The sequence below is a fragment of the Cervus elaphus genome, chromosome 1 (assembly GCF_910594005.1).
Source record: "Cervus elaphus chromosome 1, mCerEla1.1, whole genome shotgun sequence".
NCBI lineage: Eukaryota > Metazoa > Chordata > Mammalia > Artiodactyla > Cervidae > Cervus > Cervus elaphus.
Genome location: NC_057815.1, coordinates 7,003,659 through 7,075,747, shown reverse-complemented (window position 1 = coordinate 7,075,747; position 72,089 = coordinate 7,003,659).

Genomic DNA, 72,089 nt, shown 5'->3' with positions numbered 1-72,089 from the left:
TTCCCGCCGCAACTCGAGAAAAACCATGAGACTTCCCCCTCGCCGCGAGATGAGGCCTGATTCCCCTGCACTGCGTGCAGAGCAATTCCGTGCTGCACATCACACATGAAAGGAGCCTTGATTTCCTTGATGGCACTCCAGAGAAACCCCAAGAACACTGTTTCAAGGCTAGAGGGATCCTGAGGTCACTGTAGCAAAACGAAAGAGCTCCGTGGACCAAAAATCAACTCGAGATGAGAGGTTAGTCCCTGGCTTCGACTCCAGGGGAATACCACCTTGCCACAGGCACCTCAAGAGGAGGCTTCTCTCAGCTCTAGGTATGTGAGAGGGACCCTGATTTTGCGGCTTCAAGTGGAATGGACACCGCGATGCCCTGACTCGAAATAAGGCCGGATATCCCTGCAGTGACTTGAATGCAGGCTCGTCTTGCATCTCCCAAGACGAAAGGATGTCTGAATCCCCTGTGGAGACCTCAGAGAAAGACCTAGTTCCCCACCTCATCACGACCGGAGGCCTCACATCCTTTGAAAACTCCAGAGGTATGCGGAGATCAGTGCCTCCAAAGGAGACGATGCCTGACTCCTCGTGAAACTTGATAGGAGTCCCAGGATTCCTGTGGCACATGGAATGGGACGCTTGGTCTCCCGCCTCAGCTGGACAGGCGTCCCAATTGCCCTGCCAAGCCTCGAGGAGAATCCCGAGTTGTCCCTCGCAACTAGGCAGGAGTCCTGACGTCGCTGAACAAACACGTGGCTGGAAGGGCCATCGCCGTCATAACTCGAGAATATACCGCAGGTTCCCGCCGAAACTCGGGAAAAACCATGAGACTTCCCCCTCGCCCGAGATGAGGCTCAATTCTCCAGCACTGCATGCAGAGCAATTCCGTGTTGCACATCACACATGAAAGGAGCCTTGATTTCCTTGATGGCACTCCAGAGAAACCCCAAGAACACTGTTTCAAGGCTAGAGGGAACCTGAGGTCACTGTAGCATCACGAAAGAGCTCAGTGGACCAATAATCAACTCGAGATGAGAGGTTAGTCCCTGACCTCGACTCCAGAGGAATACCACCTTACCACAAGCACCTCAAGAGGAGGCTTCTCTCAGCTCTAGGTATGTGAGAGGGACCCTGAGTTTGCGGCCTCAAGTGGAATGGACACCGCGATGCCCTGACTCGAAATAAGGCCGGATATCCCTGCAGTGACTTGAATGCAGGCTCGTCTTGCATCTCCCAAGACGAAAGGATGTCTGAATCCACTGTGGAGACCACAGAGAAAGACCTAGTTCCCCACCTCATCGCGACCGGAGGCCTCACATCCTTTGAAAACTCCAGAGGTATGCGGAGATCAGTGCCTCCAAAGGAGACGATGCCTGACTCCTCGTGAAACTTGATAGGAGTCCCAGGATTCCTGTGGCAGGTGGAATGGGACCCTTGGTCTCCCGCCTCAGCTGGAGAGGCGTCCCAATTGCCCTGCCAAGCCTCGAGGAGAATCCCGAGTTGTCCCTCGCAACTAGACAGGAGTCCTGACGTCTCTGAACAAACACGTGGGTGGAAGGGCCATCCCCATCGTAACTCGAGAATATACCCCAGGTTCCCGTCGCAACTCGAGAAAAACCATGAGACTTCCCCCTCGCCGCGAGATGAGGCCTGATTCCCCTGCACTGCGTGCAGAGCAATTCCGTGCTGCACATCACACATGAAAGGAGCCTTGATTTCCTTGATGGCACTCCAGAGAAACCCCAAGAACACTGATTCAAGGCTAGAGGGATCCTGAGGTCACTGTAGCAAAACGAAAGAGCTCCGTGGACCAAAAATCAACTCGAGATGAGAGGTTAGTCCCTGGCTTCGACTCCAGGGGAATACCACCTTGCCACAAGCACCTCAAGAGGAGGCTTCTCTCAGCTCTAGGTATGTGAGAGGGACCCTGAGTTTGCGGCCTCAAGTGGAATGGACACCGCGATGCCCTGACTCGAAATAAGGCCGGATATCCCTGCAGTGACTTGAATGCAGGCTCGTCTTGCATCTCCCAAGACGAAAGGATGTCTGAATCCCCTGTGGAGACCTCAGAGAAAGATCTAGTTCCCCACCTCATCACGACCGGAGGCCTCACATCCTTTGAAAACTCCAGAGGTATGCGGAGATCAGTGCCTCCAAAGGAGACGATGCCTGACTCCTCGTGAAACTTGATAGGAGTCCCAGGATTCCTGTGGCACATGGAATGGGACGCTTGGTCTCCCGCCACAGCTGGAGAGGCGTCCCAATTGTTCTGCCAAGCCTCGAGGAGAATCCCGAGTTGTCCCTCGCAACTAGGCAGGAGTCCTGACGTCGCTGAACAAACACGTGGTTGGAAGGGCCATCGCCGTCATAACTCGAGAATATACCCCAGGGTCCCGCCGAAACTCGGGGAAAACCATGAGACTTCCCCCTCGCCCGAGATGAGGCTCGATTCTCCTGCACTGCATGCAGAGCAATTCCGTGTTGCACATCAAACATGAAAGGAGCCTTGATTTCCTTAATGGCACTCCAGAGAAACCCCAAGAACACTGTTTCAAGGCTAGAGGGATCCTGAGGTTACTGTAGCAACACGAAAGAGCTCCATGGACCAAAAATCAACTCAAGATGAAAGGTTAGTCCCTGGCTTCGACTCCATAGGAATACCACCTTACCACAAGCACCTCAAGAGGAGGCTTCTCTCAGCTCTAGGTATGTGAGAGGGACCGTGATTTTGCGGACTCAGGTGGAATGGACACTGCGATGCCCTGACACGAATTAAGGCCGGATATCCCTGCAGTGACGTGAATGCAGGCTCGTCTTGCATCTCCCAAGATGAAAGGATGTCTGAATCCCCTGTGGAGACCACAGAGAAAGACCTAGTTCCCCACATCATCGCGAACGGAGGCCTCACATCCTTTGAAAACTCCAGAGGTACGTGGAGATCAGTGCCTCCAAAGGAGACGATGCCTGACTCCTCGTGAAACTTGATGGGAGTCCCAGGATCCTGTGGCACGTGGAAAGGGACTCTTGGTCTCCCGCCTCAGCTGGAGAGGCGTCCCAATTGCCCTGCCAAGCCTCGAGGAGAATCTCGAGTTGTCCCTCACAATTAGGCAGGAGTCCTGACGTCGCTGAACAAACACGTGGGTGGAAGTGCCGTCCCCGTTGTAACTCGAGAATATACCCCCGGTTCTCGCCGCAACTCGAGAAAAACCATGAGACTTCCCCCTCGCCGCGAGATGAGGCCCGATTCCCCTGCACTGCATGCAGAGCAATTCCGTGTTGCACATCACACATGAAAGGAGCCTTGATTTCCTTGATGGCACTCCAGAGAAACCCCAAGAACACTGTTTCAAGGCTAGAGGGAACCTGAGGTCAATGTAGCAACACGAAAGAGCTCAGTGGACCAATAATCAACTCGAGATGAGAGGTTAGTCCCTGGCCTCGACTCCAGAGGAATACCACCTTACCACAAGCACCTCAAGAGGAGGCTTCTCTCAGCTCTAGGTATGTGAGAGGGACCCTGAGTTTGCGGCCTCAAGTGGAATGGACACCGCGATGCCCTGACTCGAAATAAGGCCGGATATCCCCGCAGTGACTTGAATGCAGGCTCGTCTTGCATCTCCCAAGACGAAAGGATGTCTGAATCGCCTGTGGAGACCACAGAGAAAGACCTAGTTCCCCACCTCATCGCGAACGGAGGCCTCACATCCTTTGAAAACTCCAGAGGTATGCGGAGATCAGTGCCTCCAAAGGAGACGATGCCTGACTCCTCGTGAAACTTGATAGGAGTCCCAGGATTCCTGTGGCAGGTGGAATGGGACCCTTGGTCTCCCGCCTCAGCTGGAGAGGCGTCCCAATTGCCCTGCCAAGCCTCGAGGAGAATCCCCAGTTGTCCCTCGCAACTAGGCAGGAGTCCTGACGTCGCTGAACAAACACGTGGGTGGAAGGGCCATCGCCATCGTAACTCGAGAATATACCCCAGGTTCCCGCCGCAACTCGAGAAAAACCATGAGACTTCCCCCTCGCCGCGAGATGAGGCCTGATTCCCCTGCACTGCGTGCAGAGCAATTCCGTGCTGCACATCACACATGAAAGGAGCCTTGATTTCCTTGATGGCACTCCAGAGAAACCCCAAGAACACTGTTTCAAGGCTAGAGGGATCCTGAGGTCACTGTAGCAAAACGAAAGAGCTCCGTGGACCAAAAATCAACTCGAGATGAGAGGTTAGTCCCTGGATTCGACTCCAGGGGCATACCACCTTGCCACAAGCACCGCAAGAGGAGGTTTCTCTCAGCTCTAGGTATGTGAGAGGGACCCTGAGTTTGCGGCCTCAAGTGGAATGGAGACCGCGATGCCCTGACTCGAAATAAGGCCGGATATCCCTGCAGTGACTTGAATGCAGGCTCGTCTTGCATCTCTCAAGATGAAAGGATGTGTGAATCCCCTGTGGAGACCACAGAGAAAGACCTAGTTCCCCACTTCATCGCGACCGGAGTCCTCACATCCTTTGAAAACTCCAGAGGTACGCGGAGATCAGTGCCTCCAAAGGAGACGATGCCTGACTCCTCATGAAACTTGATAGGAATCCCAGGATTCCTGCGGCACGTGGAAAGGGACCCTTGGTCTACCGCCTCAGATGGAGAGGCGTCCCAATTGCCCTGCCAAGCCTTGAGGAAAATCCCGAGTTGTCCCTCGCAACTAGGCAGGAGTCCTGACGTCGCAGAACAAACACGTGGGTGGAAGGGCCATCCCCGTCATAACTTCAGAATATACCCCAGGTTCCCACCGCAACTCGAGAAAATCCATGAGACTTCCCCGTCACCGCAAAATGAGGCCTGATATACTGCACTGCGTGCAGAGCAATTCCGTGTTGCAAATCACACATGAAAGGAGCCTTGATTTCCTTGATGGCACTCCAGAGAAACCCCAAGAACACTGTTTCAAGGCTAGAGGGAACCTGAGGTCACTGTAGCAACACGAAAGAGCTCAGTGGACCAATAATCAACTCGAGATGAGAGGTTAGTCCCTGCCCTCGACTCCAGAGGAATACCACCTTACCACAAGCACCTCAAGAGGAGGCTTCTCTCAGCTCTAGGTATGTGAGAGGGACCCTGAGTTTGCGGCCTCAAGTGGAATGGACACCGCGATGCCCTGACTCGAAATAAGGCCGGATATCCCTGCAGTGACTTGAATGCAGGCTCGTCTTGCATCTCCCAAGACGAAAGGATGTCTGAATCCCCTTTGGAGACATCAGAGAAAGATCTAGTTCCACACCTCATCACGACCGGAGGCCTCACATCCTTTGAAAACTCCAGAGGTATGCGGAGATCAGTGCCTCCAAAGGAGACGATGCCTGACTCCTCGTGAAACTTGATAGGAGTCCCAGGATTCCTGGGGCACATGGAATGGGACGCTTGGTCTCCCGCCTCAGCTGGACAGGCGTCCCAATTGCCCTGCCAAGCCTCGAGGAGAATCTCCAGTTGTCCCTCGCAAATAGGCAGGAGTCCTGACGTCGCTTAACAAACACGTGGCTGGAAGGGCCATCCCCATCATAACTCGAGAATATACCCCAGGGTCCCGCCAAAACTCGGGAAAAACCATGAGACTTCCCCCTTGCCCGAGATGAGGCTCGATTCCCCTGCACTGCATGCAGAGCAATTCCGTGTTGCACATCACACATGAAAGGAGCCTTGATTTCCTTGATGGCACTCCAGAGAAACCCCAAGAACACTGTTTCAAGGCTAGAGGGATCCTGAGGTCACTGTAGCCACACGAAAGAGCTCCGTGGACCAAAAATCAACTCGAGATGAGAGGTTAGTCCCTGGCTTCGACTCCAGGGGAATACCACCTTGCCACAAGCACCTCAAGAGGAGGCTTCTCTCAGCTCTAGGTATGTGAGAGGGACCCTGAGTTGCGGCCTCAAGTGGAATGGACACCGCGATGCCCTGACTCGAAATAAGGCCGGATATCCCTGCAGTGACTTGAATGCAGGCTCTTCTTGCATCTGCCAAGTTGAAAGGATGTCTGAATCCCCTGTGGAGACCACAGAGAAAGACCTAGTTCCCCACGTCATCGCGACCGGAGGCCTCACATCCTTTGAAAACTCCAGAGGTACACGGAGATCAGTGCCTCCAAAGGAGACGATGCCTGACTCCTCGTGAAACTTGATAGGAGTCCCAGGATAACAGTGGCACGTGGAAAGGGACCCTTGGTCTCCCGCCTCAGCTGGAGAGGCGTCCCAATTGCCCTGCCAAGCCTCGAGGAGAATCCCGAGTTGTCCCTCGCAACTAGGCAGAAGTCCTGAAGTCGCTGAACAAACACGTGGGTGGAAGGGCCATCCCCGTCATAACTCGAGAATATACCCCAGGATCCCGCCGCAACTCGAGAAAACCATGAGAATTCCCCCTCACCGCGAGATGAGGCCCGATTCCCCTGCACTGCGTGCATAGCAATTCCGTGTTGCACATCAAACATGAAAGGAGCCTTGATTTCCTTGATGGCACTCCAGAGAAACCCCAAGAACACTGTTTCAAGGCTAGAGGGATCCTGAGGTCACTGTAGCCACAGGAAAGAGCTCCGTGGACCAAAAATCAACTCGAGATGAGAGGTTAGTGCCTGGCTTCGACTCCAGAGGAAACCACCTTACCACAAGCACCTCAAAAGGAGGCTTCTCTCAGCTCTAGGCATGTGAGAGGGACCCTGAGTTTGCGGTCTCAAGTGGAATGGACACCGCGATGCCCTGACTCGAAATAAGGCCGGATATCCCTGCAGTGACTTGAATGCAGGCTCGTCTTGCATCTCCCAAGACGAAAGGAAATCTGAATCCCCTTTGGAGACCACAGAGAAACACCTAGTTCCCCACTTCATGGCGACCGGAGGCTCACATCCTTTGAAAACTCCAGAGGTACGCGGAGATCAGTGCCTCCAACGGAGACGATGCCTGACTCCTCGTGAAACTTGATAGGAGTCCCAGGATTCCTGTGGAACGTGGAAAAGGACCCTTGGTCTCCCGCCTCAGATGAAGAGGCGTCCCAATTGCCCTGCCAAGCCTCGAGGAGAATCCCGAGTTGTCCCTCGCAACTAGGCAGGAGTCCTGACGTCGCTGAACAAACACGTGGGTGGAAGGGCCATCACCGTCGTAACTCGAGAATATTCCCCAGGTTCCCGCCGCAAGTCGAGAAAAACCATGAGACTTCCCCCTCGCCGCGAGATGAGGCCTGATTCCCCTGCCCTGCGTGCAGAGCAATTCCGTGTTGCACCTCACACATGAAAGGAGCCTTGATTTCCTTGATGGCACTCCACAGAAACCCCAAGAACACTGTTTCAAGGCTAGAGGGATCCTGAGGTCACTGTAGCAACACGAAAGAGCTCCGTGGACCAAAAATCAACTCGAGATGAGAGGTTAGTCCCTGGCTTCGACTCCAGAGGAATACCACCTTACCACAAGCACCTCAAGAGGAGGCTTCTCTCAGCTCTAGGTATGTGAGAGGGACCCTGAGTTTGCGGCCTCAAGTGAAATGGACACCGCGATGCCCTGACTCGAAATAAGGCCGGATATCCCTGCAGTGACTTGAATGCAGGCTCGTCTTGCATCTCCCAAGACGAAAGGATGTCTGAATCCTCTGTGGAGACCACAGAAAAAGACCTAGTTCCCCACCTCATCGCGACCGGAGGCCTCACATCCTTTGAGAATTCCAGAGGTACAAGCAGATCAGTGCCTCCAAAGGAGACGATGCCTGACTCCTCGTGAAACTTGATAGGAGTCCCAGGATTCCTGTGGCACGTGGAAAGGGACCCTTGGTCTCCCGCCTCAGCTGGAGAGGCGTCCCAATTGCCCTGCCAAGCCTCGAGGAGAATCCCGAGTTGTTCCTCGCAAATAGGCAGGAGTCCTGAAGTCGCTGAACAAACACGTGGGTGGAAGGGCCATCCCCGTCGTAACTCGAGAATATACCCCAGGTTCCCGCCGCAACTCAAGAGAAACCATGAGACTTCCCACTCGCTGCGAGATGAGGCCCGATTCCCCTGCACTGCGTGCAGAGCAATACCGTGTTGCACATCACACATGAAAGGAGCCTTGATTCCCTTGATGGCACTCCAGAGAAACCCCAAGAACACTGTTTCCAGGCTAGCGGGATCCTGAGGTCACTGTAGCAACACGAAAGAGCTCCGTGGACCAAAAATCAACTCGAGATGAGAGGTTAGTCCCTGGCTTCGACTCCAGAGGAATACCACCTTACCACAAGCACCTCAAGAGGAGGCTTCTCTCAGCTCTAGCTATGTGCTGAGTTTGCGGCCTCAAGTGGAATGGATACCGTGATGCCCTGACTCGAAATAAGGCCGGATATCCCTGCAGTGACTTGAATGCAGGCTCGTCTTGCTTCTCCCAAGACGAAAGGATGTCTGAATCCCCTGTGGAGACCACAGAGAAAGGCCTAGTTCCCCACCTCATCGCGACCGGAAGCCTCACATCCATTGAAAAGTTCAGAGGAACACGGAGATCAGTGCCTCCAAAGGAGACGATGCCTGACTCCTCGGGAAACTTGATAGGAGTCCCAGGATTCCTGTGCACGTGGAAAGGGACCCTTGGTCTCCCGCCTCAGCTGGAGAGGCGTCCCAATTGCCCTGCCAAGCCTCGAGGAGAATCCCGAGTTGTCCCTCGCAACTAGGCAGGAGTCCTGACGTCGCTGAGCAAACACGTGGTTGAAAGGGCCATCCCCATCGTAACTCGAGAATATACCCCAGGTTTCAGCCGCAACTCGAGAAAAACCATGAGATTTCCCCCTCGCCGCGAGATGAGGTCCGATTCCCCTGCACTGCGTGCAGAGCAATTCCGTGTTGCACATCACACATGAAAGGAGCCTTGATTTCCTTGATGGCACTCCAGAGAAACCCCAAGAACACTGTTTCAAGGCTAGAGGGATCCTGAGGTCACTGTAGCAGCACGAAAGAGCTCCGTGGACCAACAATCAACTCGAGATGAGAGGTTAGTCCCTTTCTTCGACTCCAGAGGAATACCACCTTACCACAAGCACCTCAAGAGGAGGCTTCTCTCAGCTCTAGGTATGTGAGAGGGACCCTGAGTTTGCGGCCTCAAGTGGAATGGACACCGTGATGCCCTGACTCGAAATAAGGCCGGATATCCCTGCAGTGACTTGAATGCAGGCTCGTCTTGCATCTCCCAAGACGAAAGGATGTCTGAATCCCCTGTGGAGACCACAGAAAAAGACCTAGTTCCCCACCTCATCGCGACCGGAGGCCTCGCATCCTTTGAAAACTCCAGAGGTACAAGGAGATCAGTGCCTCCAAAGGAGACGATGCCTGACTCCTCGTGAAACTTCATAGGATTCCCAGGATTCCTGTGGCACGTGGAAAGGGACCCATGGTCTCCCGCCTCAGCTGGAGAGGCGTCCCAGTTGCCCTGCCAAGCCTCGAGGAGAATCCCGAGTTGTCCCTCGCAACTAGGCAGGAGTCCTGACATCGCTGAACAAACACGTGGGTGGAAGGGCCATCCCCGTCGTAACTCGAGAATATACCTCAGGTTCCCGCCGCCACTCGAGAAAAACCATGAGACTTCCCCCTCGCCCCGAGATGAGGCCCGTTTCCCCTGCACTGATTGCAGAGCAATTTCGTGTTGCACATCACACATGAATGGAGCCTTGATTTCCTTGATAGCACTGCAGAGAAACCCCAAGAACACTGTTTCAAGGCTAGAGGGATCCTGACGTCACTGTAGCCACACGAAAGAGCTCCGTGGCTCAAAAATCAACTCGAGATGAGAGGTTAGTCCCTGGCTTCGACTCCAGAGGAATACCACCTTACCACAAGCACCTCAAGAGGAGGCTTCTCTCAGCTCTAGGTATGTGAGAGGGACCCTGAGCTTGCGGACTCAAGTGGAATGGTCACCGCGATGCCCTGACTCGAAATAAGGCCGGATATCCCTGCAGTGACTTGAATGCAGGCTCGTCTTGCATCTCCCAAGATGAAAGGTTGTCTGAATCCCCTGTGGAGAACACAGAGAAAGACATAGTTCCCCACTTCATCGCGACCGGAGGCCTCACATCCTTTGAAAACTCCAGAGGTACGTGGAGATCAGTGCCTCCAAAGGAGACGATGCCTGACTCCTCCTGAAACTTGATAGGAGTCCCAGAATAACTGTGGCACGTGGAAAGGGACTCTTGGTCTCCCGCCTCAGCTGGAGAAGCGTCCCAATTGCCCTGCCAAGCCTCGAGGAGAATCTCGAGTTGTCCCTCACAACTAGGCAGGAGTCCTGACGTCGCTGAACAAACACGTGGGTGGAAGTGCCGACCCCGTTGTAACTCGAGAATATACCCCCGGTTCTCGCCGCTACTCGAGAAAAACCATGAGACTTCCCCCTCACCGCGAGATGAGGCCCGATTCCCCTGCACTGCATGCAGAGCAATTCCGTGTTGCACATCACACATGAAAGGAGCCTTGATTTTCTTGATGGCACTCTAGAGAAACCCCAAGAACACTGTTTCCAGGCTAGAGGGATCCTGAGGTCACTGTAGCAACACGAAAGAGCTCCGTGGACCAGAAATCAACTTGAGATGAGAGTTTAGTCCCTGTCTTCGACTCCAGAGGAATACCACCTTACCACAAGCACCTCAAGAGGAGGCTTCTTTCAGCTCTAGGTATGTGAGAGGGACCATGAGTTTGCGGCCTCAAGTGGAATGGACACCGCGATGCCCTGACGCGAAATAAGGCCGGATATCCCTGCAGTGACTTGAATGCAGGCTCGTCTTGCATCTCTCAAGATGAAAGGATGTCTGAATCCCCTGTGGAGACCACAGAGAAAGACCTAGTTCCCCACGTCATCGCGACCGGAGGCCTCACATCCTTTGAAAACTCCAGAGGTACGCGGAGATCAGTGCCTCCAAAGGAGACGATGCCTGACTCCTCATGAAACTTGATAGGAATCCCAGGATTCCTGTGGCACGTGGAAAGGGACACTTGGTCTACCGCCTCAGATGGAGAGGCGTCCCAATTGCCCTGCCAAGCCTTGAGGAAAATCCCGAGTTGTCCCTCGCAACTAGGCAGGAGTCCTGACGTCGCAGAACAAACACGTGGGTGGAAGGGCCATCCCCGTCATAACTTCAGAATATACCCCAGGTTCCCACCGCAACTCGAGAAAATCCATGAGACTTCCCCGTCACCGCAAAATGAGGCCTGATATACTGCACTGCGTGCAGAGCAATTCCGTGTTGCAAATCACACATGAAAGGAGCCTTGATTTCCTTGATGGCACTCCAGAGAAACCCCAAGAACACTGTTTCAAGGCTAGAGGGAACCTGAGGTCACTGTAGCAACACGAAAGAGCTCAGTGGACCAATAATCAACTCGAGATGAGAGGTTAGTCCCTGCCCTCGACTCCAGAGGAATACCACCTTACCACAAGCACCTCAAGAGGAGGCTTCTCTCAGCTCTAGGTATGTGAGAGGGACCCTGAGTTTGCGGCCTCAAGTGGAATGGACACCGCGATGCCCTGACTCGAAATAAGGCCGGATATCCCTGCAGTGACTTGAATGCAGGCTCGTCTTGCATCTCCCAAGACGAAAGGATGTCTGAATCCCCTTTGGAGACATCAGAGAAAGATCTAGTTCCACTCCTCATCACGACCGGAGGCCTCACATCCTTTGAAAACTCCAGAGGTATGCGGAGATCAGTGCCTCCAAAGGAGACGATGCCTGACTCCTCGTGAAACTTGATAGTAGTCCCAGGATTCCTGGGGCACATGGAATGGGACGCTTGGTCTCCCGCCTCAGCTGGAGAGGCGTCCCAATTGCCCTGCCAAGCCTCGAGGAGAATCTCCAGTTGTCCCTCGCAAATAGGCAGGAGTCCTGACGTCGCTGAACAAACACGTGGCTGGAAGGGCCATCCCCATCATAACTCGAGAATATACCCCAGGGTCCCGCCAAAACTCGGGAAAAACCATGAGACTTCCCCCTTTCCCGAGATGAGGCTCGATTCCCCTGCACTGCATGCAGAGCAATTCCGTGTTGCACATCACACATGAAAGGAGCCTTGATTTCCTTGATGGCACTCCAGAGAAACCCCAAGAACACTGTTTCAAGGCTAGAGGGATCCTGAGGTCACTGTAGCCACAGGAAAGAGCTCCGTGGACCAAAAATCAACTCGAGATGAGAGGTTAGTCCCTGGCTTCGACTCCAGGGGAATACCACCTTGCCACAAGCACCTCAAGAGGAGGCTTCTCTCAGCTCTAGGTATGTGAGAGGGACCCTGAGTTGCGGCCTCAAGTGGAATGGACACCGCGATGCCCTGACTCGAAATAAGGCCGGATATCCCTGCAGTGACTTGAATGCAGGCTCTTCTTGCAACTGCCAAGTTGAAAGGATGTCTGAATCCCCTGTGGAGACCACAGAGAAAGACCTAGTTCCCCACGTCATCGCGACCGGAGGCCTCACATCCTTTGAAAACTCCAGAGGTACACGGAGATCAGTGCCTCCAAAGGAGACGATGCCTGACTCCTCGTGAAACTTGATAGGAGTCCCAGGATAACAGTGGCACGTGGAAAGGGACCCTTGGTCTCCCGCCTCAGCTGGAGAGGGGTCCCAATTGCCCTGCCAAGCCTCGAGGAGAATCCCGAGTTGTCCCTCGCAACTAGGCAGAAGTCCTGAAGTCGCTGAACAAACACGTGGGTGGAAGGGCCATCCCCGTCATAACTCGAGAATATACCCCAGGATCCCGCCGCAACTCGAGAAAACCATGAGAATTCCCCCTCACCGCGAGATGAGGCCCGATTCCCCTGCACTGCGTGCATAGCAATTCCGTGTTGCACATCAAACATGAAAGGAGCCTTGATTTCCTTGATGGCACTCCAGAGAAACCCCAAGAACACTGTTTCAAGGCTAGAGGGATCCTGAGGTCACTGTAGCCACAGGAAAGAGCTCCGTGGACCAAAAATCAACTCGAGATGAGAGGTTAGTCCCTGGCTTCGACTCCAGAGGAAACCACCTTACCACAAGCACCTCAAAAGGAGGCTTCTCTCAGCTCTAGGTATGTGAGAGGGACCCTGAGTTTGCGGCCTCAAGTGGAATGGACACCGCGATGCCCTGACTCGAAATAAGGCCGGATATCCCCGCAGTGACTTGAATGCAGGCTCGTCTTGCATCTCCCAAGACGAAAGGAAATCTGAATCCCCTTTGGAGACCACAGAGAAACACCTAGTTCCCCACTTCATGGCGACCGGAGGCTCACATCCTTTGAAAACTCCAGAGGTACGCGGAGATCAGTGCCTCCAACGGAGACGATGCCTGACTCCTCGTGAAACTTGATAGGAGTCCCAGGATTCCTGTGGCACGTGGAAAAGGACCCTTGGTCTCCCGCCTCAGATGAAGAGGCGTCCCAATTGCCCTGCCAAGCCTCGAGGAGAATCCCGAGTTGTCCCTCGCAACTAGGCAGGAGTCCTGACGTCGCTGAACAAACACGTGTGTGGAAGGGCCATCCCCGTCGTAACTCGAGAATATACCCCAGGTTCCCGCCGCAAGTCGAGAAAAACCATGAGACTTCCCACTCGCCGCGAGATGAGGCCTGATTCCCCTGTCCTGCGTGCAGAGCAATTCCGTGTTGCACCTCACACATGAAAGGAGCCTTGATTTCCTTGATGGCACTCCACAGAAACCCCAAGAACACTGTTTCAAGGCTAGAGGGATCCTAAGGTCACTGTAGCAACACGAAAGAGCTCCGTGGACCAAAAATCAACTCGAGATGAGAGGTTAGTCCCTGGCTTCGACTCCAGAGGAATACCACCTTACCACAAGCACCTCAAGAGGAGGCTTCTCTCAGCTCTAGGTATGTGAGAGGGACCCTGAGTTTGCGGCCTCAAGTGAAATGGACACCGCGATGCCCTGACTCGAAATAAGGCCAGATATCCCTGCAGTGACTTGAATGCAGGCTCGTCTTGCATCTCCCAAGACGAAAGGATGTCTGAATCCTCTGTGGAGACCACAGAAAAAGACCTAGTTCCCCACCTCATCGCGACCGGAGGCCTCACATCCTTTGAGAATTCCAGAGGTACAAGCAGATCAGTGCCTCCAAAGGAGACGATGCCTGACTCCTCGGGAAACTTGATAGGAGTCCCAGGATTCCTGTGGCACGTGGAAAGGGACCCTTGGTCTCCCGCCTCAGCTGGAGAGGCGTCCCAATTGCCCTGCCAAGCCTCGAGGAGAATCCCGAGTTGTTCCTCGCAACTAGGCAGGAGTCCTGACTTCGCTGAACAAACACGTGGGTGGAAGGGCCATCCCCGTCGTAACTCGAGAATATACCCCAGGTTCCCGCCGCAACTCGAGAGAAACCATGAGACTTCCCACTCGCCGCGAGATGAGGCCCGATTCCCCTGCACTGCGTGCAGAGCAATACCGTGTTGCACATCACACATGAAAGGAGCCTTGATTCCCTTGATGGCACTCCAGAGAAACCCCAAGAACACTGTTTCCAGGCTAGCGGGATCCTGAGGTCACTGTAGCAACACGAAAGAGCTCCGTGGACCAAAAATCAACTCGAGATGAGAGGTTAGTCCCTGGCTTCGACTCCAGAGGAATACCACCTTACCACAAGCACCTCAAGAGGAGGCTTCTCTCAGCTCTAGCTATGTGCTGAGTTTGCGGCCTCAAGTGGAATGGATACCGCGATGCCCTGACTCGAAATAAGGCCGGATATCCCTGCAGTGACTTGAATGCAGGCTCGTCTTGCTTCTCCCAAGACGAAAGGATGTCTGAATCCCCTGTGGAGACCACAGAGAAAGGCCTAGTTCCCCACCTCATCGCGACCGGAGGCCTCACATCCATTGAAAAGTTCAGAGGAACACGGAGATCAGTGCCTCCAAAGGAGACGATGCCTGACTCCTCGGGAAACTTGATAGGAGTCCCAGGATTCCTGTGCACGTGGAAAGGGACCCTTGGTCTCCCGCCTCAGCTGGAGAGGCGTCCCAATTGCCCTGCCAAGCCTCGAGGAGAATCCCGAGTTGTCCCTTGCAACTAGGCAGGAGTCCTGACGTCGCTGAGCAAACACGTGGTTGAAAGGGCCATCCCCATCGTAACTCGAGAATATACCCCAGGTTTCCGCCGCAACTCGAGAAAAACCATGAGACTTCCCCCTCGCCGCGAGATGAGGTCCGATTCCCCTGCACTGCATGCAGAGCAATTCCGTGTTGCACATCACACATGAAAGGAGCCTTGATTTCCTTGATGGCACTCCAGAGAAACCCCAAGAACACTGTTTCAAGGCTAGAGGGATCCTGAGGTCACTGTAGCAGCACGAAAGAGCTCCGTGGACGAACAATCAACTCGAGATGAGAGGTTAGTCCCTTTCTTCGACTCCAGAGGAATACCACCTTACCACAAGCACCTCAAGAGGAGGCTTCTCTCAGCTCTAGGTATGTGAGAGGGACCCTGAGTTTGCGGCCTCAAGTGGAATGGACACCGTGATGCCCTGACTCGAAATAAGGCCGGATATCCCTGCAGTGACTTGAATGCAGGCTCGTCTTGCATCTCCCAAGACGAAAGGATGTCTGAATCCCCTGTGGAGACCACAGAAAAAGACCTAGTTCCCCACCTCATCGCGACCGGAGGCCTCGCATCCTTTGAAAACTCCAGAGGTACAAGGAGATCAGTGCCTCCAAAGGAGACGATGCCTGACTCCTCGTGAAACTTCATAGGAGTCCCAGGATTCCTGTGGCACGTGGAAAGGGACCCATGGTCTCCCGCCTCAGCTGGAGAGGCGTCCCAGTTGCCCTGCCAAGCCTCGAGGAGAATCCCGAGTTGTCCCTCGCAACTAGGCAGGAGTCCTGACATCGCTGAACAAACACGTGGGTGGAAGGGCCATCCCCGTCGTAACTCGAGAATATACCTCAGGTTCCAGCCGCCACTCGAGAAAAACCATGAGACTTCCCCCTCGCCCCGAGATGAGGCCCGTTTCCCCTGCACTGATTGCAGAGCAATTTCGTGTTGCACATCACACATGAATGGAGCCTTGATTTCCTTGATAGCACTGCAGAGAAACCCCAAGAACACTGTTTCAAGGCTAGAGGGATCCTGACGTCACTGTAGCCACACGAAAGAGCTCCGTGGCTCAAAAATCAACTCGAGATGAGAGGTTAGTCCCTGGCTTCGACTCCAGAGGAATACCACCTTACCACAAGCACCTCAAGAGGAGGCTTCTCTCAGCTCTAGGTATGTGAGAGGGACCCTGAGCTTGCGGACTCAAGTGGAATGGTCACCGCGATGCCCTGACTCGAAATAAGGCCGGATATCCCTGCAGTGACTTGAATGCAGGCTCGTCTTGCATCTCCCAAGATGAAAGGTTGTCTGAATCCCCTGTGGAGACCACAGAGAAAGACATAGTTCCCCACTTCATCGCGACCGGAGGCCTCACATCCCTTGAAAACTCCAGAGGTACGTGGAGATCAGTGCCTCCAAAGGAGACGATGCCTGACTCCTCGTGAGACTTGATAGGAGTCCCAGGATTCCTGTGGCACGTGGAAAGGGATCCTTGGTCTCCCGGCTCAGCTGGAGGTGCGTCCTAATTGCCCTGCCAAGCCTCGAGGAGAATCTCCAGTTGTCCCTCACAACTAGGCAGGAGTCCTGACGTCGCTGAACAAACACGTGTGTGGAAGGGCCATCCCCGTCGTAACTCGAGAATATACCCCAGGTTCCCGCAGCAACTCGAGAAATACCATGAGACATCCCCCTCGCCGCGAGATGAGGCCCAATTCCCCTGCACTGCGTGCAGAGCAATTCCGTGTTGCACATCACACATGAAAGGAGCCTTGATTTCCTTGATGGCACTCCAGAGAAACCCCAAGAACACTGTTTCAAGGCTAGAGGGATCCTGAGGTCACTGTAGCAACACGAAAGAGCTCCATGGACCAAAAATCAACTCGGGATGAGAGGTTAGTCCCTGGCGTCGACTCCAGAGGAATACCACCTTACCACAAGCACCTCAAGAGGAGGCTTCTCTCAGCTCTAGGTATGTGAGAGGGAACCTGAGTTTGCGGCCTCAAGTGGAATGGACACCGCGATGCCCTGACTCAAAATAAGGCCGGATATCCCTGCAGTGACTTGAATGCAGGCTCGTCTTGCATCTCCCAAGACGAAAGGATGTCTGAATCCCCTGTGGAGACCACAGAGAAAGACCTAGTTCCCCACCTCATCGCGACCGGAGGCCTCACATCCTTTGAAAACTCCAGAGGTACGCGGAGATCAGTGCCTCCAAAGGAGACGATGCCTGACTCCTCGTGAAACTTGATAGGAGTCCCAGGATTCCTGTGGCACGTGGAAAGGGACCCTTGGTCTCCCGCCTCAGCTGGAGAGGCGGCCCAATTGCCCTGCCAAGCCTCGAGGAGAATCCCGAGTTGTCCCTCGCAACTAGGCAGGAGTCCTGGGTCGCTGAACAAACACGTGGGTGGAAGGGCCATCCCCGTTGTAACTCGAGAATATACGCCAGGTTCCCGCCCCAACTCGAGAAAAACCATGAGACTTCCCCCTCGCCGTGAGATGAGGACCGATTCCCCTGCACTGCGTGCAGAGCAATTCCGTCTTTCACATCACACATGAAAGGAGCCTTGATTTCCTTGATGGCACTCCAGAGAAAGCCCAAGAACACTATTTCAAGGCTAGAGGGATCCTGAGGTCACTGTAGCAACACGAAAGAGCTCCGTGGGCCAAAAATCAACTCGAGATGAGAGGTTAGTCTCTGGCTTCGACTCCAGAGGAATACCACCTTACCACAAGCACCTCAAGAGGAGGCTTCTCTCAGCTCTAGCTATGTGAGAGGGACCCTGAGTTTGCGGCCTCAAGTGGAATGGACACCGCGATGCCGTGACTCGAAATAAGGCCGGATATCCCTGCAGTGACTTGAATGCAGGCTCGTCTTGCATCTCCCAAAACGAAAGGATGTCTGAATCCCCTGTGGAGACCACAGAGAAAGACCTAGTTTCCCATCTCATCGCGACCGGAGGCCTCACATCCTTTGAAAACCCCAGAGAAACGCGGAGATCAGTGCCTCCAAAGGAAACGATGCCTGACTCCTCATGAAACTTGATAGGAGTCCCAGGATTCCTGTGGCACGTGTAAAGGACCCTTGGTCTCCCGCCTCAGCTGGAGAGGCGTCCCAATTGTTCTGCCAAGCCTCGAGGAGAATCCCGAGTTGTCCCTCGCAACTAGGCAGGAGTCCTGACATCGCTGAACAAACACGTGTGTGGAAGGGCCATTCCCGTCGTAAGTCGAGAATATACCCCAGGTTCCCGCCGCAACTCGAGAAAAACCATGAGACTTCCCCCTCGCCGCGAGATGAGGCCCGATTCCCCTGCACTGCGTGCAGAGCAATTCCGTGTTGCACATCACACATGAAAGGAGCCTTGATTTCCTTGATGGCACTCCAGAGAAACCCCAAGAACACTGTATCAAGGCTAGAGGGATCCTGAGGTCACTGGAGCAACACGAAAGAGCTCCATGGACCAAAAATCAACTCGAGATGAGAGGTTAGTCCCTGGCTTCGACTCCAGAGGAATACCACCTTACCACAAGCACCTCAAGAGGAGGCTTCTCTCAGCTCTAGGTATGTGAGAGGGACCCTGATTTTGCGGCTTCAAGTGGAATGGACACCGCGATGCACTGACGTGAAATAAGGCCGGATATCCCTGCAGTGACTTGAATGCAGGCTCGTCTTGCATCTCCCAAGACGAAAGGATGTCTGAATCCCCTGTGGAGACCACAGAGAAAGACCTAGTTCCCCACCTCATCGCGACCGGAGGCCTCACATCCATTGAAAACTTCAGAGGAACACGGAGATCAGTCCCTCCAAAGGAGACGATGCCTGACTCCTCGGGAAACTTGATAGGAGTCCCAGGATTCCTGTGCACGTGGAAAGGGACCCTTGGTCTCCGGCCTCAGCTGGAGAGGCGTCCCAATTGCCCTGTCAAGCCTCGAGGAGAATCCCGAGTTGTCCCTCGCAACTAGGCAGGAGTCCTGACGTCGCTGAGCAAACACGTGGTTGAAAGGGCCATCCCCGTCGTAACTCGAGAATATATCCCAGGTTTCCGCCGCAACTCGAGAAAAACCATGAGACTTCCCCCTCGCCCCGAGATGAGGCCCGTTTCCCCTGCACTGATTGCAGAGCAATTTCGTGTTGCACATCACACATGAATGGAGCCTTGATTTCCTTGATAGCACTCCAGAGAAACCCCAAGAACACTGTTTCAAGGCTAGAGGGATCCTGACGTCACTGTAGCCACACGAAAGAGCTCCGTGGCTCAAAAATCAACTCGAGATGAGAGGTTAGTCCCTGGCTTCGACTCCAGAGGTATACCACCTTACCACAAGCACCTCAAGAGGAGGCTTCTCTCAGCTCTTGGTATGTGAGAGGGACCCTGAGCTTGCGGCCTCAAGAGGAATGGACACCGCGATGCCCTGACTCGAAATAAGGCCGGATATCCCTGCAGTGACTTGAATGCAGGCTCGTCTTGCATCTCCCAAGATGAAAGGATGTCTGAATCCCCTGTGGAGACCACAGAGAAAGACCTAGTTCCCCACTTCATCGCGACCGGAGGCCTCACTTTCCTTGAAAACTCCAGAGGTACGCGGAGATCAGTGCCTCCAAAGGAGACGATGCCTGACTCCACGTGAGACTTGATAGGAGTCCCAGGATTCCTGTGGCACGAGGAAAGGGATCCTTGGTCTCCCGGCTCAGCTGGAGAGGCGTCCTAATTGCCCTGCCAAGCCTCGAGGAGAATCTCCAGTTGTCCCTCACAACTAGGCAGGAGTCCTGACGTCGCTGAACAAACACTTGGGTGGAAGGGCCATCCTCGTCGTAACTCGAGAATATACCCCAGGTTCCCGCCGCAACTCGAGAAAACCCATGAGACTTCCCCCTCGCCGCGATATGAGGCCCGATTCCCTGCACTGCGTGCAGAGCAATTCCGTGTTGCACATCTCACATGAAAGGAGCCTTGATTTCCTTGATGGCACTCCAGAGAAACCCCAAGAACACTGTTTCAAGGCTAGAGGGATCCTGAGGTCACTGTAGCAACACGAAAGAGCTCCGTGGACCAAAAATCAACTCGAGATGAGAGGTTAGTCCCTGGCTTCGACTCCAGAGGAATACCACCTTACCACAAGCACCTCAAGAGGAGGCTTCTCTCAGCTCTAGCTATGTGAGAGGGACCCTGAGTTTGCGGCCTCAAGTGGAATGGACACCGCGATGCCCTGACTCGAAATAAGGCCGGATATCCCTGCAGTGACTTGAATGCAGGCTCGTCTTGCATCTCCCAAGACGAAAGGATGTCTGAATCCCCTGTGGAGACCACAGAGAAAGACCTACTTCCCCACCTCATCGCGACTGGAGTCCTCACATTCCTTGAAAACTCCAGAGGTACGCGGAGATCAGTGCCTCCAAAGGAGACGATGCCTGACTCCTCGTGAAACTTGATAGGAGTCCCAGGATTCCTGTAGCACGTGGAAAGGGACCCTTGGTCTCCCGCCTCAGCTGGAGAGGCGTCCCAATTGCCCTGCCAAGCCTAGAGGAGAATCCCGAGTTGTTTCTCGCTACTAGGCAGGAGTCCTGAGTCGCTGAACAAACACGTGGGTGGAAGGGCCATCCCCGTTGTAACTCGAGAATATACGCCAGGTTCCCGCCCCAACTCGAGAAAAACCATGAGACTTCCCCCTCGCCGCGAGATGAGGACCGATTCCCCTGCACTGCGTGCAGAGCAATTCCGTCTTGCACATCACACATGAAAGGAGCCTTGATTTCCTTGATGGCACTCCAGAGAAACCCCAAGAACACTGTTTCTAGGCTAGAGGGATCCTGAGGTCACTGTAGCAACACGAAAGAGCTCCGTGGACCAAAAATCAACTCGAGATGAGAGGTTAGTCCCTGGCTTCGACTCCAGAGGAATACCACCTAACCACAAGCACCTCAAGAGGAGGCTTCTCTCAGCTCTAGGTATGTGAGAGGGACCCTGAGTTTGCGGCCTCAAGTGGAATGGACAGCACGATGCCTTGACTCGAAATAAGGCCGGATATCCCTGCAGTGACTTGAATGCAGGCTCTTCTTGCATCTCCCAAGACGAAAGGATGTCTGAATCCCCTGTGGAGACATCAGAGAAAGATCTAGTTCCCCACCTCATCGCGACCGAGGCCTCACATCCTTTGAAAACTCCAGAGGTACGCGGAGATCAGTGCCTCCAAAGGAGACGATGCCTGACTCCTCGTGAAACTTGATAGGAGTCCCAGGATTCCTGTGGCACGTGGAAAGGGACCCTTGGTCTCCAGCCTCAGCTAGAGAGGCGTCCCAATTGCCCTGCCAAGCCTCGAGGAGAGTCCCGAGTTGTCCCTCGCAACTAGGCAGGAGTCCTGACGTGGCTGAACAAACACGTGGGTGGAAGGGCCATCCCCGTCGTAACTCGAGAATATACCCCAGGTTCCCGCCGCAACTGGAGAAAAACCATCAGACTTCCCCCTCGCCGCGAGATGAGGCCCGATTCCCCTGCACTGCGTGCAGAGCTGTTCCGTGTTGCACATCACACATGAAAGGAGCCTTGATTTCCTTGATGGCACTCCAGAGAAACCCCAAGAACACTCTTTCCAGGCTAGAGGGATCCTGACATCACTGTAGCAACACGAAAGAGCTTCGTGAACCAAAAATCAACTCGAGATGAGAAGTTAGTCCCTGGCTTCGACTCCAGAGGAATACCACCTTACCACAAGCACCTCAAGAGGAGGCTTCTCTCAGCTCTAGGTATGTGAGAGGGACCCTGATTTTGCGGCCTCAAGTGGAATGGACACCGCGACGCCCTGACTCGAAATAAGGCCGGATATCCCTGCAGTGACTTGAATGCAGGCTCGTCTTGCATCTCCCAAGACGAAAGGATGTCTGAATCACCTGTGGAGACCACAGAGAAAGACCTAGTTCCCCACCTCATCGCGACCGGAGGCCTCACATCCTTTGAAAACTCCAGAGGTATGCGGAGATCAGTGCCTCCAAAGGAGACGATGCCTGACTCCTCGTGAAACATGATAGGAGTCCCAGGATTCCTGTGGCACGTGGAAAGGGACCCTTGGTCTCCCGCCTCAGCTGGAGAGGCGTCCCAATTGCCCTGCCAAGCCTCGAGGAGAATCCCGAATTGTCCCTCGCAACTAGGCAGGAGTCCTGACGTCGCTGAACAAACACGTGGGTGGAAGGGCCATCCCCGTCGTAACTCGAGAATATACCCCAGGTTCCCGCCGCAACTCGAGAAAAACCATGAGAGTTCCCCCTCGCCGCGAGATGAGGACCGATTCCCCTGCACTGCATGCAGAGCAATTCCATGTTGCACATCACACATGAAAGGAGCCTTGATTTCCTTGATGGCACTCCAGAGAAACCCCAAGAACACTGTTTCAAGGCTAGAGGGATCCTGAGGTCACTGTAGCAACACGAAAGACCACCGTAGACCAAGAATCAACTGGAGAAGAGAGGTTAGTCCCTGGCTTCGACTCCAGAGGAATACCACCTTACCACAAGCACCTCAAGAGGAGGCTTCTCTCAGCTCTAGGTATGTGAGAGGGACCCTGAGTTTGCGGCCTCAAGTGGAGTGGACACTGCGATGCCCTGAAGCGAAATAAGGCCGGATATCCCTGCAGTGACTTGAATGCAGTCTCGTCTTGCATCTCCGAAGACGAAAGGATGTCTGAATCCCCTGTGGAGACCACAGAGAAAGACCTAGTTCCCCACCTCATCGCGACCGGAGGCCTCGCATCCTTTGAAAACTCCAGAGGTACGCGGAGATCAGTGGTTCCAAAGGAGACGATGCCTGACTCCTCGTGAAACTTGATAGGAGTCCCAGGATTCCTGTGGCACGGGGAAAGGGACCCTTGGTCTCCCGCCTCAGCTGGAGGGGCGTCCCAATTGCCCTGCCAAGCCTCGAGGAGAATCCCGAGTTGTCCCTCGCAACTAGGCAGGAGTCCTGACGTCGCTGAACAAACACGTGGGTGGAAGGGTCATCCCCGTCGTAACTCGAGAATATACCCCAGGTTCCCGCCTCAACTGGAGAAAAACCATGAGACTTCCCCCTCGCCGCGAGATGAGGCCCGATTCCCCAGCACTGCGTGCAGGGCAATTCCGTGTTGCACATCACACATGATAGGAGCCTTGATTTCCTTGATGGCACTCCAGAGAAACCCCAAGAACACTGTTTCAAGGCTAGAGGGATCCTGACGTCACTGTAGCAACACGAAAGAGCTCCGTGGACCAAAAATCAACTCGAGATGAGAGGTTAGTCCCTGGCTTCGACTCCAGAGGAATACCACCTTACCACAAGCACCTCAAGAGGAGGCTTCTCTCAGCTCTAGGTATGTGAGAGGGACCCTGATTTTGCAGCTTCAAGTGGAATGGACACCGCGATGCACTGACGTGAAATAAGGCCGGATATCCCTGCAGTGACTTGAATGCAGGCTCGTCTTGCATCTCCCAAGACGAAAGGATGTCTGAATCCCCTGTGGAGACCACAGAGAAAGACCTAGTTCCCCACCTCATCGCGACCGGAGGCCTCACATCCATTGAAAACTTCAGAGGAACACGGAGATCAGTCCCTCCAAAGGAGACGATGCCTGACTCCTCGGGAAACTTGATAGGAGTCCCAGGATTCCTGTGCACGTGGAAAGGGACCCTTGTTCTCCGGCCTCAGCTGGAGAGGCGTCCCAATTGCCCTGCCAAGCCTCGAGGAGAATCCCGAGTTGTCCCTCGCAACTAGGCAGGAGTCCTGACGTCGCTGAGCAAACACGTGGTTGAAAGGGCCATCCCCGTCGTAACTCGAGAATATACCCCAGGTTTCCGCCGCAACTCGAGAAAAACCATGAGACTTCCCCCTCGCCCCGAGATGAGGCCCGTTTCCCCTGCACTGATTGCAGAGCAATTTCGTGTTGCACATCACACATGAATGGAGCCTTGATTTCCTTGATGGCACTCCAGAGAAACCCCAAGAACACTGTTTCAAGGCTAGAGGGATCCTGACGTCACTGTAGCCACACGAAAGAGCTCCGTGGCTCAAAAATCAACTCGAGATGAGAGGTTAGTCCCTGGCTTCGACTCCAGAGGTATACCACCTTACCACAAGCTCCTCAAGAGGAGGCTTCTCTCAGCTCTAGGTATGTGAGAGGGACCCTGAGCTTGCGGCCTCAAGTGGAATGGACACCGCGATGCCCTGACTCGAAATAAGGCCGGATATCCCTGCAGTGATTTGAATGCAGGCTCGTCTTGCATCTCCCAAGATGAAAGGATGTCTGAATCCCCTGTGGAGACCACAGAGAAAGACCTAGTTCCCCACTTCATCGCGACCGGAGGCCTCACATTCCTTGAAAACTCCAGAGGTACGCGGAGATCAGTGCCTCCAAAGGAGACGATGCCTGACTACTCGTGAAACTTGATAGGAGTCCCAGGATTCCTGTGGCACGTGGAAAGGGACCCTTGGTCTCCCGCCTCAGCTGGAGAGGCGTCCCAATTGCCCTGCCAAGCCTCGAGGAGAATCCCGAGTTGTTTCTCGCAACTAGGCAGGAGTCCTGGGTCGCTGAACAAACACGTGTGTGGAAGGGCCATCCCCGTTGTAACTCGAGAATATACGCCAGGTTCCCGCCCCAACTCGAGAAAAACCATGAGACTTCCCCCTCGCCGCGAGATGAGGACCGATTCCCCTGCACTGCGTGCAGAGCAATTCCGTCTTGCACATGACACATGAAAGGAGCCTTGATTTCCTTGATGGCACTCCAGAGAAACCCCACGAACACTGTTTCTAGGCTAGAGGGATCCTGAGGTCACTGTAGCAACACGAAAGAGCTCCGTGGACCAAAAATCAACTCGAGATGAGAGGTTAGTCCCTGGCTTCGACTCCAGAGGAATACCACCTTACCACAAGCACCTCAAGAGGAGGCTTCTCTCAGCTCTAGCTATGTGAGAGGGACCCTGAGTTTGCGGCCTCAAGTGGAATAGACACCGCGATGCCGTGACTCAAAATAAGGCCGGATATCCCTGCAGTGACTTGAATGCAGGCTCGTCTTGCATCTCCCAAAACGAAAGGATGTCTGAATCCCCTGTGGAGACCACAGAGAAAGACCTAGTTTCCCATCTCATCGCGACCGGAGGCCTCACATCCTTTGAAAACCCCAGAGGAACGCGGAGATCAGTGCCTCCAAAGGAAACGATGCCTGACTCCTCATGAAATTTGATAGGAGTCCCAGGATTCCTGTGGCACGTGGAAAGGACCCTTAGTCTCCCGCCTCATCTGGAGAGGCGTCCCAATTGTTCTGCCAAGCCTCGAGGAAAATCCCGAGTTGTCCCTCGCAACTAGGCAGGAGTCCTGACATCGCTGAACAAACACGTGTGTGGAAGGGCCATTCCCGTCGTAAGTCGAGAATATACCCCAGGTTCCCGCCGCAACTCGAGAAAAACCATGAGACTTCCCCCTCGCCGCGAGATGAGGCCCGATTCCCCTGCACTGCGTGCAGAGCAATTCCGTGTTGCACATCACACATGAAAGGAGCCTTGATTTCCTTGATGGCACTCCAGAGAAACCCCAAGAACACTGTATCAAGGCTAGAGGGATCCTGAGGTCACTGTAGCAACACGAAAGAGCTCCATGGACCAAAAATCAACTCGAGATGAGAGGTTAGTCCCTGGCTTCGACTCCAGAGGAATACCACCTTACCACAAGCACCTCAAGAGGAGGCTTCTCTCAGCTCTAGGTATGTGAGAGGGACCCTGATTTTGCGGCTTCAAGTGGAATGAACACCGCGATGCCCTGACGTGAAATAAGGCCGGATATCCCTGCAGTGACTTGAATGCAGGCTCGTCTTGCATCTCCCAAGACGAAAGGATGTCTGAATCCCCTGTGGAGACCACAGAGAAAGACCTAGTTCCCCACCTCATCCCGACCGGAGGCCTCACATCCATTGAAAACTTCAGAGGAACACGGAGATCAGTCCCTCCAAAGGAGACGATGCCTGACTCCTCGGGAAACTTGATAGGAGTCCCAGGATTCCTGTGCACGTGGAAAGGGACCCTTGGTCTCCGGCCTCAGCTGGAGAGGCGTCCCAATTGCCCTGTCAAGCCTCGAGGAGAATCCCGAGTTGTCCCTCGCAACTAGGCAGGAGTCCTGACGTCGCTGAGCAAACACGTGGTTGAAAGGGCCATCCCCGTCGTAACTCGAGAATATATCCCAGGTTTCCGCCGCAACTCGAGAAAAACCATGAGACTTCCCCCTCGCCCCGAGATGAGGCCCGTTTCCCCTGCACTGATTGCAGAGCAATTTCGTTTTGCACATCACACATGAATGGAGCCTTGATTTCCTTGATAGCACTCCAGAGAAACCCCAAGAACACTGTTTCAAGGCTAGAGGGATCCTGACGTCACTGTAGCCACACGAAAGTGCTCCGTGGCTCAAAAATCAACTCGAGATGAGAGGTTAGTCCCTGGCTTCGACTCCAGAGGTATACCACCTTACCACAAGCACCTCAAGAGGAGGCTTCTCTCAGCTCTTGGTATGTGAGAGGGACCCTGAGCTTGCGGCCTCAAGTGGAATGGACACCGCGATGCCCTGACTCGAAATAAGGCCGGATATCCCTGCAGTGACTTGAATGCAGGCTCGTCTTGCATCTCCCAAGATGAAAGGATGTCTGAATCCCCTGTGGAGACCACAGAGAAAGACCTAGTTCCCCACTTCATCGCGACCGGAGGCCTCACATTCCTTGAAAACTCCAGAGGTACGCGGAGATCAGTGCCTCCAAAGGAGACGATGCCTGACTCCTCGTGAGACTTGATAGGAGTCCCAGGATTCCTGTGGCACGAGGAAAGGGATCCTTGGTCTCCCGGCTCAGCTGGAGAGGCGTCCTAATTGCCCTGCCAAGCCTCGAGGAGAATCTCCAGTTGTCCCTCACAACTAGGCAGGAGTCCTGACGTCGCTGAACAAACACTTGGGTGGAAGGGCCATCCTCGTCGTAACTCGAGAATATACCCCAGGTTCCCGACGCAACTCGAGAAAACCCAAGAGACTTCCCCCTCGCCGCGATATGAGGCCAGATTCCCTGCACTGCGTGCAGAGCAATTCCGTGTTGCACTTCTCACATGAAAGGAGCCTTGATTTCCTTGATGGCACTCCAGAGAAACCCCAAGAACACTGTTTCAAGGCTAGAGGGATCCTGAGGTCACTGTAGCAACACGAAAGAGCTCCGTGGACCAAAAATCAACTCGAGATGAGAGGTTAGTCCCTGGCTTCGACTCCAGAGGAATACCACCTTACCTCAAACACCTCAAGAGGAGGCTTCTCTCAGCTCTAGGTATGTGAGAGGGACCCTGATTTTGTGGCCTCAAGTGGAATGGACACTGCGATGCCCTGACGCGAAATAAGGCCGGATATCCCTGCAGTGACTTGAATGCAGGCTCGTCTTGCATCTTCCAAAACGAAAGGATGTCTGAATCCCCTGTGGAGACCACAGAGAAAGACCTAGTTCCCCACCTCATCGCGACCGGAGGCCTCACATCCTTTGAAAACTCCAGAGGTACGCGGAGATCAGTGCCTCCAAAGGAGACGATGCCTGACTCCTCGTGAAACTTGATAGGAGTCCCAGGATTCCTGTGGCACGTGGAAAGGGACCCTTGGTCTCCCGCCTCAGCTGGAGAGGCGTCCTAATTGCCCTGCCAAGCCTCGAGGAGAATCCCGAGTTGTCCCTCGCAACTAGGCAGCAGTCCTGACGTCGCTGAACAAACACGTGTGTGGAAGGGCCATTCCCGTTGTAACTCGAAAACATACCCCAGGTTCCCGCCGCAACTCGAGAAAAACCTGAGACTTTCCCCTCGCCGTGAGATGAGGCCCGATTCCCCTGCACTGCGTGCAGAGCAATTCCGTGTTGCACATCACACATGAAAGGAGCCTTGATTTCCTTGATGGCACTCCAGAGAAATCCCAAGAACACTGTTTCAAGGCTAGAGGGATCCTGAGGTCACTGTAGCAACACGAAAGAGCTCCGTGGGCCAAAAATCAACTCGAGATGAGAGGTTAGTCTCTGGCTTCGACTCCAGAGGAATACCACCTTACCACAAGCACCTCAAGAGGAGGCTTCTCTCAGCTCTAGGTATGTGAGAGGGACCCTGATTTTGCGGCTTCAAGTGGAATGGACACCTCGATGCACTGACGTGAAATAAGGCCGGATATCCCTGCAGTGACTTGAATGCAGGCTCGTCTTGCATCTCCCAAGACGAAAGGATGTCTGAATCCCCTGTGGAGACCACAGAGAAAGACCTAGTTCCCCACCTCATCGCGACCGGAGGCCTCACATCCATTGAAAACTTCAGAGGAACACGGAGATCAGTCCCTCCAAAGGAGACGATGCCTGACTCCTCGGGAAACTTGATAGGAGTCCCAGGATTCCTGTGCACGTGGAAAGGGACCCTTGGTCTCCGGCCTCAGCTGGAGAGGCGTCCCAATTGCCCTGTCAAGCCTCGAGGAGAATCCCGAGTTGTCCCTCGCAACTAGGCAGGAGTCCTGACGTCGCTGAGCAAACACGTGGTTGAAAGGGCCATCCCCGTCGTAACTCGAGAATATATCCCAGGTTTCCGCCGCAACTCGAGAAAAACCATGAGACTTCCCCCTCGCCCCGAGATGAGGCCCGTTTCCCCTGCACTGATTGCAGAGCAATTTCGTGTTGCACATCACACATGAATGGAGCCTTGATTTCCTTGATAGCACTCCAGAGAAACCCCAAGAACACTGTTTCAAGGCTAAAGGGATCCTGACGTCACTGTAGCCACACGAAAGAGCTCCGTGGCTCAAAAATCAACTCGAGATGAGAGGTTAGTCCCTGGCTTCGACTCCAGAGGTATACCACCTTACCACAAGCACCTCAAGAGAAGGCTTCTCTCAGCTCTTGGTATGTGAGAGGGACCCTGAGCTTGCGGCCTCAAGAGGAATGGACACCGCGATGCCCTGACTCGAAATAAGGCCGGATATCCCTGCAGTGACTAGAATGCAGGCTCGTCTTGCATCTTCCAAGATGAAAGGATGTCTGAATCCCCTGTGGAGACCACAGAGAAAGACCTAGTTCCCCACTTCATCGCGACCGGAGGCCTCACATTCCTTGAAAACTCCAGAGGTACGCGGAGATCAGTGCCTCCAAAGGAGACGATGCCTGACTCCTCGTGAGACTTGATAGGAGTCCCAGGATTCCTGTGGCACGAGGAAAGGGATCCTTGGTCTCCCGGCTCAGCTGGAGAGGCGTCCTAATTGCCCTGCCAAGCCTCGAGGAGAATCTCCAGTTGTCCCTCACAACTAGGCAGGAGTCCTGACGTCGCTGAACAAACACTTGGGTGGAAGGGCCATCCTCGTCGTAACTCGAGAATATACCCCAGGTTCCCGCCGCAACTCGAGAAAACCCATGAGACTTCCCCCTCGCCGCGATATGAGGCCCGATTCCCTGCACTGCGTGCAGAGCAATTCCGTGTTGCACATCTCACATGAAAGGAGCCTTGATTTCCTTGATGGCACTCCAGAGAAACCCCAAGAACACTGTTTCAAGGCTAGAGGGATCCTGAGGTCACTGTAGCAACACGAAAGAGCTCCGTGGACCAAAAATCAACTCGAGATGAGAGGTTAGTCCCTGGCTTCGACTCCAGAGGAATACCACCTTACCACAAGCACCTCAAGAGGAGGCTTCTCTCAGCTCTAGCTATGTGAGAGGGACCCTGAGTTTGCGGCCTCAAGTGGAATGGAGACCGCGATGCCCTGACTCGAAATAAGGCCGGATATCCCTGCAGTGACTTGAATGCAGGCTCGTCTTGCATCTCCCAAGACGAAAGGATGTCTGAATCCCCTGTGGAGACCACAGAGAAAGACCTACTTCCCCACCTCATCGCGACTGGAGTCCTCACATTCCTTGAAAACTCCAGAGGTACGCGGAGATCAGTGCCTCCAAAGGAGACGATGCCTGACTCCTCGTGAAACTTGATAGGAGTCCCAGGATTCCTGTAGCACGTGGAAAGGGACCCTTGGTCTCCCGCCTCAGCTGGAGAGGCGTCCCAATTGCCCTGCCAAGCCTGGAGGAGAATCCCGAGTTGTTTCTCGCAACTAGGCAGGAGTCCTGAGTCGCTGAACAAACACGTGGGTGGAAGGGCCATCCCCGTTGTAACTCGAGAATATACGCCAGGTTCCCGCCCCAACTCGAGAAAAACCATGAGACTTCCCCCTCGCCGCGAGATGAGGACCGATTCCCCTGCACTGCGTGCAGAGCAATTCCGTCTTGCACATCACACATGAAAGGAGCCTTGATTTCCTTGATGGCACTCCAGAGAAACCCCAAGAACACTGTTTCTAGGCTAGAGGGATCCTGAGGTCACTGTAGCAACACGAAAGAGCTCCGTGGACCAAAAATCAACTCGAGATGAGAGGTTAGTCCCTGGCTTCGACTCCAGAGGAATACCACCTAACCACAAGCACCTCAAGAGGAGGCTTCTCTCAGCTCTAGGTATGTGAGAGGGACCCTGAGTTTGCGGCCTCAAGTGGAATGGACAGCACGATGCCTTGACTCGAAATAAGGCCGGATATCCCTGCAGTGACTTGAATGCAGGCTCGTCTTGCATCTCCCAAGACGAAAGGATGTCTGAATCCCCTGTGGAGACATCAGAGAAAGATCTAGTTCCCCACCTCATCGCGACCGAGGCCTCACATCCTTTGAAAACTCCAGAGGTATGCGGAGATCAGTGCCTCCAAAGGAGACGATGCCTGACTCCTCGTGAAACTTGATAGGAGTCCCAGGATTCCTGTGGCACGTGGAAAGGGACCCTTGGTCTCCCGCCTCAGCTGGAGAGGCGTCCCAATTGCCCTGCCAAGCCTCGAGGAGAGTCCCGAGTTGTCCCTCGCAACTAGGCAGGAGTCCTGACGTGGCTGAACAAACACGTGGGTGGAAGGGCCATCCCCGTCGTAACTCGAGAATATACCCCAGGTTCCCGCCGCAACTGGAGAAAAACCATCAGACTTCCCCCTCGCCACGAGATGAGGCCCGATTCCCCTGCACTGCGTGCAGAGCTGTTCCGTGTTGCACATCACACATGAAAGGAGCCTTGATTTCCTTGATGGCACTCCAGAGAAACCCCAAGAACACTCTTTCCAGGCTAGAGGGATCCTGACATCACTGTAGCAACACGAAAGAGCTTCGTGAACCAAAAATCAACTCGAGATGAGAAGTTAGTCCCTGGCTTCGACTCCAGAGGAATACCACCTTACCACAAGCACCTCAAGAGGAGGCTTCTCTCAGCTCTAGGTATGTGAGAGGGACCCTGATTTTGCGGCCTCAAGTGGAATGGACACCGCGACGCCCTGACTCGAAATAAGGCCGGATATCCCTGCAGTGACTTGAATGCAGGCTCGTCTTGCATCTCCCAAGACGAAAGGATGTCTGAATCACCTGTGGAGACCACAGAGAAAGACCTAGTTCCCCACCTCATCGCGACCGGAGGCCTCACATCCTTTGAAAACTCCAGAAGTACGCGGAGATCAGTGCCTCCAAAGGAGACGATGCCTGACTCCTCGTGAAACATGATAGGAGTCCCAGGATTCCTGTGGCACGTGGAAAGGGTCCCTTGGTCTCCCGCCTCAGCTGGAGAGGCGTCCCAATTGCCCTGCCAAGCCTCGAGGAGAATCCCGAGTTGTCCCTCGCAACTAGGCAGGAGTCCTGACGTCGCTGAACAAACACGTGGGTGGAAGGGCCATCCCCGTCGTAACTCGAGAATATACCCCAGGTTCCCGCCGCAACTCGAGAAAAACCATGAGAGTTCCCCCTCGCCGCGAGATGAGGACCGATTCCCCTGCACTGCATGCAGAGCAATTCCATGTTGCACATCACACATGAAAGGAGCCTTGATTTCCTTGATGGCACTCCAGAGAAACCCCAAGAACACTGTTTCAAGGCTAGAGGGATCCTGAGGTCACTGTAGCAACACGAAAGACCACCGTAGACCAAGAATCAACTGCAGAAGAGAGGTTAGTCCCTGGCTTCGACTCCAGAGGAATACCACCTTACCACAAGCACCTCAAGAGGAGGCTTCTCTCAGCTCTAGGTATGTGAGAGGGACCCTGAGTTTGCGGCCTCAAGTGGAGTGGACACTGCGATGCCCGGAAGCGAAATAAGGCCGGATATCCCTGCAGTGACTTGAATGCAGTCTCGTCTTGCATCTCCGAAGACGAAAGGATGTCTGAATCCCCTGTGGAGACCACAGAGAAAGACCTAGTTCCCCACCTCATCGCGACCGGAGGCCTCGCTTCCTTTGAAAACTCCAGAGGTACGCGGAGATCAGTGGTTCCAAAGGAGACGATGCCTGACTCCTCGTGAAACTTGATAGGAGTCCCAGGATTCCTGTGGCACGAGGAAAGGGACCCTTGGTCTCCCGCCTCAGCTGGAGGGGCGTCCCAATTGCCCTGCCAAGCCTCGAGGAGAATCCCCAGTTGTCCCTCGCAACTAGGCAGGAGTCCTGACGTCGCTGAACAAACACGTGGGTGGAAGGGTCATCCCCGTCGTAACTCGAGAATATACCCCAGGTTCCCGCCTCAACTGGAGAAAAACCATGAGACTTCCCCCTCGCCGCGAGATGAGGACCGATTCCCCTGCACTGCGTGCAGAGCAATTCCGTCTTGCACATCAAACATGAAAGGAGCCTTGATTTCCTTGATGGCACTCCAGAGAAACCCCAAGAACACTGTTTCTAGGCTAGAGGGATCCTGAGGTCACTGTAGCAACACGAAAGAGCTCCGTGGACCAAAAATCAACTCGAGATGAGAGGTTAGTCCCTGGCTTCGACTCCAGAGGAATACCACCTTACCACAAGCACCTCAAGAGGAGGCTTCTCTCAGCTCTAGCTATGTGAGAGGGACCCTGAGTTTGCGGCCTCAAGTGGAATAGACACCGCGATGCCCTGACTCAAAATAAGGCCGGATATCCCTGCAGTGACTTGAATGCAGGCTCGTCTTGCATCTCCCAAAACGAAAGGATGTCTGAATCCCCTGTGGAGACCACAGAGAAAGACCTAGTTTCCCATCTCATCGCGACCGGAGGCCTCACATCCTTTGAAAACCCCAGAGGAACGCGGAGATCAGTGCCTCCAAAGGAAACGATGCCTGACTCCTCATGAAATTTGATAGGAGTCCCATGATTCCTGTGGCACGTGGAAAGGACCCTTAGTCTCCCGCCTCAGCTGGAGAGGCGTCCCAATTGTTCTGCCAAGCCTCGAGGAGAATCCCGAGTTGTCCCTCGCAACTAGGCAGGAGTCCTGACATCGCTGAACAAACACGTGTGTGGAAGGTCCATTCCCGTCGTAAGTCGAGAATATACCCCAGGTTCCCGCCGCAACTCGAGAAAAACCATGAGACTTCCCCCTCGCCGCGAGATGAGGCCCGATTCCCCTGCACTGCGTGCAGAGCAATTCCGTGTTGCACATCACACATGAAAGGAGCCTTGATTTCCTTGATGGCACTCCAGAGAAACCCCAAGAACACTGTATCAAGGCTAGAGGGATCCTGAGGTCACTGTAGCAACACGAAAGAGCTCAATGGACCAAAAATCAACTCGAGATGAGAGGTTAGTCCCTGGCTTCGACTCCAGAGGAATACCACCTTACCACAAGCACCTCAAGAGGAGGCTTCTCTCAGCTCTAGGTATGTGAGAGGGACCCTGATTTTGCGGCTTCAAGTGGAATGGACAGCGTGATGCACTGACGTGAAATAAGGCCGGATATCCCTGCAGTGACTTGAATGCAGGCTCGTCTTGCATCTCCCAAGACAAAAGGATGTCTGAATCCCCTGTGGAGACCACAGAGAAAGACCTAGTTCCCCATCTCATCGGGACCGGAGGCCTCACATTGTTTGAAAACTCCAGAGGTACGCGGAGATCAGTGCCTCCAAAGGAGACGATGCCTGACTCCTCGTGAAACTTGATAGGAGCCCCAGGATTCCTGTGGCACGTGGAAAGGGACACTTGGTCTCCCGCCTCAGCTGGAGACGCGTCCCAATTGCCCTGCCAAGCCTCGAGGAGAATCCCGAGTTGTCCCTCGCAACTAGGCAGGAGTCCTGACGTCGCTGAACAAACACGTGTGTGGAAGGGCCATCCCCGTCGTAACTCGAGAATATACCCCAGGTTCCCGCCGCAACTCGAGAAAAACCATGAGACTTCCCCCTCGCCGAGAGATGAGGCCCGATTCCCCTGCACTGCGTGCAGAGCAATTCCGTGTTGCACATCACACATGAAAGGAGCCTTGATTTCCTTGATGGCACTCCAGAGAAAACCCAAGAACACTGTTTCAAGGCAAGAGGGATCCTGAGGTCACTGTAGCAACACGAAAGAGCTCCGTGGACCAAAAATCAACTCGAGATGAGAGGTTAATCCCTGGCTTCGACTCCAGAGGAATACCACCTAACCACAAGCACCTCAAGAGGAGGCTTCTCTCAGCTCTAGGTATGTGAGAGGGACCCTGAGTTTGCGGCCTCAAGTGGAATGGACAGCACGATGCCTTGACTCGAAATAAGGCCGGATATCCCTGCAGTGACTTGAATGCAGGCTCGTCTTGCATCTCCCAAGACGAAAGGATGTCTGAATCCCCTGTGGAGACATCAGAGAAAGATCTAGTTCCCCACCTCATCGCGACCGGAGGCCTCACATCCTTTGAAAACTCCAGAGGTACGCAGAGATCAGTGCCTCCAAAGGAGACGATGCCTGACTCCTCGTGAAACTTGATAGGAGTCCCAGGATTCCTGTGGCACGTGGAAAGGGACCCTTGGTCTCCCGCCTCAGCTGGAGAGGCGTCCCAATTGCCCTGCCAAGCCTCGAGGAGAGTCCCGAGTTGTCCCTCGCAACTAGGCAGGAGTCCTGACGTGGCTGAACAAACACGTGGGTGGAAGGGCCATCCCCGTCGTAACTCGAGAATATACCCCAGGTTCCCGCCGCAACTGGAGAAAAACCATCAGACTTCCAACTCGCCGCGAGATGAGGCCCGATTCCCCTGCACTGCGTGCAGAGCTGTTCCGTGTTGCACATCACACATGAAAGGAGCCTTGATTTCCTTGATGGCACTCCAGAGAAACCCCAAGAACACTCTTTCCAGGCTAGAGGGATCCTGACATCACTGTAGCAACACGAAAGAGCTTCGTGAACCAAAAATCAACTCGAGATGAGAAGTTAGTCCCTGGCTTCGACTCCAGAGGAATACCACCTTACCACAAGCACCTCAAGAGGAGGCTTCTCTCAGCTCTAGGTATGTGAGAGGGACCCTGAGTTTGCGGCCTCAAGTGGAATGGACACCGCGATGCCCTGACTCGAAATAAGGCCGGATATCCCTGCAATGACTTGAATGCAGGCTCGTCTTGCATCTCCCAAGACGAAAGGATGTCTGAATCACCTGTGGAGACCACAGAGAAAGACCTAGTTCCCCACCTCATCGCGACCGGAGGCCTCACATCCTTTGAAAACTCCAGAGGTACGCGGAGATCAGTGCCTCCAAAGGAGACGATGCCTGACTCCTCGTGAAACATGATAGGAGTCCCAGGATTCCTGTGGCACGTGGAAAGGGACCCTTGGTCTCCCGCCTCAGCTGGAGATGCGTCCCAATTGCCCTGCCAAGCCTCGAGGAGAATCCCGAGTTGTCCCTCGCTACTAGGCAGGAGTCCTGACGTCGCTGAAGAAACACGTGTGTGGAAGGGCCATCCCCGTCGTAACTCGAGAATATACCCCAGGTTCCCGCCGCAACTCGAGAAAAACCATGAGAGTTCCCCCTCGCCGCGAGATGAGGCCTGATTCCCCTGCACTGCATGCAGAGCAATTCCATGTTGCACATCACACATGAAAGGAGCCTTGATTTCCTTGATGGCACTCCAGAGAAACCCCAAGAACACTGTTTCAAGGCTAGAGGGATCCTGAGGTCACTGTAGCAACACGAAAGACCTCCGTAGACCAAGAATCAACTCGAGAAGAGAGGTTAGTCCCTGGCTTCGACTCCAGAGGAATACCACCTTACCACAAGCACCTCAAGAGGAGGCTTCTCTCAGCTCTAGGTATGTGAGAGGGACCCTGAGTTTGCGGCCTCAAGTGGAGTGGACACTGCGATGCCCTGAAGCGAAATAAGGCCGGATATCCCTGCAGTGACTTGAATGCAGGCTCGTCTTGCATCTCCGAAGACGAAAGGATGTCTGAATCCCCTGTGGAGACCACAGAGAAAGACCTAGTTCCCCACCTCATCGCGACCGGAGGCCTCGCATCCTTTGAAAACTCCAGAGGTACGCGGAGATCAGTGGTTCCAAAGGAGACGATGCCTGACTCCTCGTGAAACTTGATAGGAGTCCCAGGATTCCTGTGGCACGTGGAAAGGGACATTGGTCTCCCGCCTCAGCTGGAGGGGCGTCCCAATTGCCCTGCCAAGCCTCGAGGAGAATCCCGAGTTGTCCCTCGCAACTAGGCAGGAGTCCTGACGTCGCTGAACAAACACGTGGGTGGAAGGGCCATCCCCGTCGTAACTCGAGAATATACCCCAGGTTCCCGCCTCAACTGGAGAAAAACCATGAGACTTCCCCCTCGCCGCGAGATGAGGCCCGATTCCCCTGCACTGCGTGCAGGGCAATTCCGTGTTGCACATCACACATGATAGGAGCCTTGATTTCCTTGATGGCACTCCAGAGAAACCCCAAGAACACTGTTTCAAGGCTAGAGGGATCCTGACGTCACTGTAGCAACACGAAAGAGCTCCGTGGACCAAAAATCAACTCGAGATGAGAGGTTAGTCCCTGGCTTCGACTCCAGAGGAATACCACCTTACCACAAGCACCTCAAGAGGAGGCTTCTCTCAGCTCTAGCTATGTGAGAGGGACCCTGAGTTTGCGGCCTCAAGTGGAATGGACACCGCGATGCCGTGACTCGAAATAAGGCCGGATATCCCTGCAGTGACTTGAATGCAGGCTCGTCTTGCATCTCCCAAAACGAAAGGATGTCTGAATCCCCTGTGGAGACCACAGAGAAAGACCTAGTTTCCCATCTCTTCGCGACCGGAGGCCTCACATCCTTTGAAAACCCCAGAGGAACGCGGAGATCAGTGCCTCCAATGGAAACGATGCCTGACTCCTCATGAAACTTGATAGGAGTCCCAGGATTCCTGTGGCACGTGGAAAGGACCCTTGGTCTCCCGCCTCAGCTGGAGAGGCGTCCCAATTGTTCTGCCAAGCCTCGAGGAAAATCCCGAGTTGTCCCTCGCAACTAGGCAGGAGTCCTGACATCGCTGAACAAACACGTGTGTGGAAGGGCCATTCCCGTCGTAAGTCGAGAATATACCCCAGGTTCCCGCCGCAACTCGAGAAAAAGCATGAGACTTCCCCCTCGCCGTGAGATGAGGCCCGATTCCCCTGCACTGCGTGCAGAGCAATTCCGTGTTGCACACAACACATGAAAGGAGCCTTGATTTCCTTGATGGCACTCCAGAGAAACCCCAAGAACACTGTATCAAGGCTAGAGGGATCCTGAGGTCACTGTAGCAACACGAAAGAGCTCCGTGGACCAAAAATCAACTCGAGATGAGAGGTTAGTCCCTGGCTTGGACTCCAGAGGAATACCACCTTACCACAAGCACCTCAAGAGGAGGCTTCTCTCAGCTCTAGGTATGTGAGAGGGACCCTGATTTTGCGGCTTCAAGTGGAATGAACACCGCGATGCACTGACGTGAAATAAGGCCGGATATCCCTGCAGTGACTTGAATGCAGGCTCGTCTTGCATCTCCCAAGACGAAAGGATGTCTGAATCCCCTGTGGAGACCACAGAGAAAGACCTAGTTCCCCACCTCATCGCGACCGGAGGCCTCACATCCATTGAAAACTTCAGAGGAACACGGAGATCAGTCCCTCCAAAGGAGACGATCCCTGACTCCTCGGGAAACTTGATAGGAGTCCCAGGATTCCTGTGCACGTGGAAAGGGACCCTTGGTCTCCGGCCTCAGCTGGAGAGGCGTCCCAATTGCCCTGTCAAGCCTCGAGGAGAATCCCGAGTTGTCCCTCGCAACTAGGCAGGAGTCCTGACGTCGCTGAGCAAACACGTGGTTGAAAGGGCCATCCCCGTCGTAACTCGAGAATATATCCCAGGTTTCCGCTGCAACTCGAGAAAAACCATGAGACTTCCCCCTCGCCCCGAGATGAGGCCCGTTTCCCCTGCACTGATTGCAGAGCAATTTCGTGTTGCACATCACACATGAATGGAGCCTTGATTTCCTTGATAGCACTCCAGAGAAACCCCAAGAACACTGTTTCAAGGCTAGAGGGATCCTGACGTCACTGTAGCCACACGAAAGAGCTCCGTGGCTCAAAAATCAACTAGAGATGAGAGGTTAGTCCCTGGCTTCGACTCCAGAGGTATACCACCTTACCACAAGCACCTCAAGAGGAGGCTTCTCTCAGCTCTTGGTATGTGAGAGGGACCCTGAGCTTGCGGCCTCAAGTGGAATGGACACCGCGATGCCCTGACTCGAAATAAGGCCGGATATCCCTGCAGTGACTTGAATGCAGGCTCATCTTGCATCTCCCAAGATGAAAGGATGTCTGAATCCCCTGTGGAGACCACAGAGAAAGACCTAGTTCCCCACTTCATCGCGACCGGAGGCCTCACATTCCTTGAAAACTCCAGAGGTACGCGGAGATAAGTGCCTCCAAAGGAGACGATGCCTGACTCCTCGTGAGACTTGATAGGAGTCCCAGGATTCCTGTGGCACGAGGAAAGGGATCCTTGGTCTCCCGGCTCAGCTGGAGAGGCGTCCTAATTGCCCTGCCAAGCCTCGAGGAGAATCTCCAGTTGTCCCTCACAACTAGGCAGGAGTCCTGACGTCGCTGAACAAACACTTGGGTGGAAGGGCCATCCTCGTCGTAACTCGAGAATATACCCCAGGTTCCCGCCGCAACTCGAGAAAAACCATGAGACTTCCCCCTCGCCGCGATATGAGGCCAGATTCCCTGCACTGCGTGCAGAGCAATTCCGTGTTGCACATCTCACATGAAAGGAGCCTTGATTTCCTTGATGGCACTCCAGAGAAACCCCAAGAACACTGTTTCAAGGCTAGAGGGATCCTGAGGTCACTGTAGCAACACGAAAGAGCTCCGTGGACCAAAAATCAACTCGAGATGAGAGGTTAGTCCCTGGCTTCGACTCCAGAGGAATACCACCTTACCACAAGCACCTCAAGAGGAGGCTTCTCTCAGCTCTAGGTATGTGAGAGGGACCCTGAGTTTGCAGCCTCAAGTGGAATGGACACCGCGATGCCCTGACTCGAAATAAGGCCGGATATCCCTGCAGTGAATTGAATGCAGGCTCGTCTTGCATCTCCCAAGATGAAAGGATGTCTGAATCCCCTGTGGAGACCACAGAGAAAGTCCATTTCCCCACCTCATCACGACGGATGCCTCACATCCTTTGAAAACTCCAGAGGTACGCGGAGATCAGTGCCTCCAAAGGAGATGATGCCTGACTCCTCGTGAAACTTGATAGGAGTCCCAGGATTCCTGTGGCACGTGGAAAGGGACCCTTGGTCTCCCGCCTCAGCTGGAGAGGCGTCCCAATTGCCCTGCCAAGCCTCGAGGAGAATCCCGAGTTGTCCCTCGCAACTAGGCAGGAGTCTGACGGCGCTGACCACACACGTGGGTGGAAGGGCCATCCCCGTCGTAACTCGAGAATATACCCCAGGTTCCCATCGCAACTCGAGAAAAACCATGAGACTTCCCCCTCGCCGCAAAATGAGGCCCGATACCCTTCACTGCGTGCAGAGCAATTCCGTGTTGCACATCACAAATGAAAGGAGCCTTGATTTCCTTGATGTCACTCCAGAGAAAACCCAAGAACACTGTTTCAAGGCTAGAGGGATCCTGAGGTCACTGTAGCAACAAGAAAGAGCTCCGTGGACCAAAAATCAACTCGAGATGAGAGGTTAGTCCCTGGCTTCGACTCCAGAGGAATACCACCTTACCACAAGCACCACAAGAGGAGGCTTCTCTCAGCTCTAGGTATGTGAGTGGGACCCTCAGTTTGTGGCCTCAAGTGGAATGGACACCGCGATACCCTGACTCGAAATAAGGCCGGTTATCCCTGCAGTGACTAGAATGCAGGCTCGTCTTGCATCTCCCAAGACGAAAGGATGTCTGAATCCCCTGTGGAGCCCACAGAGAAAGACCTAGTTCCCCACCTCATCTCGACCGGAGGCCTCACATCCTTTGAAAACTCCAGAGGTACGCGGAGATCAGTGCCTCCAAAGGAGACGATGCCTGACTCCACGTGAAACTTGATAGGAGTCCCAGGATTCCTGTGGCACGTGGAAAGGGACCCTTGGTCTCCCGCCTCAGCTGGAGAGGCGTCCCAATTGCCCTGCCAAGCCTCGAGGAGAATCCCGAGTTGTCCCTCGCAACTAGGCAGGAGTCCTGACGTCGCTGAACAAACACGTAGGGGGAAGGACCATCCCCGTCGTAACTCGAGAATATACCCCAGGTTCCCGCCGCAACTCGAGAAAAACCATGAGACTTCCCCCTCGCCGCGAGATGAGACCCGATTCCCCTGCACTGCGTGCAGAGCAATTCCGTGTTGCACATCACACATGAAAGGAGCCTTGATTTCCTTGATGGCACTCCAGAGAAACCCCAAGAACACTGTTTCAAGGCTAGAGGGATCCTGAGGTCACTGTAGCAACACGAAAGAGCTCCGTGGACCAAAAATCAACTCGAGATGAGAGGTTAGTCCCTGGCTTCGACTCCAGAGGAATACCACCTTACCACAAGCACCTCAAGACGAGACTTCTCTCAGCTCTAGCTATGTGAGAGGGACCCTGATTTTGCGGCCTCAAGTGGAATGGACACCGCGATGCCCTGACTCGAAATAAGGCCGGATATCCCTGCAGTGACTTGAATGCAGGCTCGTCTTGCATCTCCCAAGACGAAAGGATGTCTGAATCCCCTGTGGAGACCACAGAGAAAGACCTAGTTCCCCACCTCATCGCGACCGGAGGCCTCACATCCTTTGAAAACTCTAGAGGTACGCGGAGATCAGTGCCTCCAAAGGAGACGATGCCTGACTCCTCGTGAAACTTGATAGGAGTCCCAGGATTCCTGTGGCACGTGGAAAGGGACCCTTGGTCTCCCGCCTCAGCTGGAGAGGCGTCCCAATTGCCCTGCCAAGCCTCGAGGAGAATCCCGAGCTGTCCCTCCCAACTAGGCAGGAGTCCTGACGTCGCTGAATAAACACGCGGGTGGAAGGTCCATCCCCGTCGTAACTCGAGAATATACCCCAGGTTCTCGACGCAACACGAGAAAAATCATGAGACTTCCCCCTCGCCGTGAGATGAGGCCCGATTCCCCTGCACTGCATGCAGAGCAATTCCGTGTTGCACGTCAAACATGAAAGGAGCCTTGATTTCCTTGATGGCACTCCAGAGAAACCCCAAGAACACTGTTTCAAGGCTAGAGGGATCCTGAGGTCACTGTAGCAACAAGAAAGAGCTCCGTGGACCAAAAATCAACTCGAGATGAAAGGATAGTCCCTGGCTTCGATTCCAGAGGAATACCACCTTACCACAAGCACCTCAAGAGGAGGCTTCTCTCAGATCTAGGTATGTGAGAGGGACCCTGAGTTTGCGGCCTCAAGTGGAATGGACACTGCGATGCCCTGCCTCGAAATAAGGCCAGAAATCCCTGCAGTGACTTGAATGCAGGCTCGTCTTGCATTTCCCAAGACGAAAGGATGTCTGAATCCCCTGTGGAGACCACAGAGAAAGACCTAGTTCCCCACCTTATCGCGACCGCTGGCCTCACATCCTTTGAAAACTCGAGAGGTACGTGCAGATCAGTGCCTCCAAAGGAGACGATGCCTGACTCCTCGTGAAACTTGATAGGAGTCCCAGAATTCCTGTGGCACGTGGAAAGGGACCCTTGGTCTCCCGCCTCAGCTGGAGAGGCGTCCCAATTGCCCTGCTAAGCCTCGAAGAAAATCCCGAGTTGTCCCTCGCAACTAGGCAGGAGTCTGACGTCGCTGAACAAACACGTGGGTGGAAGGGCCATCCCCGTCGTAACTCGAGAATATACCCCAGGTTCCCATCGCAACTCGAGAAAAACCATGAGACTTCCCCCTCCCCGCAAAATGAGGCACGATACCCTGCACTGCATGCAGAGCAATTCCGTGTTGCACATCACACATGAAAGGAGCCTTGATTTCCTTGATGGCACTCCAGAGAAACCCCAAGAACACTGTTTCAAGGCTAGAGGCATCCTGAGGTCACTGTAGCAACACGAAAGAGCTCCGTGGACCAAAAATCAACTCGAGATGAGAGGTTAGTCCCTGGATTCGACTCCAGAGGAATACCACCTTACCACAAGCACCTCAAGAGCAGGCTTATCTCAGCTCTAGGTATGTGAGAGGGACCCTGAGTTTGCGGCCTCAAGTGGAATGGAGACCGCGATACCCTGACTCGAAAAAAGGCCGGTTATCTCTGCAGTGACTTGAATGCAGGCTCGTCTTGCATCTCCCAAGACGAAAGGATGTCTGAATCCCCTGTGGAGACCACAGAGAAAGATCTAGTTCCCCACCTCATCGCGACCGGAGGCCTCACATCCTTTGAAAATTCCAGAGGTACGCGGAGATCAGTGCCTCCAAAGGAGACGATGCCTGACTCCTCGTGAAACTTGATAGGAGTCCCAGGATTCCTGTGGCACGTGGAAAGGGACACTTGGTCTCCCGCCTCAGCTGGAGAGGCGTCCCAATTGCCCTGCCAAGCCTCGAGGAGAACCCCGAGTTGTCCCTCGCAACTAGGCAGCAGTCCTGACGTCGCTGAAGAAACACGTGTGTGGAAGGGCCATCCCCGTCGTAACTCGAGAATATACCCCAGGTTCCCGCCGAAACTCGAGAAAAACCATGAGACTTCCCCCTCGCCACGAGATGAGGCCCGATTCCCCTGCACTGCGTGCAGAGCAATTCCGTGTTGCACATCACACATGAAAGGAGCCTTGATTTCCTTGATGGCACTCCAGAGAAACCCCAAGAACACTGTTTCAAGGCTAGAGGGATCCTGAGGTCACTGTAGCAACACGAAAGAGCTCCGTGGACCAAAAATCAACACGAGATGAGAGGTTAGTCCCTGGCTTCGACTCCAGAGGTATACCACCTTACCACAACCACCTCAAGAGGAGGCTTCTCTCAGCTCTAGGTATGTGAGAGGGACCCTGAGTTTGCGGCCTCAAGTGGAATGGACACCGCGATGCCCTGACTCGAAATAAGGCCGGATATCCCTGCAGTGACTTGAATGCAGGCTCATCTTGCATCTCCCAAGACGAAAGGATGTCTGAATGCCCTGTGGAGACCACAGAGAAAGACCTAGTTCCCCACCTCATCGCGAACGGAGGCCTCACATCCTTTGAAAATTCCAGAAGTACGCAGAGATCAGTGCCTCCAAAGGAGACGATGCCTGACTCCTCGTGAAACTTGATAGGAGTCCCAGGATTCCTGTGGCACGTGGAAAGGGACCCTTGGTCTCCCGCCTCAGATGGAGAGGCGTCCCAATTGCCCTGCCAAGCCACGAGGAGTATCCAGAGTTGTCCCTCGCGACTAGGCAGGAGTCCTGACGTCGCTGAAGAGACACGTGTGTGAAGGGCCATCCCCGTCGTAACTCGAGAATATACCCCAGGTTCCCGCCGCAACTCGAGAAAAACCATGAGACTTCCCCCTCGCCACGAGATGAGGCCCGATTCCCCTGCACTGCGTGCAGAGCAATTCCGTGTTGCACATCACACATGAAAGGAGCCTTGATTTCCTTGATGGCACTCCAGAGAAACCCCCAAGAACACTGTTTCAAGGCTAGAGGGATCCTGAGGTCACTGTAGCAACACGAAAGAGCTCCATGGACCAAAAATCAACTCGAGATGAAAGGTTAGTACCTGGCTTCGACTCCAGAGGAATACCACCTTACCACAAGCACCTCAAGAGGAGGCTTCTCTCAGCTCTAGGTATGTGAGAGGGACCCTGAGTTTGCGGCCTCAAGTGGAATGAACACCGCGATGCCCTGACTCGAAATAAGGCCGGATATCCCTGCAGTGACTTGAATGCAGGCTCGTCTTGCATCTCCCAAGACGAAAGGATGTCTGAATCCCCTGTGGAGAGCACAGAGAAAGACCTAGTTCCCCACCTCATCGCGACTGGAGGCCTCAAATCCTTTAAAAACTCCAGAGGTACGCGGAGATCAGTGCCTCCAAAGGAGACGATGCCTGACTCCTCGTGAAACTTGATAGGAGTCCCAGGATTCCTGTGGCACATGGAAAGGGACCCTTGGTCTCCTGCCTCAGCTGGAGAGGCGTTCCAATTGCCCTGCCAAGCCTCGAGGAGAATCCCGAGTTGTCCCTCGCAACTAGGCAGGAGTCCTGACGTCGCGGAACAAACACGTGGGTGGAAGGGCCATCCCCGTCGTAACTCGAGAATATACCCCAGGTTCCCGCCGCAACTCGAGAAAAACCATGAGACTTCCCCCTCGCCGCGAGATGAGGCCCGATTCCCCTGCACTGCGTGCAGAGCAATTCCGTGTTGCACATCACACATGAAAGGAGCCTTGATTTCCTTGGTGGCACTCCAGAGAAACCCCAAGAACACTGTTTCAAGGCTAGAGGGATCCTGACGTCACTTTAGCAACACGAAAGAGCTCCGTGGACCAAAAATCAACTCGAGATGAGAGGTTAGTCCCTGGCTTCGACTCCAGAGGAATACCACCTTACCACAAGCACCTCAAGAGGAGGCTTCTCTCAGCTCTAGGTATGTGAGAGGCACCCTGAGTTTGTGGCCTCAAGTGGAATGGACACCGCGATGCCCTGACACGAAATAAGGCCGGATATCCCTGCAGTGACTTGAATGCAGGCTCGTCTTGCATCTCCCAAGATGAAAGGATGTCTGAATCCCCTGTGGAGACCACAGAGAAAGACCTAGTTCCCCACCTCATCGCGACCGGATTCCTTATATCCTTTGAAAACTCCAGAGGTACGCGGAGATCAGTGCCTCCAGAGGAGACGATGCCTGACTCCTCGTGAAACTTGATAGGAGTCCCAGGATTCCTGTGGCACGTGGAAAGGGACGCTTGGTCTCCCGCCTCAGCTGGAGAGGCGTCCCAATTGCCCTGCCACGCCTAGAGGAGAATCCCGAGTTGTCCCTCGCAACTAGGCAGGAGTCCTGACGTCGCTGAGCAAACACGTGGCTGGAAGGGCCATCCACGTCGTAACTCGAGAATATACCCTAGGTTCCCGCCGCAACTCGAGAAAAACCATGAGACTTCCGCCTCGCCGCGAGATGAGGCCCGATTCCCCTGCACTGCGTGCAGAGCAATTCCGAGTTGCACATCACACATGAAAGGAGCCTTAATTTCCTTTGTGGCACTCCAGAGAAATCCCAAGAACACTGTTTCAAGGCTAGAGGGATCCTGAGGTCACAGTAGCAACACGAAAGAGCTCCGTGGACCAAAAATCAACTCGAGATGAGAGGTTAGTCCCTGGCTTCGACTCCAGAGGAATACCACCTTACCACAAGCACCTCAAGAGGAGGCTTCTGTCAGCTCTAGGTATGTGTGTGGGACCCTCAGTTTGCGGCCTCAAGTGGAATGGACACCGCGATACCCTGACTCGAAATAAGGCCGGTTATCCCTGCAGTGACTTGAATGCAGGCTCGTCTTGCATCTCCCAAGACGAAAGGATGTCTGAATCCCCTGTGGAGACCACAGAGAAAGACCTAGTTCCCCACCTCATCGCGACCGGAGGCCTCACATCCTTTGAAAACTCCAGAGGTACGCGGAGATCAGTGCCTCCAAAGGAGACGATGCCTGACTCCACGTGAAACTTGATAGGAGTCCCAGGATTCCTGTGGCACGTGGAAAGGGACCCTTGGTCTCCCGCCTCAGCTGGAGAGGCGTCCCAATTGCCCTGGCAAGCCTCGAGGAGAATCCCGAGTTGTCCCTCGCAACTAGGCAGGAGTCCTGACGTCGCTGAACAAACACGTAGGTGGAAGGACCATCCCCGTCGTAACTCGAGAATATACCCCAGGTTCCCGCCGCAACTCGAGAAAAACCATGAGACTTGCCCCTCGCCGGGAGATGAGACCCGATTCCCCTGCACTGCGTGCAGAGCAATTCCGTGTTGCACATCACACATGAAAGGATCCTTGATTTCCTTGATGGCACTCCAGAGAAAACCCAAGAACACTGTATCAAGGCTAGAGGGATCCGGAGGTCACTGTAGCAACACGAAAGAGCTCCGTGGACCAAAAATCAACTCGAGATGAGAGGTTAGTCCCTGGCTTCGACTCCAGAGGAATACCACCTTACCACAAGCACCTCAAGAGGAGGCTTCTCTCAGCTCTAGGTATGTGAGAGGGACCCTGAGTTTGCGGCCTCAAGTGGAATGGACACCGCGATGCCCTGACTCGAAATAACGCCGGATATCCCTGCAGTGACTTGAATGCAGGCTCGTCTTGCATCTCCCAAGACGAAAGGATGTCTGAATCCCCTGTGGATACCACAGAGAAAGACCTAGTTCCCCACCTCATCGCGACCGGAGGCCTCACATCCTTTGAAAACTCCAGAGGTACGCGGAGATCAGTGCCTCCAAAGGAGACGATGCCTGACTCCTCGTGAAACTTGATAGGAGTCCCAGGATTCCTGTGGCACGTGGAAAGGGACCCTTGGTCTCCCGCCTCAGCTGGAGAGGCGTCCCAATTGCCCTGCCAAGCCTCGAGGAGAATCCCGAGTTGTCCCTTGCAACTAGGCAGGAGTCTGACGTCGCTGAACAAGCACGTGGGTGGATGGGCCATCCCCGTCGTAACTCGAGAATATACCCCATGTTCCCATTGCAACTCGAGAAAAACCATGAGACTTCCCCCTCGCCGCAAAATGAGGCCCGATACCCTGCAGTGCGTGCAGAGCAATTCCGAGTTGCACATCACACATGAAAGGAGCCTTGATTTCCTTGATGGCACTCCAGAGAAACCCCAAGAACACTGTTTCAAGGCTAGAGGGATCCTGAGGTCACTGTAGCAACACGAAAGAGCTCCGTGGACCAAAAATCAACTCGAGATGAGAGGTTAGTCCCTGGCTTCAACTCCAGAGGAATACCACCTTACCACAAGCACCTCAAGAGGAGGCTTCTCTCAGCTCTAGCTATGTGAGAGGGACCCTGAGTTTGCGGCCACAAGTGGAATGGACACCGCGAAGCCCTGACTCGAAATAAGGCCGGAAATCCTTGCAGGGATTTGAATGCAGGCTCGTCTTGCATCTCACAAGACGAAAGGATGTCTGAATCCCCTGTGGAGACCACAGAGTAAGACCTAGTTCCCCACCTCATCCCGACCGGAGGCCTCACATCCTTTGAAAACTCCAGAGGTACGCGGAGATCAGTGCCTCCAAAGGAGACGATGCCTGGCTCCTCGTGAAACTTGATAGGAGTCCCAGGATTCCTGTGGCACGAGGAAAGGGACCCTTGGTCTCCCGCCTCAGCTGGAGAAGCGTCCCAATTGCCCTGCCAAGCCTCGAGGAGAATCCCGAGTTGTCCCTCGCAACTAGGCAGGAGTCCTGACGTCGCTGAACAAACACGTAGGTGGAAGCGCCATCCCCGTCGTAACTCGAGAATATACCCCAGGTTCCCGCCGCAACTCGAGAAAAACCATGAGACTTCCCCCTCGCCGCGAGATGAGGCCCGATTCCCCTGCATGGCGTGCAGAGCAATTCCGTGTTGCACATCACACAGGAAAGGAGCCTTGATTTCCTTGATGGCACTCCAGAGAAACCCCAAGAACACTGTTTCTAGGCTAGAGGGATCCTGAGGTCACTGTAGCAACAGGAAAGAGCTCCGTGGACCAAAAATCAACTCGAGATGAGAGGATAGTCCCTGGCTTCGACTCCAGAGGAATACCACCTAACCAAAAGCACCTCAAGAGGAGGCTTCTCTCAGCTCTAGGTATGTGAGAGGGACCCTGATTTTGCGGCCTCAAGTGGAATGGACACTGCGATGCCCTGAAGCGAAATAAGGCCAGAAATCCCTGCAGTGACTTGAATGCAGGCTCGTCTTGCATCTCCCAAGACTAAAGGATGTCTGAATCCCCTGTGGAGACCACAGAGAAAGACCTAGTTCCCCACCTATTCGCGACCGGCGGCCTCACATCCTTTGAAAACTCGAGAGGTACGTGGAGATCAGTGCCTCCAAAGGAGACGATGCCTGACTCCTCGTGAAACTTGATAGGAGTCCCAGAATTCCTGTGGCACGTGGAAAGGGACCCTTGGTCTCCCGCCTCAGCTGTAGAAGCGTCCCTATTGCCCTGCTAAGCCTCGAAGAGAATCCCGAGTTGTCCCTCGCAACTAGGCAGGAGTCCTGACGTCGCTGAACAAACACGTGGGTGGAAGGGCCATCCCCGTCGTAACTCGAGAATATACCCCAGGTTCCCGCCGCAACTCGAGAAAAACCATGAGACTTCCTCCTCGCCGCGATATGAGGCCCGATTCCCCTGCACTGCGTGCAGAGCAATTCCGTGTTGCACATCACACATGAAAGGAGCCTTGATGTCCTTGATGGTACTCCAGAGAAACCCCAAGAACACTGTTTCAAGGCTAGAGGGATCCTGAGGTCACTGTAGCAACACGAAAGAGCTCCATGGACCAAAAATCAACTCGAGATGAGAGGTTAGTACCTGGCTTCGACTCCAGAGGAATACCACCTTACCACAAGCACCTCAAGAGGAGGCTTCTCTCAGCTCTAGGTATGTGAGAGGGACCCTGAGTTTGCGGCCTCAAGTGGAATGAACACCGCGATGCCCTGACTCGAAATAAGGCCGGATATCCCTGCAGTGACTTGAATGCAGGCTCGTCTTGCATCTCCCAAGACGAAAGGATGTCTGAATCCCCTGTGGAGAGCACAGAGAAAGACCTAGTTCCCCACCTCATCGCGACTGGAGGCCTCAAATCCTTTAAAAACTCCAGAGGTACGCGGAGATCAGTGCCTCCAAAGGAGACGATGCCTGACTCCTCGTGAAACTTGATAGGAGTCCCAGGATTCCTGTGGCACATGGAAAGGGACCCTTGGTCTCCTGCCTCAGCTGGAGAGGCGTTCCAATTGCCCTGCCAAGCCTCGAGGAGAATCCCGAGTTGTCCCTCGCAACTAGGCAGGAGTCCTGACGTCGCGGAACAAACACGTGGGTGGAAGGGCCATCCCCGTCGTAACTCGAGAATATACCCCAGGTTCCCGCCGCAACTCGAGAAAAACCATGAGACTTCCCCCTCGCCGCGAGATGAGGCCCGATTCCCCTGCACTGCGTGCAGAGCAATTCCGTGTTGCACATCACACATGAAAGGAGCCTTGATTTCCTTGGTGGCACTCCAGAGAAACCCCAAGAACACTGTTTCAAGGCTAGAGGGATCCTGACGTCACTTTAGCAACACGAAAGAGCTCCGTGGACCAAAAATCAACTCGAGATGAGAGGTTAGTCCCTGGCTTCGACTCCAGAGGAATACCACCTTACCACAAGCACCTCAAGAGGAGGCTTCTCTCAGCTCTAGGTATGTGAGAGGGACCCTGAGTTTGTGGCCTCAAGTGGAATGGACACCGCGATGCCCTGACTCGAAATAAGGCCGGATATCCCTGCAGTGACTTGAATGCAGGCTCGTCTTGCATCTCCCAAGATGAAAGGATGTCTGAATCCCCTGTGGAGACCACAGAGAAAGACCTAGTTCCCCACCTCATCGCGACCGGATTCCTTATATCCTTTGAAAACTCCAGAGGTACGCGGAGATCAGTGCCTCCAGAGGAGACGATGCCTGACTCCTCGTGAAACTTGATAGGAGTCCCAGGATTCCTGTGGCACGTGGAAAGGGACGCTTGGTCTCCCGCCTCAGCTGGAGAGGCGTCCCAATTGCCCTGCCACGCCTAGAGGAGAATCCCGAGTTGTCCCTCGCAACTAGGCAGGAGTCCTGACGTCGCTGAGCAAACACGTGGCTGGAAGGGCCATCCACGTCGTAACTCGAGAATATACCCTAGGTTCCCGCCGCAACTCGAGAAAAACCATGAGACTTCCGCCTCGCCGCGAGATGAGGCCCGATTCCCCTGCACTGCGTGCAGAGCAATTCCGAGTTGCACATCACACATGAAAGGAGCCTTAATTTCCTTTGTGGCACTCCAGAGAAAACCCAAGAACACTGTTTCAAGGCTAGAGGGATCCTGAGGTCACTGTAGCAACACGAAAGAGCTCCGTGGACCAAAAATCAACTCGAGATGAGATGTTAGTCCCTGGCTTCGACTCCAGAGGAATACCACCTTACCACAAGCACCTCAAGAGGAGGCTTCTCTCAGCTCTAGCTATGTTAGAGGGACCTTGAGTTTGCGGCCTCAAGTGAAATGGACACCGCGATGCCCTGACTCGAAATAAGGCCGGATATCCCTGCAGTGCCTTGAATGCAGGCTCATCTTGCATCTCCCAAGACGAAAGGATGTCTGAATCCCCTGTAGCGACCACAGAGAAAGACCTAGTTCCCCACCTAATAGCGACCGGGGGCCTTACATCCTTTGAAAACTCCAGAGGTACGCGGAGATCAGTGCCTCCAAAGGAGACGATGCCTGACTCCTCGTGAAACTTGATAGGTGTCCCAGGATTCCTGTGGCACGTGGAAAGGGACGCTTGGTCTCCCGCCTCAGCTGGAGAGGCGTCCCAATTGCCCTGCCAAGCCTCGAGGAGAATCCCGAGTTGTCCCTCGCAACTAGGCAGGAGTCCTGACGTCGCTGAACAAACACGTAGGTGGAAGCGCCATCCCCGTCGTAACTCGAGAATATACCCCAGGTTCCCGCCGCAACTCGAGAAAAACCATGAGACTTCCCGCTCGCCGCGAGATGAGGCCCGATTCCCCTGCATGGCGTGCAGAGCAATTCCGTGTTGCACATCACACATGAAAGGAGCCTTGATTTCCTTGATGGCACTCCAGAGAAACCCCAAGAACATTGTTTCAAGGCTAGAGGGATCCTGAGGTCACTGTAGCAACACGAAAGAGCTCCGTGGACCAAAAATCAACTCGAGATGAGAGGATAGTCCCTGGCTTCGACTCCAGAGGAATACCACCTAACCAAAAGCACCTCAAGAGGAGGCTTCTCTCAGCTCTAGGTATGTGAGAGGGACCCTGATTTTGTGGCCTCAAGTGGAATGGACACTGCGATGCCCTGAAGCGAAATAAGGCCGGAAATCCCTGCAGTGACTTGAATGCAGGCTCGTCTTGCATCTCCCAAGACTAAAGGATGTCTGAATCCCCTGTGGAGACCACAGAGAAAGACCTAGTTCCCCACCTATTCGCGACCGGCGGCCTCACATCCTTTGAAAACTCGAGAGGTACGTGGAGATCAGTGCCTCCAAAGGAGACGATGCCTGACTCCTCGTGAAACTTGATAGGAGTCCCAGAATTCCTGTGGCACGTGGAAAGGGACCCTTGGTCTCCCGCCTCAGCTTGAGAGGCGTCCCAATTGCCCTGCTAAGCCTCAAAGAGAATCCCGAGTTGTCCCTCGCAACTAGGCAGGAGTCTGACGTCGCTGAACAAACACGTGGGTGGAAGGGCCATCCCCGTCGTAACTCGAGAATATACCCCAGGTTCCCATCGCAACTCGAGAAAAAGCATGAGACTTCCCCCTCGCCGCAAAATGAGGCCCGATACCCTGCACTGCATGCAGAGCAATTCCGTGTTGCACATCACACATGAAAGGAGCCTTGATTTCCTTGATGGCACTCCAGAGAAACCCCAAGAACACTGTTTCAAGGCTAGAGGGATCCTGAGGTCACTGTAGCAACAGGAAAGAGCTCCGTGGACCAAAAATCAACTCGAGATGAGAGGTTAGTCCCTGGATTCGACTCCAGAGGAATACCACCTTACCACAAGCACCTCAAGAGGAGGCTTCTCTCAGCTCTAGGTATGTGAGAGGGACCCTGAGTTTGCGGCCTCAAGTGGAATGGACACCGCGATGCCCTGACTCGAAGTAAGGCCGGATATCCCTGCAGGGACTTGAATGCAGGCTCGTCTTGCATCTCCCAAGACGAAAGGATGTCTGAATCCCCTGTGGAGACCACAGAGAAAGACCTAGTTCCCCACCTCATCGCGACCGGAGGCCTCACATCCTTTGAAAACTCCAGAGGTACGCGGAGATCAGTGCCTCCAAAGGAGACGATGCCTGACTCCACGTGAAACTTGATAGGAGTCCCAGGATTCCTGTGGCACGTGGAAAGGGACCCTTGGTCTCCCGCCTCAGCTGGAGAGGCGTCCCAATTGACCTGCCAAGCCTCGAAAATAATCCCGAGTTGTCCCTCGCAACTAGGCAGGAGTCCTAACGTCGCTGAACAAACACGTAGGTGGAAGGACCATCCCCGTCGTAACTCGAGAATATACCCCAGGTTCCCGCTGCAACTCGAGGAAAACCATGAGACTTGCCCCTCGCCGCGAGATGAGACCCGATTCCCCTGCACTGCGTGCAGAGCAATTCCGTGTTGCACATCACACATGAAAGGAGCCTTGATTTCCTTGATGGCACTGCAGAGAAATCCCAAGAACACTGTTTCAAGGCTAGAGGGATCCTGAGGTCACTGTAGCCACACGAAAGAGCTCCATGGACCAAAAATCAACTCGAGATGAGAGGTTAGTCCCTGGCTTCGACTCCAGAGGAATACCACCTTACCACAAGCACCTCAAGACGAGACTTCTCTCAGCTCTAGCTATGTGAGAGGGACCCTGATTTTGCGGCCTCAAGTGGAATGGACACCGCGATGCCCTGACTCGAAATAAGGCCGGATATCCCTGCAGTGACTTGAATGCAGGCTCGTCTTGCATCTCCCAAGACGAAAGGATGTCTGAATCCCCTGTGGAAACCACAGAGAAAGACCTAGTTCCCCACCTCATCGCGACCGGAGGCCTCACATCCTTTGAAAACTCCAGAGGTATGCGGAGATCAGTGCCTCCAAAGGAGACGATGCCTGACTCCTCGTGAAACTTGATAGGAGTCCCAGGATTCCTGTGGCACATGGAAAGGGTCACTTGGTCTCCCGCCTCAGCTGGAGAGGGGTTCCAATTGCCCTGCCAAGCCTCGAGGAGAATCCCGAGCTGTCCCTCCCAACTAGGCAGGAGTCCTGACGTCGCTGAAGAAACACGTGGGTGGAAGGGCCATCCCCGTCGTAACTCGAGAATATACCCCAGGTTCTCACGCAACTCGAGAAAATCATGAGACTTCCCCCTCGCCGTGAGATGAGGCCCGATTCCCCTGCACTGCATGCAGAGCAATTCCGTGTTGCACGTCAAACATGAAAGGAGCCTTGATTTCCTTGATGGCACTCCAGAGAAACCCCAAGAACACTGTTTCAAGGCTAGAGGGATCCTGAGGTCACTGTAGCAACAAGAAAGAGCTCCGTGGACCAAAAATCAACTCGAGATGAGAGGTTAGTCCCTGGCTTCGATTCCAGAGGTATACCACCTTACCACAAGCACCTCAAGAGAAGGCTTCTCTCAGCTCTAGGTATGTGAGAGGGACCCTGAGTTTGCGGCATCAAGTGGAATGTACACTGCGATGCCCTAACGCGAAATAAGGCCAGAAATCCCTGCAGTGACTTGAATGCAGGCTCGTTTTGCATCTCCCAAGACGAAAGGATGTCTGAATCCCCTGTGGAGACCACAGAGAAAGAACTAGTTCCCCACCTCATCGCGACCGGAGGCCTCACATCCTTTGAAAATTCCAGAGGTACGTGGAGATCAGTGCCTCCAAAGGAGACGATGCCTGACTCCTCGTGAAACTTGATAGGAGTCCCAGGATTCCTGTGGCACGTGGAAAGGGACCCTTGGTCTCCCGCCTCAGCTGGAGAGGCGTCCCAGTTGCCCTGCCAAGCCTCGAGGAGAATCCCGAGTTGTCCCTCGCAACTAGGCAGGAGTCCTGACGTCGCTGAACAAACACGTGTGTGGAAGGGCCATCCCCGTCGTAACTCGAGAATATACCCCAGGTTCCCGCCGAAACTCGAGAAAAACCATGAGACTTCCCCCTCGCCACGAGATGAGGCCCGATTCCCCTGCACTGCGTGCAGAGCAATTCCGTGTTGCACATCACACATGAAAGGAGCCTTGATTTCCTTGATGGCACTCCAGAGAAACCCCAAGAACACTGTTTCAAGGCTAGAGGGATCCTGAGGTGACTGTAGCAACACGAAAGAGCCCCGTGGACCAAAAATCAACTCGAGATGAGAGGTTAGTCCCTGGCTTCGACTCCAGAGGAATACCACCTTACCACAACCACCTCAAGAGGAGGCTTCTCTCAGCTCTAGGTATGTGAGAGGGACCCTGAGTTTGCCGCCTCAAGTGGAATGTACACCGCGATGCCCTGACTCGAAATAAGGCCGGATATCCCTGCAGTGACTTGAATGCAGGCTCATCTTGCATCTCCCAAAACTAAAGGATGTCTGAATCCCCTGTGGAGACCACAGAGAAAGACCTAGTTCCCCACCTCATCGCGACCGGAGGCCTCACATCCTTTGAAAACTCCAGAAGTACGCAGAGATCAGTGCCTCCAAAGGAGACGATGCCTGACTCCTCGTGAAACTTGATAGGAGTCCCAGGATTCCTGTGGCACGTGGAAAGGGACCCTTGGTCTCCCGCCTCAGCTGGAGAGGCGTCCCAATTGCCCTGCCAAGCCTCGAGGAGTATCCCGAGTTGTCCCTCGCAACTAGGCAGGAGTCCTGACGTCGCTGAAGAGACACGTGTGTGGAAGGGCCATCCCCGTCGTAACTCGAGAATATACCCCAGGTTCCCGCCGCAACTCGAGAAAAACCATGAGACTTCCCCCTCGCCGAGAGATGAGGCGCGATTCCCCTGCACTGCGTGCAGAGCAATTCCGTGTTGCACATCACACATGAAAGGAGCCTTGATTTCCTTGATGGCACTCCAGAGAAACCCCAAGAACACTGTTTCAAGGCTAGAGGGATCCTGAGGTCACTGTAGCAACACCAAAGAGCTCCGTGGACCAAAAATCAACTCGAGATGAGAGGTTAGTCCCTGGCTTCGACTCCAGAGGAATACCACCTTACCACAAGCACCTCAAGAGGAGGCTTCTCTCAGCTCTAGGTATGTGAGAGGGACCCTGAGTTTGCAGCCTCAAGTGGAATGGACACCGCGATGCCCTGACTCGAAATAAGGCCGGATATCCCTGCAGTGAATTGAATGCAGGCTCGTCTTGCATCTCCCAAGATGAAAGGATGTCTGAATCCCCTGTGGAGACCACAGAGAAAGTCCATTTCCCCACCTCATCACGACGGATGCCTCACATCCTTTGAAAACTCCAGAGGTACGCGGAGATCAGTGCCTCCAAAGGAGATGATGCCTGACTCCTCGTGAAACTTGATAGGAGTCCCAGGATTCCTGTGGCACGTGGAAAGGGACCCTTGGTCTCCCGCCTCAGCTGGAGAGGCGTCCCAATTGCCCTGCCAAGCCTCGAGGAGAATCCCGAGTTGTCCCTCGCAACTAGGCAGGAGTCTGACGGCGCTGACCACACACGTGGGTGGAAGGGCCATCCCCGTCGTAACTCGAGAATATACCCCAGGTTCCCATCGCAACTCGAGAAAAACCATGAGACTTCCCCCTCGCCGCAAAATGAGGCCCGATACCCTTCACTGCGTGCAGAGCAATTCCGTGTTGCACATCACAAATGAAAGGAGCCTTGATTTCCTTGATGTCACTCCAGAGAAAACCCAAGAACACTGTTTCAAGGCTAGAGGGATCCTGAGGTCACTGTAGCAACAAGAAAGAGCTCCGTGGACCAAAAATCAACTCGAGATGAGAGGTTAGTCCCTGGCTTCGACTCCAGAGGAATACCACCTTACCACAAGCACCTCAAGAGGAGGCTTCTCTCAGCTCTAGGTATGTGAGAGGGACCCTGAGTTTGCGGCCTCAAGTGGAATGGACACCGCGATGCCCTGACTCGAAACAAGGCCGGATATCCCTGCAGGGACTTGAATGCAGGCTCGTCTTGCATCTCCCAAGACGAAAGGATGTCTGAATCCCCTGTGGAGACCACAGAGAAAGACCTAGTTCCCCACCTCATCGCTACCGGAGGCCTCACATCCTTTGAAAACTCCAGAGGTACGCGGAGGTCAGTGCCTTCAAAGGAGACGATGCCTGACTCCTCGTGAAACTTGATAGGAGTCCCAGGATTCCTGTGGCACGTGGAAAGGGACCCTTGGTCTCCCGCCTCAGCTGGAGAGGCGTCCCAATTGCCCTGCCAAGCCTCGAGGAGAATCCCGAGTTGTCCCTCGCAACTAGGCAGGAGTCCTAACGTCGCTGAACAAACATGTGGGTGGAAGGGCCATCCCCGTCGTAACTCGAGGATATACACCAGGTTCCCGCCGCAACTCGAGAAAAACCATGAGACTTCCCCCTCACCGCGAGATGAGGCCCGATTCCCCTGCACTGCGTGCAGAACAATTCCGTGTTGCACATCACACATGAAAGGAGCCTTGATTTCCTTGATGGCACTCCAGAGAAACCCCAAGAACACTGTTTCAAGGCTAGAGGCATCCTGAGGTCACTGTAGTAACACGAAAGAGCTCCGTGGACCAAAAATCAACTCGAGATGAGAGGTTAGTCCCTGACCTCAACTCCAGAGGAATACCACCTTACCACAAGCACCTCAAGAGGAGGCTTATCTCAGCTCTAGGTATGTGAGAGGGACCCTGAGTTTGCGGCCTCAAGTGGAATGGAGACCGCGATACCGTGACTCGAAATAAGGCCGGTTATCCCTGCAGTGACTAGAATGCAGGCTCGTCTTGCATCTCCCAAGACGAAAGGATGTCTGAATCCCCTGTGGAGACCACAGAGAAAGACCTAGTTCCCCACCTCATCGCGACCGGAGGCCTCACATCCTTTGAAAACTCCAGAGGTACGTGGAGATCAGTGCCTCCAAAGGAGACGATGCCTGACTCCAGGTGAAACTTGATAGGAGTCACAGGATTCCTGTGGCACGTGGAAAGGGACCCTTGGTCTCCCGCCTCAGCTGGAGAGGCGTCCCAATTGCCCTGGCAAGCCTCGAGGAGAATCCCGAGTTGTCCCTCGCAACTAGGCAGGAGTCCTGACTTCGCTGAACAAACACGTTGGTGGAAGGACCATCCCCGTCGTAACTCGAGAATATACCCCAGGTTCCCGCCGCAACTCGAGAAAAACCATGAGACTTGCCCCTCGCCGCGAGATGAGACCCGATTCCCCTGCACTGCGTGCAGAGCAATTACGTGTTGCACATCACACATGAAAGGAGCCTTGATTTCCTTGATGGCACTCCAGAGAAACCCCAAGAACACTGTTTCAAGGCTAGAGGGATCCTGGGGTCCCTGTAGCCACACCAAAGAGTTCCGTGGAAGAAAAATCAACTCGAGATGAGAGGTTAGTCCCTGGCTTCGACTCCAGAGGAATACCACCTTACCACAAGCACCTCAAGAGGAGGCTTCTCTCAGCTCTAGGTATGTGAGAGGGACCCTGAGTTTGCGGCCTCAAGTGGAATGGACACCGCGATGCCCTGACTCGAAATAAGGCCGGATATCCCTGCAGGGACTTGAATGCAGGCTCGTCTTGCATCTCCCAAGACGAAAGGATGTCTGAATCCCCTGTGCAGACCACAGAGAAAGACCTAGTTCCCCACCTCATCGCGACCGGACGCCTCACATCCTTTGAAAACTCCAGAGGTACGCGGAGATAAGTGCCTCCAAAGGTGACGATGCCTGACTCCTCGTGAAACTTGATAGGAGTCTCAGGATTCCTGTGGCACGTGGAAAGAGACCCTTGGTCTCCCGCCTCAGCTGGAGAGGCGTCCCAATTGACCTGCCAAGCCTCGAGGAGAATCCCGAGTTGTCCCTCGCAATTAGGCAGGAGTCCTGACGTCGCTGAACAAACACGTGGGTGGAAGGGCCATCCCCGTCGTAACTCGAGAATATACCCCAGGATCCCGCTGCAACTCGAGAAAAACCATGAGACTTCCCCCTCGCCGCGAGATGAGGCCCGATTCCCTTGCACTGCGTGTAGAGTAATTCCGTGTTGCACATCACACATGAAAGGAGCCTTGATTTCCTTGATGGCACTCCAGAGAAACCCCAAGAACACTGTTTCAAGGCTAGAGGGATCCTGAGGTCACTGTAGCAAAACGAAAGATCTCCGTGGACCAAAAATCAACTCGAGATGAGAGGTTAGTCCCTGGCTTCGACTCCAGAGGAATACCACCTAACCAAAAGCACCTCAAGAGGAGGCTTCTCTCAGCTCTAGGTATGTGAGAGGGACCCTGATTTTGCGGCCTCAAGTGGAATGGACACTGCGATGCCCTGAAGCGAAATAAGGCCGGATATCCCTGCAGGGACTTGAATGCAGGCTCGTCTTGCATCTCCCAAGATGAAAGGATGTCTGAATAACCTGTGGAGACCACAGAGAAAGTCCAATTCCCCACCTCATCACGACGGATGCCTCACATCCTTTGAAAACTCCAGAGGTACGCGGAGATCAGTGCCTCCAAAGGAGACGATGCCTGACTCCTCGTGAAACTTGATAGGAGTCCCAAGAATCCTGTCGCACGTGGAAAGGGACCCTTGGTCTCCCGCCTCAGCTGGAGAGGCGTCCCAATTGCCCTGCCAAGCCTCGTGGAGAATCCCGAGTTGTCCCTGGCAACTAGCCAGGAGTCTGACGGCGCTGAACAAACACGTGGGTGGAAGGGCCATCCCCGTCGTAACTCGAGAATATACCCCAGGTTCCCATCGCAACTCGAGAAAAACCATGAGACTGCCCCCTCGCCGCAAAATGAGGCCCGATACCCTTCACTGCGTGCAGAGCAATTCCGTGTTGCACATCACACATGAAAGGAGCCTTGATTTCCTTGATGGCACTCCAGAGAAACCCCAAGAACACTGTTTCAAGGCTAGAGGGATCCTGAGGTCACTGTAGCAACACGAAAGAGCTCCGTGGACCAAAAATCAACTCGAGATGAGAGGTTAGTCCCTGGCTTCGACTCCAGAGGAATACCACCTTACCACAAGCACCTCAAGAGGAGGCTTCTGTCAGCTCTAGGTATGTGTGTGGGACCCTCAGTTTGCGGCCTCAAGTGGAATGGACACCGCGATACCCTGACTCGAAATAAGGCCGGTTATCCCTGCAGTGACTTGAATGCAGGCTCGTCTTGCATCTCCCAAGACGAAAGGATGTCTGAATCCCCTGTGGAGACCACAGAGAAAGACCTAGTTCCCCACCTCATCGCGACCGGAGGCCTCACATCCTTTGAAAACTCCAGAGGTACGCGGAGATCAGTGCCTCCAAAGGAGACGATGCCTGACTCCACGTGAAACTTGATAGGAGTCCCAGGATTCCTGTGGCACGTGGAAAGGGACCCTTGGTCTCCCGCCTCAGCTGGAGAGGCGTCCCAATTGCCCTGGCAAGCCTCGAGGAGAATCCCGAGTTGTCCCTCGCAACTAGGCAGGAGTCCTGACGTCGCTGAACAAACACGTAGGTGGAAGGACCATCCCCGTCGTAACTCGAGAATATACCCCAGGTTCCCGCCGCAACTCGAGAAAAACCATGAGACTTGCCCCTCGCCGGGAGATGAGACCCGATTCCCCTGCACTGCGTGCAGAGCAATTCCGTGTTGCACATCACACATGAAAGGATCCTTGATTTCCTTGATGGCACTCCAGAGAAAACCCAAGAACACTGTATCAAGGCTAGAGGGATCCGGAGGTCACTGTAGCAACACGAAAGAGCTCCGTGGACCAAAAATCAACTCGAGATGAGAGGTTAGTCCCTGGCTTCGACTCCAGAGGAATACCACCTTACCACAAGCACCTCAAGAGGAGGCTTCTCTCAGCTCTAGGTATGTGAGAGGGACCCTGAGTTTGCGGCCTCAAGTGGAATGGACACCGCGATGCCCTGACTCGAAATAACGCCGGATATCCCTGCAGTGACTTGAATGCAGGCTCGTCTTGCATCTCCCAAGACGAAAGGATGTCTGAATCCCCTGTGGATACCACAGAGAAAGACCTAGTTCCCCACCTCATCGCGACCGGAGGCCTCACATCCTTTGAAAACTCCAGAGGTACGCGGAGATCAGTGCCTCCAAAGGAGACGATGCCTGACTCCTCGTGAAACTTGATAGGAGTCCCAGGATTCCTGTGGCACGTGGAAAGGGACCCTTGGTCTCCCGCCTCAGCTGGAGAGGCGTCCCAATTGCCCTGCCAAGCCTCGAGGAGAATCCCGAGTTGTCCCTTGCAACTAGGCAGGAGTCTGACGTCGCTGAACAAGCACGTGGGTGGATGGGCCATCCCCGTCGTAACTCGAGAATATACCCCATGTTCCCATTGCAACTCGAGAAAAACCATGAGACTTCCCCCTCGCCGCAAAATGAGGCCCGATACCCTGCAGTGCGTGCAGAGCAATTCCGAGTTGCACATCACACATGAAAGGAGCCTTGATTTCCTTGATGGCACTCCAGAGAAACCCCAAGAACACTGTTTCAAGGCTAGAGGGATCCTGAGGTCACTGTAGCAACACGAAAGAGCTCCGTGGACCAAAAATCAACTCGAGATGAGAGGTTAGTCCCTGGCTTCAACTCCAGAGGAATACCACCTTACCACAAGCACCTCAAGAGGAGGCTTCTCTCAGCTCTAGCTATGTGAGAGGGACCCTGAGTTTGCGGCCACAAGTGGAATGGACACCGCGAAGCCCTGACTCGAAATAAGGCCGGAAATCCCTGCAGGGATTTGAATGCAGGCTCGTCTTGCATCTCCCAAGACGAAAGGATGTCTGAATCCCCTGTGGAGACCACAGAGTAAGACCTAGTTCCCCACCTCATCCCGACCGGAGGCCTCACATCCTTTGAAAACTCCAGAGGTACGCGGAGATCAGTGCCTCCAAAGGAGACGATGCCTGACTCCTCGTGAAACTTGATAGGAGTCCCAGGATTCCTGTGGCACGAGGAAAGGGACCCTTGGTCTCCCGCCTCAGCTGGAGAAGCGTCCCAATTGCCCTGCCAAGCCTCGAGGAGAATCCCGAGTTTTCCCTCGCAACTAGGCAGGAGTCCTGACGTCGCTGAACAAACACGTAGGTGGAAGCGCCATCCCCGTCGTAACTCGAGAATATACCCCAGGTTCCCGCCGCAACTCGAGAAAAACCATGAGACTTCCCCCTCGCCGCGAGATGAGGCCCGATTCCCCTGCATGGCGTGCAGAGCAATTCCGTGTTGCACATCACACATGAAAGGAGCCTTGATTTCCTTGATGGCACTCCAGAGAAACCCCAAGAACACTGTTTCAAGGCTAGAGGGATCCTGAGGTCACTGTAGCAACAGGAAAGAGCTCCGTGGACCAAAAATCAACTCGAGATGAGAGGATAGTCCCTGGCTTCGACTCCAGAGGAATACCACCTAACCAAAAGCACCTCAAGAGGAGGCTTCTCTCAGCTCTAGGTATGTGAGAGGGACCCTGATTTTGCGGCCTCAAGTGGAATGGACACTGCGATGCCCTGAAGCGAAATAAGGCCAGAAATCCCTGCAGTGACTTGAATGCAGGCTCGTCTTGCATCTCCCAAGACTAAAGGATGTCTGAATCCCCTGTGGAGACCACAGAGAAAGACCTAGTTCCCCACCTATTCGCGACCGGCGGCCTCACATCCTTTGAAAACTCGAGAGGTACGTGGAGATCAGTGCCTCCAAAGGAGACGATGCCTGACTCCTCGTGAAACTTGATAGGAGTCCCAGAATTCCTGTGGCACGTGGAAAGGGACCCTTGGTCTCCCGCCTCAGCTGGAGAAGCGTCCCTATTGCCCTGCTAAGCCTCGAAGAGAATCCCGAGTTGTCCCTCGCAACTAGGCAGGAGTCCTGACGTCGCTGAACAAACACGTGGGTGGAAGGGCCATCCCGGTCGTAACTCGAGAATATACCCCAGGTTCCCGCCGCAACTCGAGAAAAACCATGAGACTTCCTCCTCGCCGCGAGATGAGGCCCGATTACCCTGCACTGCGTGCAGAGCAATTCCGTGTTGCACATCACACATGAAAGGAGCCTTGATTTCCTTGATGGTACTCCAGAGAAACCCCAAGAACACTGTTTCAAGGCTAGAGGGATCCTGAGGTCACTGTAGCAACACGAAAGAGCTCCATGGACCAAAAATCAACTCGAGATGAGAGGTTAGTACCTGGCTTCGACTCCAGAGGAATACCACCTTACCACAAGCACCTCAAGAGGAGGCTTCTCTCAGCTCTAGGTATGTGAGAGGGACCCTGAGTTTGCGGCCTCAAGTGGAATGAACACCGCGATGCCCTGACTCGAAATAAGGCCGGATATCCCTGCAGTGACTTGAATGCAGGCTCGTCTTGCATCTCCCAAGACGAAAGGATGTCTGAATCCCCTGTGGAGAGCACAGAGAAAGACCTAGTTCCCCACCTCATCGCGACCGGAGGCCTCAAATCCTTTAAAAACTCCAGAGGTACGCGGAGATCAGTGCCTCCAAAGGAGACGATGCCTGACTCCTCGTGAAACTTGATAGGAGTCCCAGGATTCCTGTGGCACATGGAAAGGGACCCTTGGTCTCCTGCCTCAGCTGGAGAGGCGTTCCAATTGCCCTGCCAAGCCTCGAGGAGAATCCCGAGTTGTCCCTCGCAACTAGGCAGGAGTCCTGACGTCGCGGAACAAACACGTGGGTGGAAGGGCCATCCCCGTCGTAACTCGAGAATATACCCCAGGTTCCCGCCGCAACTCGAGAAAAACCATGAGACTTCCCCCTCGCCGCGAGATGAGGCCCGATTCCCCTGCACTGCGTGCAGAGCAATTCCGTGTTGCACATCACACATGAAAGGAGCCTTGATTTCCTTGGTGGCACTCCAGAGAAACCCCAAGAACACTGTTTCAAGGCTAGAGGGATCCTGACGTCACTTTAGCAACACGAAAGAGCTCCGTGGACCAAAAATCAACTCGAGATGAGAGGTTAGTCCCTGGCTTCGACTCCAGAGGAATACCACCTTACCACAAGCACCTCAAGAGGAGGCTTCTCTCAGCTCTAGGTATGTGAGAGGGACCCTGAGTTTGTGGCCTCAAGTGGAATGGACACCGCGATGCCCTGACTCGAAATAAGGCCGGATATCCCTGCAGTGACTTGAATGCAGGCTCGTCTTACATCTCCCAAGATGAAAGGATGTCTGAATCCCCTGTGGAGACCACAGAGAAAGACCTAGTTCCCCACCTCATCGCGACCGGATTCCTTATATCCTTTGAAAACTCCAGAGGTACGCGGAGATCAGTGCCTCCAGAGGAGACGATGCCTGACTCCTCGTGAAACTTGATAGGAGTCCCAGGATTCCTGTGGCACGTGGAAAGGGACGCTTGGTCTCCCGCCTCAGCTGGAGAGGCGTCCCAATTGCCCTGCCACGCCTAGAGGAGAATCCCGAGTTGTCCCTCGCAACTAGGCAGGAGTCCTGACGTCGCTGAGCAAACACGTGGCTGGAAGGGCCATCCACGTCGTAACTCGAGAATATACCCTAGGTTCCCGCCGCAACTCGAGAAAAACCATGAGACTTCCCCCTCGCCGCGAGATGAGGCCCGATTCCCCTGCACTGCGTGCAGAGCAATTCCGAGTTGCACATCACACATGAAAGGAGCCTTAATTTCCTTGGTGGCACTCCAGAGAAAACCCAAGAACACTGTTTCAAGGTAGAGGGATCCTGAGGTCACTGTAGCAACACGAAAGAGCTCCGTGGACCAAAAATCAACTCGAGATGAGATGTTAGTCCCTGGCTTCGACTCCAGAGGAATACCACCTTACCACAAGCACCTCAAGAGGAGGCTTCTCTCAGCTCTAGCTATGTGAGAGGGACCTTGAGTTTGCGGCCTCAAGTGAAATGGACACCGCGATGCCCTGACTCGAAATAAGGCCGGATATCCCTGCAGTGCCTTGAATGCAGGCTCATCTTGCATCTCCCAAGACGAAAGGATGTCTGAATCCCCTGTAGCGACCACAGAGAAAGACCTAGTTCCCCACCTAATAACGACCGGGGGCCTTACATCCTTTGAAAACTCCAGAGGTACGCGGAGATCAGTGCCTCCAAAGGAGACGATGCCTGACTCCTCGTGAAACTTGATAGGAGTCCCAGGATTCCTGTGGCACGTGGAAAGGGACTCTTGGTCTCCCGCCTCAGCTGGAGAGGCGTCCCAATTGCCCTGCCAAGCCTCGAGGAGAATCCCGAGTTGTGCCTCGCAACTAGGCAAGAGTCCTGCCATCGCTGAACAAACACGTGTGTGGAAGGGCCATACCCGTCTTAACTCGAGAATATACCCCTGGTTCCCGCCGCAACTCGAGAAAAACCATGAGACTTCCCCCTCGCCGCGAGATGAGGCCCGATTCCCCTGCACTGCGTGCAGAGCAATTCCGAGTTGCACATCACACATGAAAGGAGCCTTGATTTCCTTGATGGCACTCCAGAGAAACCCCAAGAACACTGTTTCAAGGCTAGAGGGATCCTGAGGTCACTGTAGCAACACGAAAGAGCTCCATGGACCAAAAATCAACTCGAGATGAGAGGTTAGTCCCTGGCTTCGACTCCAGAGGAATACCACCTTACCACAAGCACCTCAAGAGGAGGCTTCTCTCAGCTCTAGGTATGTGAGAGGGACCCTGAGTTTGCGGCCTCAAGTGGAATGGACACCGCGATGCCCTGACTCGAAATAAGGCCGGATATCCCTGCCGTGACTTGAATGCAGGCTCGTCTTGTATCTCCCAAGACGAAAGGATGTCTGAGTCCCCTGTGGAGACCACAGAGAAAGACCTAGTTCCCCACCTCATCGCGACCGGAGGCCTCAAATCCTTTGAAAACTCCAGAGGTACGCGGAGATCAGTGCCTCCAAAGGAGACGATGCCTGACTCCTCGTGAATCTTGATAGGAGTCCCAGGATTCGAGTGGCACATGGAAAGGGACCCTTGGTCTCCCGCCTCAGCTGGAGAGGCGTTCCAATTGCCCTGCCAAGCCTCGAGGAGAATCCCGAGTTGTCCCTCGCAACTAGGCAGGAGTCCTGACGTCGCTGAACAAACACGTGGGTGGAAGGGTCATCCCCGTCGTAACTCGAGAATATACCCCAGGTTCCCGCCGCAACTCGAGAAAAACCATGAGACTTCCCCCTCGCCGCGAGATGAGGCCCGATTCCCCTGCACTGCGTGCAGAGCAATTCCGAGTTGCACATCACACATGAAAGGAGCCTTGATTTCCTTGATGGCACTCCAGAGAAACCCCAAGAACACTGTTCCAAGGCTAGAGGGATCCTGAGGTCACTGTAGCAACACGAAAGAGCTCCATGGACCAAAAATCAACTCGAGATGAGAGGTTTGTCCCTGGCTTCGACTCCAGAGGAATACCACCTTACCACAAGCACCTCAAGAGGAGGCTTCTCTCAGCTCTAGGTATGTGAGAGGGACCCTGAGTTTGCGGCCTCAAGTGGAATGAACACCGCGATGCCCTGACTCGAAATAAGGCCGGATATCCCTGCAGTGACTTGAATGCAGGCTCGTCTTGCATCTCCCAAGACCAAAGGATGTCTGAGTCCCCTGTGGAGACCACAGAGAAATACCTAGTTCCCCACCTCATCGCGACCGGAGGCCTCAAATCCTTTGAAAACTCCAGAGGTACGCGGAGATCAGTGCCTCCAATGGAGACGATGCCTGACTCCTCGTGAAACTTGATAGGAGTCCCAGGATTCCAGTGGCACATGGAAAGGGACCCTTGGTCTCCCGCCTCAGCTGGAGAGGCGTTCCAATTGCCCTGCCAAGCCTCGAGGAGAATCCCGAGTTGTCCCTCGCAACTAGGCAGGAGTCCTGACGTCGCTGAACAAACACGTGGGTGGAAGGGTCATCCCCTTCGTAACTCGAGAATATACCCCAGGTTCCCGCCGCAACTCGAGAAAAACAATGAGACTTCCCACTCGCCGCGAGATGAGGCCCGATTCCCCTGCACTGCGTGCAGAGCAATTCCGTGTTGCACATCACACATGAAAGGAGCCTTGATTTCCTTGGTGGCACTCCAGAGAAACCCCAAGAACACTGTTTCAAGGCTAAAGGGATCCTGACGTCACTTTAGCAACACGAAAGAGCTCCGTGGACCAAAAATCAACTCGAGATGAGAGGTTAGTCCCTGGCTTCGACTCCAGAGGAATACCACCTTACCACAAGCACCTCAAGAGGAGGCTTCTCTCAGCTCTAGGTATGTGAGAGGGACCCTGAGATTGCGGCCTCAAGTGGAATGGACACCGCGATGCCCTGGCTCGAAATAAGGCCGGATATCCCTGCAGTGACTTGAATGCAGGCTCGTCTTGCATCTCCCAAGACGAAAGGATGTCTGAATCCCCTGTGGAGACCACAGAGAAAGACCTAGTTCCCCATCTCATCGCGAACGGAGGCCTCACATCCTTTGAAAACTCCAGAGGTACGCGAAGATCAGTGCCTCCAAAGGAGATGATGCCTGACTCCTCGTGAAACTTGATAGGAGTCCCAGGATTCCTGTGGCACATGGAAAGGGACCCTTGGTCTCCCGCCTCAGCTGGAGAGGCGTCCCAATCGCCCTGCCAAGCCTCGAGGAGAATCCCGAGTTGTCCCTCTCAACTAGGCAGGAGTCCTGACGTCGCTGAAGAAACACGTGGGTGGAAGGGCCATCCCCGTCGTAACTCGAGAATATACCCCAGGTTCCCGCCGCAACTCGAGAAAAACCATGAGACTTCCCCCTCGCCGCGAGATGAGGCCCGATTCCCCTGCACTGCGTGCAGAGTAATTCCGTGTTGCACATCACACATGAAAGGAGCCTTGATTTCCTTGATGGCACTCCAGAGAAACCCCAAGAACACTGTTTCAAGGCTAGAGGGATCCTGAGGTCACTGTAGCAACACGAAAGAGCTCCATGGACCAAAAATCAACTCGAGATGAGAGGTTAGTCCCTGGCTTCGACTCCAGAGGAATACCACCTTACCACAAGCACCTCAAGAGGAGGCTTCTCTCAGCTCTAGGTATGTGAGAGGGACCCTGAGTTTGCGGCCTCAAGTGGAATGGACACCGCGATGCCCTGACTCAAAATAAGGCTGGATATCTCTGCAGTGACTTGAATGCAGGCTCGTCTTGCATCTCCCAAGACGAAAGGATGTCTGAATCACCAGTGTAGACCACAGAGAAAGACCTAGTTCCCCACCTCATCGCGACCGGAGGCCTCACATCCTTTGAAAACTCCAGAGGTACGCGGAGATCAGTGCCTCCAAAGGAGACGATGCCTGACTCCTCGTGAAACTTGATAGGAGTCCCAGGATTCCTGTGGCTCGTGGAAAGGGACCCTTGGTCTCCCGGCTCAGCTGGAGAGGCGTCCCAATTGCCCTGCGAAGCCTCGAGGAGAATCCCGAGTTGTCCCTCGCAACTAGGCAGGAGTCCTGCCGTCGCTGAACAAACACGTGTGTGGAAGGGCCATCCCCGTCGTAACTCGAGAATATACCCCAGGTTCCCGCCGCAACTCGAGAAAAACCATGAGACTTCCCCCTCGCCGCGAGATGAGGCCCGATTCCCCTGCACTGCGTGCAGAGCAATTCCGTGTTGCACATCACACATGAAAGGAGCCTTGATTTCCTTGATGGCACTCCAGAGAAACCCCAAGAACACTGTTTCAAGGCTAGAGGGATTCTGAGGTCACTGTAGCAACACGAAAGAGCTCCATGGACCAAAAATCAACTCAAGATGAGAGGTTAGTCCCTGGCTTCGACTCCAGAGGAATACCACCTTACCACAAGCACCTCAAGAGGAGGCTTCTCTCAGCTCTAGGTATGTGAGAGGGACCCTGAATTTGCGGCCTCAAGTGGAATGGACACCACGATGCCCTGACTCGAAATAAGGCCAGATATCCCTGCAGAGACTTGAATGCAGGCTCGTCTTGCATCTCCCAAGACGATACGATGTCTGAATCCCCTGTGGAGACCACAGAGAAAGACCTAGTTCCCCACCTCATCGCGACCGGAGGCCTCACATCCATTGAAAACTTCAGAGGTAGGCGGAGATCAGTGCCTCCAAAGCAGACGATGCCTGACTCCTCGTGAAACTTAATAGGAGTCCCAGGATTCCTGTGGCACGTGGAAAGGGACCCTTGGTCTCCCGCCTCAGCTGGAGATGCGTCCCAATTGCCCTGCCAAGCCTCGAGGAGAATCCAGAGTTGTCCCTCGCAAATAGGCAGGAGTCCTGAAGTCGCTGAACAAACACGTGTGTGGAAGGGACATCCCCGTCGTAACTCGAGAATATACCCCAGGTTCCCGCCGGAACTCGACAAAAACCATGAGACTTCCCCCTCGCCGCGAGATGAGGCCCGATTCCCCTGCACTGCGTGCAGAGCAATTCCGTGTTGCACATTACACATAAAAGGAGCCTTGATTTCCTTGGTGGCACTCCAGAGAAACCCCAAGAACACTGTTTCAAGGCTAGAGGGATCCTGAGGTCAATATAGCAACACGAAAGAGCTCCGTGGACCAAAAATCAACTCGAGATGAGAGGTTAGTCCCTGGCTTGGACTCCAGAGGAATACCACCTTACCACAAGCACCTCAAGAGGAGGCTTCTCTCAGCTCTAGATATGTGAGAGGGACCCTGAGTTTGCGGCCTCAAGTGGAATGAACACCGCGATGCCCTGACTCGAAATAAGGCCGGATATCCCTGCCGTGACTTGAATGCAGGCTCGTCTTGCATCTCCCAAGACGAAAGGATGTCTGAGTCCCCTGTGGAGACCACAGAGAAAGACCTAGTTCCCCCCCTCATCGCGACCGGAAGCCTCACATCCTTTGAAAACTCCAGAGGTACGCGGAGATCAGTGCCTCCAGAGGAGACGATGCCTGACTCCTCGTGAAACTTGATAGGAGTCCCAGGATTCCTGTGGCACGTGGAAAGGGACGCTTGGTCTCCCGCCTCAGCTGGAGAGGCGTCCCAATTGCCCTGCCACGCCTAGAGGAGAATCCCGAGTTGTCCCTCGCAACTAGGCAGGAGTCCTGACGTCGCTGAGCAAACACGTGGCTGGAAGGGCCATCCACGTCGTAACTCGAGAATATACCCTAGGTTCCCGCCGCAACTCGAGAAAAACCATGAGACTTCCCCCTCGCCGCGAGATGAGGCCCGATTCCCCTGCACTGCGTGCAGAGCAATTCCGAGTTGCACATCACACATGAAAGGAGCCTTAATTTCCTTGGTGGCACTCCAGAGAAAACCCAAGAACACTGTTTCAAGGTAGAGGGATCCTGAGGTCACTGTAGCAACACGAAAGAGCTCCGTGGACCAAAAATCAACTCGAGATGAGATGTTAGTCCCTGGCTTCGACTCCAGAGGAATACCACCTTACCACAAGCACCTCAAGAGGAGGCTTCTCTCAGCTCTAGCTATGTGAGAGGGACCTTGAGTTTGCGGCCTCAAGTGAAATGGACACCGCGATGCCCTGACTCGAAATAAGGCCGGATATCCCTGCAGTGCCTTGAATGCAGGCTCATCTTGCATCTCCCAAGACGAAAGGATGTCTGAATCCCCTGTAGCGACCACAGAGAAAGACCTAGTTCCCCACCTAATAGCGACCGGGGGCCTTACATCCTTTGAAAACTCCAGAGGTACGCGGAGATCAGTGCCTCCAAAGGAGACGATGCCTGACTCCTCGTGAAACTTGATAGGAGTCCCAGGATTCCTGTGGCACGTGGAAAGGGACTCTTGGTCTCCCGCCTCAGCTGGAGAGGCGTCCCAATTGCCCTGCCAAGCCTCGAGGAGAATCCCGAGTTGTCCCTCGCAACTAGGCAAGAGTCCTGCCATCGCTGAACAAACACGTGTGTGGAAGGGCCATACCCGTCTTAACTCGAGAATATACCCCTGGTTCCCGCCGCAACTCGAGAAAAACCATGAGACTTCCCCCTCGCCGCGAGATGAGGCCCGATTCCCCTGCACTGCGTGCAGAGCAATTCCGAGTTGCACATCACACATGAAAGGAGCCTTGATTTCCTTGATGGCACTCCAGAGAAACACCAAGAACACTGTTTCAAGGCTAGAGGGATCCTGAGGTCACTGTAGCAACACGAAAGAGCTCCATGGACCAAAAATCAACTCGAGATGAGAGGTTAGTCCCTGGCTTCGACTCCAGAGGAATACCACCTTACCACAAGCACCTCAAGAGGAGGCTTCTCTCAGCTCTAGGTATGTGAGAGGGACCCTGAGTTTGCGGCCTCAAGTGGAATGGACACCGCGATGCCCTGACTCGAAATAAGGCCGGATATCCCTGCCGTGACTTGAATGCAGGCTCGTCTTGTATCTCCCAAGACGAAAGGATGTCTGAGTCCCCTGTGGAGACCACAGAGAAAGACCTAGTTCCCCACCTCATCGCGACCGGAGGCCTCAAATCCTTTGAAAACTCCAGAGGTACGCGGAGATCAGTGCCTCCAAAGGAGACGATGCCTGACTCCTCGTGAATCTTGATAGGAGTCCCAGGATTCGAGTGGCACATGGAAAGGGACCCTTGGTCTCCCGCCTCAGCTGGAGAGGCGTTCCAATTGCCCTGCCAAGCCTCGAGGAGAATCCCGAGTTGTCCCTCGCAACTAGGCAGGAGTCCTGACGTCGCTGAACAAACACGTGGGTGGAAGGGTCATCCCCGTCGTAACTCGAGAATATACCCCAGGTTCCCGCCGCAACTCGAGAAAAACCATGAGACTTCCCCCTCGCCGCGAGATGAGGCCCGATTCCCCTGCACTGCGTGCAGAGCAATTCCGAGTTGCACATCACACATGAAAGGAGCCTTGATTTCCTTGATGGCACTCCAGAGAAACCCCAAGAACACTGTTCCAAGGCTAGAGGGATCCTGAGGTCACTGTAGCAACACGAAAGAGCTCCATGGACCAAAAATCAACTCGAGATGAGAGGTTTGTCCCTGGCTTCGACTCCAGAGGAATACCACCTTACCACAAGCACCTCAAGAGGAGGCTTCTCTCAGCTCTAGGTATGTGAGAGGGACCCTGAGTTTGCGGCCTCAAGTGGAATGAACACCGCGATGCCCTGACTCGAAATAAGGCCGGATATCCCTGCAGTGACTTGAATGCAGGCTCGTCTTGCATCTCCCAAGACGAAAGGATGTCTGAGTCCCCTGTGGAGACCACAGAGAAATACCTAGTTCCCCACCTCATCGCGACCGGAGGCCTCAAATCCTTTGAAAACTCCAGAGGTACGCGGAGATCAGTGCCTCCAATGGAGACGATGCCTGACTCCTCGTGAAACTTGATAGGAGTCCCAGGATTCCAGTGGCACATGGAAAGGGACCCTTGGTCTCCCGCCTCAGCTGGAGAGGCGTTCCAATTGCCCTGCCAAGCCTCGAGGAGAATCCCGAGTTGTCCCTCGCAACTAGGCAGGAGTCCTGACGTCGCTGAACAAACACGTGGGTGGAAGGGTCATCCCCTTCGTAACTCGAGAATATACCCCAGGTTCCCGCCGCAACTCGAGAAAAACAATGAGACTTCCCCCTCGCCGCGAGATGAGGCCCGATTCCCCTGCACTGCGTGCAGAGCAATTCCGTGTTGCACATCACACATGAAAGGAGCCTTGATTTCCTTGGTGGCACTCCAGAGAAACCCCAAGAACACTGTTTCAAGGCTAAAGGGATCCTGACGTCACTTTAGCAACACGAAAGAGCTCCGTGGACCAAAAATCAACTCGAGATGAGAGGTTAGTCCCTGGCTTCGACTCCAGAGGAATACCACCTTACCACAAGCACCTCAAGAGGAGGCTTCTCTCAGCTCTAGGTATGTGAGAGGGACCCTGAGATTGCGGCCTCAAGTGGAATGGACACCGCGATGCCCTGGCTCGAAATAAGGCCGGATATCCCTGCAGTGACTTGAATGCAGGCTCGTCTTGCATCTCCCAAGACGAAAGGATGTCTGAATCCCCTGTGGAGACCACAGAGAAAGACCTAGTTCCCCATCTCATCGCGAACGGAGGCCTCACATCCTTTGAA